The 72,089-nt window shown below is 39.8% G+C and overlaps 5 protein-coding genes across 6 annotated transcripts in view; 4 read left to right on the top strand and 1 right to left on the bottom strand.

Annotated features, from left to right (window-relative positions):
* The window catches only part of mdy (diacylglycerol O-acyltransferase), a 16,475-nt gene extending 3,188 nt beyond the window's left edge, over window positions 1-13,287 (top strand). The window contains exons 2-13 of the mRNA XM_080279271.1: window positions 1,340-1,434; window positions 4,922-5,050; window positions 7,051-7,145; window positions 7,761-7,813; window positions 8,003-8,111; window positions 8,493-8,627; window positions 8,940-9,129; window positions 9,890-9,998; window positions 10,642-10,686; window positions 11,115-11,293; window positions 12,182-12,332; window positions 13,055-13,287. Of these exons, the coding sequence (XP_080135397.1) occupies window positions 1,340-1,434; window positions 4,922-5,050; window positions 7,051-7,145; window positions 7,761-7,813; window positions 8,003-8,111; window positions 8,493-8,627; window positions 8,940-9,129; window positions 9,890-9,998; window positions 10,642-10,686; window positions 11,115-11,293; window positions 12,182-12,332; window positions 13,055-13,213 (1,449 nt within the window). The 3' untranslated portion in view covers window positions 13,214-13,287. The remainder of the gene's footprint in view (window positions 1-1,339; window positions 1,435-4,921; window positions 5,051-7,050; window positions 7,146-7,760; window positions 7,814-8,002; window positions 8,112-8,492; window positions 8,628-8,939; window positions 9,130-9,889; window positions 9,999-10,641; window positions 10,687-11,114; window positions 11,294-12,181; window positions 12,333-13,054) is intronic.
* A 9,511-nt stretch (window positions 13,288-22,798) lies between these two features.
* Window positions 22,799-42,475, bottom strand: Hmt-1 (ABC transporter ATP-binding protein/permease Hmt-1). Its single transcript, XM_080279214.1, has 16 exons — window positions 42,205-42,475; window positions 41,340-41,565; window positions 40,695-40,845; window positions 30,762-30,954; window positions 30,115-30,287; window positions 28,652-28,782; window positions 28,367-28,473; window positions 27,773-27,948; window positions 27,222-27,503; window positions 25,924-26,055; window positions 25,259-25,437; window positions 24,683-24,797; window positions 24,239-24,379; window positions 23,655-23,776; window positions 23,289-23,445; window positions 22,799-22,813 (listed from the first exon to the last, which is right to left on the bottom strand). Exons 1-15 carry the CDS (start codon window positions 42,473-42,475, stop codon window positions 23,289-23,291), a joined length of 2,556 nt encoding a protein of 851 aa, XP_080135340.1. The 3' UTR covers window positions 22,799-22,813.
* A 2,678-nt stretch (window positions 42,476-45,153) lies between these two features.
* On the top strand, window positions 45,154-51,578 carry Sys1 (Sys1 golgi trafficking protein). Of its 2 annotated transcripts, XR_013898930.1 has the most exons (6): window positions 45,154-45,228; window positions 46,403-46,478; window positions 47,520-47,612; window positions 47,788-47,855; window positions 48,753-49,436; window positions 49,476-51,578. XR_013898930.1 is itself a non-coding variant. In XM_080279215.1 (5 exons), exons 2-5 carry the CDS (start codon window positions 46,410-46,412, stop codon window positions 48,988-48,990), a joined length of 468 nt encoding a protein of 155 aa, XP_080135341.1. In that variant the 5' UTR covers window positions 45,154-45,228; window positions 46,403-46,409; the 3' UTR covers window positions 48,991-51,578. The 2 variants fall into 2 exon arrangements, 1 of the variants encoding a protein (XP_080135341.1); XM_080279215.1 differs by having other exon boundaries at window positions 48,753-51,578.
* Window positions 51,579-54,338: 2,760 nt separating this feature from the next.
* Window positions 54,339-62,702, top strand: LOC145408370 (WASH complex subunit 1-like). The gene is made up of 10 exons (XM_080279096.1): window positions 54,339-54,481; window positions 54,761-54,852; window positions 56,065-56,202; window positions 56,458-56,600; window positions 57,302-57,425; window positions 58,540-58,645; window positions 58,817-59,118; window positions 59,740-59,904; window positions 60,350-60,421; window positions 61,111-62,702. The coding sequence occupies exons 1-10, from the start codon at window positions 54,340-54,342 to the stop codon at window positions 61,270-61,272; spliced, it is 1,446 nt and encodes a 481-aa protein (XP_080135222.1). The 5' UTR covers window position 54,339; the 3' UTR covers window positions 61,273-62,702.
* A 3,427-nt stretch (window positions 62,703-66,129) lies between these two features.
* LOC145408367 (protein FAM50 homolog) overlaps window positions 66,130-72,089 on the top strand; it is a 6,016-nt gene continuing 56 nt past the window's right edge. The window contains exons 1-7 of the mRNA XM_080279094.1: window positions 66,130-66,309; window positions 66,947-67,111; window positions 68,099-68,332; window positions 68,627-68,729; window positions 70,005-70,159; window positions 71,388-71,484; window positions 72,018-72,089. The exon at window positions 72,018-72,089 is cut by the window's right edge and continues 56 nt beyond it. Of these exons, the coding sequence (XP_080135220.1) occupies window positions 66,130-66,309; window positions 66,947-67,111; window positions 68,099-68,332; window positions 68,627-68,729; window positions 70,005-70,159; window positions 71,388-71,484; window positions 72,018-72,089 (1,006 nt within the window). The remainder of the gene's footprint in view (window positions 66,310-66,946; window positions 67,112-68,098; window positions 68,333-68,626; window positions 68,730-70,004; window positions 70,160-71,387; window positions 71,485-72,017) is intronic.

The following is a 72,089-nucleotide window of genomic DNA, read 5'->3' as shown; positions in this document are numbered from 1 at the left end:
ATCAAACGACCGTGACCCATCAAACGCAGCATCAGAACTGCAGTGGCCTGGGTAGCCTATGATAGGAGGTGGTGATTGTGTGTGTGTGTGTGTGTGTGTGTGTGTGTGTGTGTGTGTGTGTGTGTGTGTGTGTGTGTGTGTGTAATAGGTCAACTGATGGCCCAAAGTTGTCAGACTGGAGGGGGTTGATCTGACTAGTAACCAAGGAGACTCGTTCCTATCTCATAACAGGATGCTGCTGTTGGTGCTTAATTGGCGGAGATAAGCGCTCTCTCTCTCTCTCTCTCTCTCTCTCTCTCTAATCGGCCTAAAACTGCCATCTCTCCCTCATGAAAGCCGAGATATAGCATGAAATTAACCACTAAAATCTGGTGCTAGTCACGAAGAAATGCTATTGGATATTATGTACTCTATAAACGAAGTGCATACGTATAGTCATAATCGAAAGTTCGTAGACACACCCCTGTTTGAGAGAAAGAGAGAGAGAGAGAGAGAGAGAGAGAGAGAGAGAGACCAATCCCTCACTAATACCAACACCCACCCACCCACCCACACACACACACACACACACACACACACACACACAAAATCTAGTCAAACAAATCACCACAGAAACCAAGTCAAACCTAACTTTAAAAATCTATCAGACTAATCTAATGGCACTTTTACAAAATCGAGCTTAACTAACTAACCTAATCTACCCTAACTCATACCTACCCTACCCTACCCTACTCTACCGTACCCTACCCCATCCTAACCTTTATTTTCAGACTCCATCATCATCATCATCATCATCATCATCATCATCATCATCATCACCACCACCACCACCATCACCATCAACATTCCCATTAATAAACTGTGCCAGGGATCAAACCTCCGGATATTTTGCTTATTTAAAATGTCTTAAGTCGCTGATCTGTCGTTCCGTCACGCCTCCCGCCTCCCTGATTTCAAATGGCATGACTGGCAGGGTGCAGATTTGAAAGAAAATTTTTACGTTGGAATTCGTTGATCAGTTGCTGGTGCGATTTTGAAATGGGTTTGAATATACTGGGCGTCCCACGATATTTTCTTTTTTCCTGTTTCTTACTCCTTCTTTTTACTCCTTCTTTTTATAGTTCGAGTTTTTGTAAGGGTAATTTAAGCTGTTCAAGGGCTAATTTTTAGAGAGAGAGGGGGGGGGGAAGTTGAGGACGAAGACGACGATGATAATGACGACGATGATGATGCCGATGACGATTATGATGATGATGATGACAGTATACATACCACTTTACTACTATCATTATTACTGCATTATTTTCCTTATTTCCAGACCCCTTTACTTCCCTTCCAGAACGTTCGCCAGTTGAGGAGGACCAAATCAGTCACTCGAGCAGAATGGGTGTCAGAGGTGGAGAGGAAGGCGAGAGAGTCACAGCCCGACAGACCGTGAGTTATGTTTTGCATTGAATTATTCCTCTGTGTGTGTGTGTGTGTGTGTGTGTGTGTTTTAAAATGTGGGTAATACTTACATGATCTGCAAACGTAAAGGGATAAAGTACAGAAAGTGAGGTTCATGCAGGAAGGAGTCAGTGAGTTTGCAAGAGCTAACTCACAATATGGCTTCACACACACACACACACACACACACACACACACACACACACACACACACACACACACACACACACACACACACACGAATCCTATGTTCCTGAAGTCCACACGTGTACACTAAACGACTCATACATATATGCACAAAATTTATCCTGTCACCATTAAGATACGAAAACACACACACACACACACACACACACACACACACACACACACAGTATATATCAGTGGTGTAAGCATACGTGAAATGTTTGAAAAGTATACATAACGTGTTTGCACAGGTAATTCTGTATAAATTTAGTGATATCAGGTTGTACCCTAATCCAGACGGCGAGAGCAACATACCCACTCACTGATAAACCTGCTCTCTCTCTCTCTCTCTCTCTCTCTCTCTCTCTCTCTCTCTCTCTCTCTCTCAGGCGATTAGAGAAACAGTCCTTCAGTGATAAAATGTCCGCTTTTCCACTCATGGTCTGTCTGTCTGTCTCTCTTTCTCTCTCTCTCTCTCTCTCTCTCTCTCTCTCTCTCTCTCTCGCAAAAGAGTTAGACGTTGTGTGTATTAGTGTGTGTGCGTGCGTTGCGTGTGATGTTAGGAATCCTGTCAAATGCAGTGGGTCAATGTCACCTAATATTTCTTGGTAACAGCATCTTGTTTGATGACACACACACACACACACACACACACACACACACACACACACACAACCTACCCAACACTCTCACAAACCTCCCCACATCCCCTACACACACACACACACACACACACACACACACACACACACACACACAACCTACCCAACACTCTCACAAACCTCCCTACATCCCCTACACACACACACACACACACACACACACAGACAAAACCCCCCACACTCACACTAGCCACCCTCCCCACACACACAAACCTCCCCACACACAAGCCCCCCACACACACCTCTCTCCCTCTTAACAATACTATACTAAATCGCTTAATGAATGGTTTAAAACACTGCAGTCGTAATGGATAATGGAGGCAGTAAATATGTACCCAAATAACCTTCGAATTTCTTATCAGAGAGGCTTATCAACGAAAACATTGATAAGATAACGTGGTCTACTTACTGTGCTCACGGCAAGATCAAACCACCACATCTACTTCTATTTTCACTTACATTTTCCCTGTAGTGTGATTGTTTTGGGCCTGGTGGCAGGTGAAAAAAAAATGGTGAATCGTTAGACTGAAAAGGTAGATTACATACAGTTCTACCCTTCTAATCTACCACTACCGTCTTCTGTGTTAGTCTGTGCCTTCTGTCCTACCATCCTGACCACAACCAATGTCTTCTGTGTCACCGTCTTTACCTTCTGTCCAACCCTCCTCACTCCCATACTTAATACAAAATCCCACACACCACACATCCTTTGTCCCGTTGTTACATATACTCATTACTGTTACAAAAATGTCCTTCTGTATTTTGGGAACTTCATTACGTCATTTCCGCTCTGCTGGATGTTGCGGACGACCGCCTTCACGTGCTGACATCACTGTGACCAGGCGGTGGAGCTGCCTGCTAATAAAAACGTCCCTCAGACCTCTCCCTACCTAACACACGCACACACACACACACACACACACACACACACACACACACACACACACGCAAGCAAGCACGCACGCACGCATACCACACACACACACACACACACACACACGGTCTTCAAAAGTAATGTGCTCTAGTGTGATTGTCTCAAGATTGCTCCATAACCTTCACCTTCACTTCTAGTAACTCTCACTGCAAAAGCGCGCACACGCACGCACGCACACACACACACACACACACACACACACACACACACACACGAATGAAAGACAGTGTGCCAAAACAATTCATAAATTTAAGGATATGTATGTTAAAAATGGTTTAATACAAGGGACGGTACGAGCCTGACTCATTCCTGTCATGATACAATTAGGTAAGAACACACACACACAAACACACACACACACACACACACACACACACACAACACACACACACACACACACACACACACACACACACACACACACACACACACGATGACTGTCACGTTCATCAATGTGTCCCTGAGGATTTCACGTTCTGATTCAACTTAACGCCCTCACACTGGCGACTTATTCTTTTATTCTTCTTGCCTACACATATTTCGCTGGAGAGAGACTTTTTAAACTGGAGGTGCTAGATACTGCCTTTATTAACCTCTTAACGACTAAAAGGGGGGCGCGGTAGCACAGTGGTAGCGCGCTGGACTTGTGATCGGGGGATTGCAAGTTTGAGCCTCGCCCGGGCTGCCGTGCCGGGAGGGGTAGCTCCCTCCTGTAACCCTAGCGGGGCTATATAGTCCAATACAGGGCTTAGCTCGGGGGAATTCCATTTCTCCCATTTTAACGACTAAAAATTATCATTATTTGTATGTTCGTCTGTCAGTTGCTCTTCTGTCTAGCTGCCTTGATTTATGTTAGACTTATTATATGCTTCTCCGTCTGTCTGTCTGTCTCTGTCTCTCTCTCTCTCAACTGACAGTCGTTTTGTCTATCTACCTGCCTCTCTCTCTCTCTCTCTCTCTGTTAATCTGTCTATCCTCGTATGTCTGTGTGCCTGTCTGTCTGGTCTGCCTGTGTCTGTGTCTCTGAGATCATGTGTTCCTTCACCCTTCATGTCGTAGGGTTTCTCTCTCTCTCTCTCTCTCTCCTCATTGGGCTGAAGAGAGGAAAAAATCAAAATTCAGTCCTCTTGTTGGGCCAAATGATTAAACACACACACACACACACACACACACACACACACACACACACACACACACACACACACACACACACACACACACACACACACACACACACACACACACACACGGTTTTCGTGAGGCTGAAGGGGTAAAAAAAAAAAAAAATGCAAACCTAAGAGCACAGTATATGACCGTGATCCTAACTGATGATGATGATGATGATGATGATGATGACGATTTCCATCCTCTCCTTTCCAGGATAACAATGACTGATGATGATGATGATGATGACGATTTCCATCCTCTCCTTTCCAGGATAACAATGACTGATGATGATGATGATGATGATGATGACGATTTCCATCCTCTCCCTTCCAGGATAACAATGACTGATGATGATGATGATGATGGTTAACCTCTGTTCTTCCCTGGCAATGAGTTACACTGATGACAAAAATGATGACAATGACGGCTGACTACAGTGATGAGTCTAGTGAGGCTGATTTATGACGCTGATGACAACAGTGATGTAAATGAGAAAAATCACTAAATATCCCTCCTTCCCTTGCAGAATCCACAAGCCGCGTGACTCATTGCTGTCGTGGTCATCTGGGTTTGACCGCTATGAGGGGGTCGTTAACTGGGGCGGTTTGATGCTGCTCTTGGGGGGCACCAGGCTATTCCTTGAGAATGTTATCAAGTAAGTCTATCTATCTTTTCTTTGCCAGATGCCTTAATCCTGTAAGGGGTGGCCACAAACTGCCTCCATGTTGCCCTGTTCCCTGCCATTTTGCTGCTCTCCCCCAGCTTGCACCCCCTCTCACATACCTCTCTACTCCATCCCTCCTGTTTATTATTAATTCAGACTCCCATCATCCTATTTCACAGTCCTGTTCATATTTATTCTTCCTGTATATGAACTTATATTAATCTCTTGGGACATCAGGTTCTTCCTCGAGAATGTTATCAACTCCCATTTATCGTTACTTTAGGCTCGTTTTATTTTGTATTGTTTATGAAGGCTCCAATATCCTTGTATGCATCGGCATTGGCCACCTAATGGCAGCTCTCTCCGCTGCTCAATCTCTGGCAGCCTCCCCATTCAGTCCCTTATCCAAGCGGTCTCACTCTATGGACCCATCCCAGGTCTCTTTTGGTCTGCCTCTAGCAACCCTACCCCTAGCATTCACACTTCTCACTTTCCACACCTGTCATCCTCCATCCTCTCCACATGCTCAAACCACCTCAATCTGCCCCTCTTCATCACAACACCAATGCACTCCAGTCCCATCCTTTCTCTCAACTCGTCACTTTTTCTTTTCACTTTTTCTCAACTCTCCACACACGTGAAGAGGATGGAGGATGATAATTGGGTGCAGAATGTGAGAAGTGTTAATGTTAGGGGTAGGGTAGCAAGTGGGAGACTGAAAAAGACTTGGGATGAGGTCACTGAGTGTAACCTCAGGGATAAGGGACTAAATAGGGAAGGAAAAGACCTGGGACAAGGTCACTGAGTGTGACCTCAGGGATAAAGGACTAATGAGGGAAGCTGCCAGAGATCGAGCAGCATGAAGGGCTGTCATTAGGTGACCAAGGCCGACACATGCAAGCAAGTTGGAGCCTTCCAAAACTAAAACAAAAAACTAGCCCCACCAGGCCCTTCATGCAAGGATGCACTACACATGCATAATTGTCACAGCCTATTCTTATTTATTCTCCCTATACATGGATCTTTCGGGGGGCATCACGCTATTCTTGAGAACGTTATCAAGTAAGTCCTGCTTATCGTTAATTCAGGCACACATCATCCCTTTTCACAGCCCTTTTTGTATATCTTCTTCCTGTACATCAAACTATGTAACAGGAATTTCTCGTGGGGCACCAGGCTATTGCTCAAGAACATCAGTTAAGTGTAATTTCTCCTTACTCCAAACTCTTACATCCATCCTTGCATAATCCTGTTCATTTCTATTCTCCCTTTACGATCATATCGACACACACATCTCTCATGAATCTCAAGGGGAATCACATTACTCAAGAACATTATTAAATAAGTGTAATTTATCTTTGCTTTAAACTTACATGCACTTTTTTTCAGAGCCATGCTCACATCGATTCTCCCTGTACAGTCATATCATACAAACATTTTCCACATCTTAAGCAAACCTCCTGAAATCTCATGTAAATATCTCTGGGGGTATCAGACATAATATGCTAGTGTTATGGTGAGTGTTTTTATTGTTACTTTAAAGTCACTCACAGCCCTGCTAATTCTCTATCATGCACACTCGTCTTAAATGGATCTCCTGAATTTTTTACATTAAGTTTTTTTGGGGCACTTGTTCTTGGTCTATGTCTGATCATTATATTTTTGGTGCTAGTGGGGGATGCCCTCAAATGGTGGTACCATTAAGGCCTCAACTCCCTCCCTATCCCCAAGAGGAGAACAGTGGACTGCAGGAAGAAGGAAACAGCCTGCAGTTTATTGGGTTCACATTCAAGTGAACCTGGGACCACAAGAGCAACAAAAACAACAAACACCAGTAATAATAAAAATGACAGTAAGAGTAATAATAACAATAATAATCTTACCTTGCACAGATGCAGTGTGTGAACAGTAATTATAAATAATAATAACAATACTAATAATAATAATGATGATAATAATAATAATAATAATAATAATCTTACCTTGCTCAGATATGGTGTGCGAATAAACCCCTTGTCATGGCTGATGTGGGTGAAGACAGAGCATGAGAACGACTTTTATTTCCACACCCCACTCTTCCTCCTAGGTGTGTCTTGCATGCTTTCCCTGTTACATAGAAATGCAGGATCAGTGTAATGAATTTTTTTTTTTTTTTTTTTTTTGTGATATGTGGAGTTTTATTTTCTTGTTAGTTCTCTCCCAGTGTTCTTTTTATTTTATTTTTTTCAAGTTTTCTCCCAGTTTTAGTAGCATATTATTTTAAAATTGCTTTTCAGTGAACTTAAATTTATTGTGCATACTGTACTATATTTTCCTTATTTAATGTTAAGCAGCTTCATTATTAAGCTACTGATGAATAAGGCTCTCTTGTTTCACTTATAGCTGCTCATGACTGATTATGCAGCTGCACAGGTGTTGGACATTAATTTTGTTTGTTCTTAAAAGCTTTAAGCATGAATCAGAATCATGTTACTTCAACATGTATCACATAAACTAACATTTTGCCTGCACACATCCTAGACTTTTAAGTGAGGCTGCTTGTAGCTTAATTTAAAAATTTATATTGTTTCGTAATTAACCACCATATATAACTTATGCGTACAGTATGTCCAGTTTTTCTTTTTATAGCATTGCATGTTTTGATGTGTGTCATGCACTGTAATGTCTTAGCCTAGGATTAATGATAATTTTTTTTAAACAGCTGCCAATCTGCACATCCTGTTTGCATACTACCTAGAGCTGCAACTAGCCAGGGTAAGAACATTTATGTGTTCATGTACTTTACTGTATTTGTAAGATGCATTACCTACCACAGTGTCAATAGTTAATAATGTATTATGAACCACAAACACCACCATCCTGATCTATTTTCCCCACCACCATCACCATCCTGACCTTTTTTCCCTACCTACTGTCCACTAATTGCTTCACCCTCTCCCCCAGGACCGGATAAAGGGCAACTCAGAGGTATACATCCATGTAGCGCACCTCTCACTCATCCTCTTCATCCCTATCTTCGTATTAGGCTTGTGGACATCCATGTTTAGCCTTCGTAAGTATACTGTGCCTATCGCTTCATGGAAACTTAAGCACAGTAGTGCAATTTACTAGTATGTTATTAAACAGTCTGGATGTTCACATCATTACAGTACAGCTGAGATGTATATGAGAAGGGGGTGTAAGTTAGGGGGTGGGGGAGCAGCAAAATGGCAGGGGATAGGGTGGCATGAAGGTGATTTGTTTGTGACCACTCCTTATGTGATTAAAGTGTCTGGCTATAGATAGATAGACCGACATTACAGAACAGGGGTTTCTGTTTTATGTACAGTATATACAGATGTATCCTTAATTTATCTTGAAGACTACCTGTAATATGAGAATGATATTTACTGATTTCATGGTTTCAATACATGATTCCTCCCTTGTCATACAGTTGGACGCACAGTTGTATGTGTGGTGTACACGGTACTATTCCTCAAGCTGTGGTCCTATGCACAAGTCAACCACTGGTGCCGCTCACAGAAATCATGGCGGAAAAAACTCTCCAGACACAGAAGCTTCACATTACGCAACAACCAAGAGATTAATGGTGAGTCTTGGGTTTTAGAGTGGCTGTGGTGTTAGGCAGTCAACAGCAGTGCAGTAGTTCTTGATTATCTTTTTGTTATTTGGGAAGACTTTTGCTAGGTCTCATTCTATCATGTTTTTTCTTGCTTTCTGGAACCTTCTTTACTACTGTACATCCTTATGTGGGAAAAGTGGTCTAGATGATGCTGATGATGCTAATGATGATGATGATGATAATGACAGTGATGATGAAAATGTGAGCAAGAACAGTAATGACAATAATGATGTATTATCACAAAATGAGACAACTGAGATAAAACTTTCTCCTCAATTACAGAGATGATGTCAGATGAAACAGACTCAGCAGCTGCCGCTGCCACTGTCACCAAAGACCTAAAGCCGTACCCGGATAACCTCAGCCTGCGTGATCTATATTATTTCCTGGCGGCGCCAACACTCTGCTATGAACTCAACTTCCCCAGGAGCCAGCGAATAAGGAAGTGGTTGGTGGTGTTATTTACAGTGGAAAGAAAAATTAAAATTAATAATAACTAGCTAGGGAAGAAGGAGACTAAGGATGATATGAAGGGATGGGGTGGAGAGGTATATGAAGCAGGGTGTAAGCTGGAGAAAGGACAATCTGATGACAGAGAACAGGGTGACATGGAGGTATTTCATCTGTGGCCACCCGTTACATGATTCAGGTGTCTGGTAACAGAAGGGGTTAGGCTTTACTGGATGGGATTTCATTTGTTTGCTTAATCAGTTTAGGCACGGAGTTTGTTGTGTCTGGTGTCTTGGTGGTATATCTGATTGAAGTCTAGGGTCGCTTACTCCAGCCACAGTTGAAGAGAAGAAAGGGTCAGATATTTCTGTGTCATCTAAATGCTGACAGGAACATAATGTGATTCCTTACATCTAAAATGATCGAAAGGCCTTGCTATGGGCCTTTCTGCACTCTGGCTATTAAGGATGTTTTTTTTAATCATCATCATCATCACCAATGTCATAATTATTACCATAACCACCACTGTTATCATCATAACCACCACTATCACCACCATCACTACAATCACCAATCACCACCACCATCACCATCTTCACTACAATCAACAGTCACTGCCACCATTTATCAACACCATCAGTGCTATCACTGTCACACCACCACCACCTCCACCATTTGCTGAAACAGTCATAATCATCATCATCATTATACTGTATACATCAACCCAACCTAGACTCTCTCTTTATTTTTCATCCCAGGTTCTTGTTGCGTCGTATGTTGGAGGTGATCGTAATAACCAACATAATCCTGGCAATGTTTCAACAGTGGATCATACCCAGTGTTAAAAATTCCTTCCAGGCATTCTCTGTGAGTTGATTTGAGTCTGATTCCTATTTCATGTCATGTCATGGTAATAAATTTATGTTTTAATTGAAGTTTTATATATGAGTTTGCTTAATGGCACCTAATTTTGTACCCCATCTTTTCTGTGAGATGCATTGATTTGGGTGTCCATTTTGTCTGATCACTACTATTTTTTAGATCATTTAAAGTTTTAGTTTTATCAATGTCTTCTACCTGTTATTGTAGTTATATAATTTTTATTAACCTCTTATTGATAAAGATATATTTTTATTATGCCTCTTTTTAGATACTATTATTCAGCTTTGGAGGCTTTTCTTTGTACTGGAAGTGGTAGACATAACCACTGATTCCTTGGACATAAGAGTTCTTCTTTAAGTCTAATAAGTTATGGAGGTAGGGGAAAAAAAAAGTAAGATATCACCATATTGAAAGGGTTAATACTGTTGTAATTCTTTGCTTTTGCACCATCTTAATTTTTTCAGAAGATACTGTTTGGTGTTCAATTTGTCATTTTCCATTATTAAAAAATACTGAAATGGTCAGCTCATAATTTTTTCTGGATGACATTGTTTAGTTTGTCAGCTTATCCTTTTTGAATCTAAAAATGCTAAAATGGTCTGTTAATTTACACTTGCTTCTGTTTCAGGACTTAGATTTCATCAAGTGTACTGAGCGACTCCTTAAACTTGCTGTAAGTAATGTGTATAGCAGTAAGTTTTGAGTTAGGGTAATTGTTACTGGATTTTACACTGAATGAACTGTTCCCATCTGCCTGAAAGTGTCATGCTGGTAACAGATTGGCTTTTCCTTCCTTCTTCCTCCTCTCTTCCCCTTCATTCCTTCCTCCTTGTCTTCACTCCTATTCACTGATAACAGAGTTCTTACAACATTTTCTTATCAGCCCTCACATCCTCTCTTCAGACCTTGAACATATCCTATGGCTGAGTTGGTTCTATCTGTACTACCAACTCATCCTACCTCTCTTCATTCTTTTTTCCTCCTTTCATCTCTGCTCTCATTTTCCTCCCCAGTTCTCTTCTTTCCTCTCTACTCATCCTAACTACAGATAACATAAGAAGTCTACATTTCCTTACCATGCTTTGCATTCTTCATGTTCAGATCCCAAACCATATCCTGTGGCTGAGTTGGTTCTACCTGTGCTTCCACTCATTCCTCAACACCATGGCTGAGCTGTTGTACTTTGCTGACCGTGACTTCTACCAGGACTGGTGGAACTCAAAGGATGTTGGTACATTCTGGAGGCTCTGGAACCTGCCCGTGCATAAGTGGGCTGTGAGGTACGTGTAGGGTTTGTTATAGTTAATGCTTTCTCAACCAAATAAGCATTTATCATCTCAAGCAAGTTTTTTTAAAGTTTATTCTTACTACTTCCAGATAAAATTATTCAGTTTAAGAAAGGCTGAATACTTTTGTATGAATGAAAGAATAATATAATACATAACTACTCGTACATGAAAGCAGCCAACAACTCTTATAAGACAAGTGGATGTGCTGAAAAGCCTTACAAGAAATGGAGATGATCTGGCCATGGCAAGAGAATGGAGAATGAGAAACTGACTAGGAGAGTATGTGAGTGAGGGAGAGGGGGAGACAAGATGAGGAGGAGGGATATGGCAGAGAGGTACTGTATATGAGAGAGAAATTTTGTCCATAATAAAACAAACTGTGAACTTAAACTGATCAGTGTAAGTATATGTGGTAAATATTTGTGTGGAATGTTTACCAGTGAGGTGGAGCCAATAAATTTTGAAGGCTAGAATGATAAATTAGAGGATATTTGGCCCATCTTACTGGACTCGATTGACTGATCTCATACATTTATGCATTCCATTTTCTAGTCATCAGTTGGAAATAGGGTTAGGAGGAGGAATATGGAACTTCAAAACTGCTTGCAAAAACAGATATCCCATATACAAGTGAGACCTGTTCATGTAAAAAGAAATGAGTGTTATATCCTAGTGACCATCTAACTATCTATAGCTGGATGCTTTAATCCTGTAAGGGGTGGCTACAAACAAATCACCGCCATGTCATCCTGTCCCCTGCCATTTCATTGCCCTCTCACCAACTTACATCCCCTTCTCCCATGTTCCTCTTTACCTCATCCCTCCGTCACATTCTCGGTCTTGTGGCTGACCTTCATTAAACAACTGCCTTCCTTCCAGACACGTGTTTGTACCAATGATAAAAAGAAAGTACAGTAAAACAAGTGCATCCATTGCTGTGTTTGTCCTGTCAGCTGCACTACACGAGTACCTGGTGTCCATTCCACTACACATGTACAAGATTGGGGTCTTCTTGGGTATGATGGTACAGGTGAGGAACAAAACATCAGTTGTAGCTAATAGGTGAAAATATTAATAATGGTGACAGTATATATAGTAATAGTAGTAGCTGTTGTAGTAACAGTAGTTGTAGTAGTAGTAGTAGTACTAGTAGTAGTTGTAGTAGCAGTAGCAGTAGTAGTAGAAATACTGGAGTAATAAAAATAATCATCATCATCATCATCATCATCATCATCCAGACCTCCTTTCCCACCCTAGGGCAGGGTGAGGAGTGGCAAAGTCCAGACACCCTAAGGTTGCCCAATTCAATGATAATAATAATTATAATAATAATGATAATAATAATAATAGCAATAATAATAATAATAATAATAATAATAATAATAATTGTAATAATAATAATAATAATAATAATAATAATGATAACTGTAATAATAATAATAATAATAATAATAATAATAATAATAATAATGATAATAATAAAAATCATAATAATATAATTATGATTATGACTATGATGGCAATAATTATGGTGATGACGAGGAGGACGAGGGCAAGGATAGGGACGAGGGCAACAAGGATGAGGGTGATGAGGAAGAGGATGACAAGGAGAAGGGTGGCAGTGGTAGCAACAACAACGATGACAGAAATGACATGAAGTGTGATAAACCTTACGTCTCTCAGCTATTACCCGTACAGTCTCATTAAAGAATTAACTAAAAGAATTTACTAATATTCTTCTATATCCCACAGGTCCCCCTTGTTTATATTTCTACCTTCGTTCAGCGGCAGTTTGGACCACGCTGGGGCAACATGATAGTCTGGTCCTCCCTTATCCTAGGTCAGCCACTCGGTATCATGGTGTACTATCATGACTATGTGGTGAAGACAGTTGACCCGAGCACCCTCTGATTTTAGGTCCAAAGTTCGTATTCTCATAGAGTAAGAAGGTTTCCTAAACTTTTCCCCTATCAGTTTATTTCTATATGTGATGCATTAATATTTGTTTTCTGTTATTTATGCAATCAGTGCTGGCAGATAAAAAAACGGGAATGAAAAGCAGGAGAATGATAAGCTGTAATATGCAAAATTATTCAATAAGGGAGATGAGTCAGGGAGCCTCCTTAGCCGACCAGAATATGGGCCAATGGGTTGTTTTCTAAGTGGTCCCCGAGAGCTCTTAACACCTCTTCCTCGACAATTTATTCTGTTCATTACACCTCAACATCCTTTCATATGTGGATGCAAACTTTATTGGTACTGAAAATGTGTGGATGCAAAATGTCGGTACGGAAAATATAAAATATTAAGGAGGCCTAATAGGCATAATAACTCCTTAATATCCTCTTGTATGTTACTGAGCAAACTATGCCAGTATTAAAAATGTATAAATATGTAAAGAAAATGTGCAAAAAATATAAATGTGTAATAACCATGGTAAAGAGCTGAGGAGGTGGTGCAATGAAGCCATAGTCAAAGTTTTTCTCTAACATGACAAACGAATGCACTATCACTTTTTATCTCCAAAGAGGGGTATTTTAAGCTTACCATAACTATTCATGTATTTTATTTGTGGTTTTGTTGATATATGAGCAGGTTTTGTGCATGTACTTAGGTCAACTGTAATTTTATGAACAACCAGTGTACAGCAAGATAATGTACACAAGCATTTACTGGGAAGTCATACAAGCTGAGAAAAAATACATTTAAAATAACCCTAAGCTGTCCCTGCACTTGAGTATTTATTAGACAAAATTAAATGGATGGATGAAATATTAGGTAACATTAGATGGATGGATGAAATTTGATGACTGATGCTAAAGTTAGATGATGGATGGATGATGAAAATTAATGTACGAGAAATAATTGCTGTGTACTCATCTACTCCACTGTGATTCAGTTAGATTTAGTAAAATGAACAACCTCAGAAAGTCTTTTGAGTGCCATGAGTGACTGCTAATGGTTTAAAATATACTCGTGATAACAGATTCCATTTGTTCACCCAGTATAAAAATATTTGTTACCCTTGGGTGGACTGAGCTTTGAAATTATTTGTAAAAGTGAAGCAGTGTTCATTTGGTACTGCTGGTATTTCAGAATCCTTGGCCAGTGTGTCATATTGTATCACATCACAAGGGTGCTGAATATTTTTTTAGTGGGTGTACAAATTCCTGTTCATCTAGGAGGCTATCTGCTAAAATACAGCCAAGGTTAGAAGAGTTTATGTATGTAAATTGTTTGTTGTATTAGCTCCGTCTGTGAAGTGCAATTAGTTTTCAGGGTGTTTTGCATAGAGCAAGAGTGCAATAAATATACTCTATACAGGCAGTGTACTTCAGCATGTATTTAGTTATTACACTTTGCATTCTGGGATATTACAGGCTATATTGCTCAATTATCAGTATGAAAAATTTATGTATATACTGTACAGAGAGTAATCCAGATTCTTAACTGTATATATATGTAATATTGTGGTGACTGAAGGCATTTAATGATCCACATATATATTTATCATATAAAGCTAGATTGGAGAAATTTGTACGTAGTGTAACCATGACTGTTAATTTTCTCATCCTGTTGCACAAAGTGGGTGATATTTTCTCTAGGATGGCAGAGTAGTAGTGACTGATATATTTTACCTTGAGTGAATGCAAAAAAGCTTTTTATTGTGTGCAGAATATTGATATACAATCCTACAAGTGCCTTATTCTTATTCTATGCAATACTGTACAGTATTATGATTCTCGTCAGCAGAAATTTCATTCTGTAATAGCATGTACAATACCATCACAATAATGCAATAATGATGCAGCTAAAGCCCCTTCAATCTGATGTTTTGATATTTAGTCCTGCTGATGCCAGGTGATTTTATTCAATATGGAAGGACCTTAAGCACTGAAATCATTAATGGAGGCTACATCTAACCCAGACTGGTTTAAATCTTTTTTTTTTTTTTTTTCCCACAATGTAATGGAGGGGAGGGGGGGGGGAAAGGAATCAAGACTGGTCACCCTTACCTTAAATATTGGGACTGAGTAGCTTAGCCCCAGACCTCTATGCTCCTGATGGGGAAAGGACTGGATAATGGATGGACAGATGGGTATATCTAGCCTCACCAGTTTGAAAACTTTGTCCAAACTTGAATAAATAGTCTGTAGTAAGTGAGAAGGTAAGTACATTTAGAAGCAAATTTACAACAGGTGAAATACATTAAAATACCCAATCTTTCCTAGAATGTGTTTCACATGGTTCAGTTTTTCTGCTACGTATTCATTCAAATTCGGGATGATACTTCTCTGTGCAGCATCAGACTGAAGGGGTTACATAACTGAATTTAGTGGTGTTTTGAGCTGAAATTTTTACAATACATGCACTAAACTAAACTTTTATTGCTACTCCAATGATATGTCACTGTGAAGATGTACACAAAATACTCTTACTGTATCACTCTGCACACACTGTAAATCATTACTAGTCAATAAAATGTTTACTTCTGCAAAAATTTTTACTTCTTTTTAGCATCAGAATCATTGGCTCACTTTAAATACTCTTGGCTGGGAGCTGAACTTACTGGTGATGTGATGAGTAGAAGACTGATGTGGTCTGGACACAATGGAGAGAATGGAGGATGAAAATTGTGGGAAAAAAAAAATGGAGGATGAAATATGTTGGGGAAAAAAAATTAATGGAGGATGAATATTAAGACAAGTTCTGAGTGATGGAAGAAAACTGGGAGAAAAGTTTTGAGTGAAGGAATATTGTGAGAAAATATCCAAGTAGAGGATGAATACTAAAAAAAAAAGATCGGAGTGGAAGAAGAATATTGTAGGAAAAGATTTGAGTGGAATATGAATCGTGAATTGTGAAAACATCTGAGTGGAGGACGAATATTGTGTGAAAAGACTGAGAAAGGATCTGAAAAGAGGATGGTTTTTGTGTGAAAAAAGACCCCAAGCATGAATGTAGAGAGAGTATCACAAGGTAGACCTAAGAAGACTTGGGAGTGCTACAAAAATACCTCAGGGCAGCGGGATGGAACAGAAATGTTGCCACAGACTGCATAGCAAGGAAAGTTGGTATCTGGTGAAGTAGGATGACAAATAAGTACTGTATCGGTATGTGTAATTTCTTTGAGTATGAAACTAAACAAAATGAAGATTACTGTTGTGCTTGGAGAGTATGTGTACTACCAAATGCTGTTGTTGAGGATTTTTTTTTTTTTTTTAATACTGTATTACATCTTAAATCCTGGTGATGTACTTCATACTCTTGTTGCTACCAGATTTTGTGCAACTTGGAAAACTTTCTCTCACACTGAATGGGTTCAGTAAGGCTATATCTAATCCCTCCAGTTTGAAATATATCCCAAGCTGAATAAACTAATATGGATATCAGCCAGATTCTTGGGGTAAGAGGGGGCTGGCTTATTTAGTTTAGGTGGTGTTTCACTTAAAATATCTGGAAACTATGGTACTGTATTGACCAAAATAATTACTTAACTGGTGTAGTGGAGTACAGGATGGAGAACTGGGATTAGTTAAAAAAAGAAAAGAAAAATAGTACCTGCAAGAGAATACTGTGGATTACCTATGTACTACTACTGAAAGGTCAGAAAACAGTCATGTGGAGAGAATGAAGAATAAGATAATGACTAGGAGAGCATATGTGAGATGTAAAGGGGAAGGAGAGACTGAGGATGATATGAAGGAATGGGGTGGAGAGGTATAGCAGAGAGAGGTAGGGGAGGTGAGTTGGCAAAAGGGTAGCCTGATAGTGGAAAACACAGCGACATGGATGTGATTTGTCTGTGGCCAACCCTTTCAGGATTAAGACGCCTGGCAGTGGACAGATCCATCCATCCATCCATCATCCAATCCTATGTTACTCCATGAGGAGCGTAGAAGCCCAGGGCTAGGCAAGTTGGTTCTGACATTTAAGATGAGAGTGACCAGCCTCACTCAACCCCTGAGTGGTATTAAGTGAGCAATAAACCCCAACCACCCCCTGGATGTAAACCTGCACCAGCTCAATCTGATTGGAGTGTCTTAATTACTCACTAAACCACCAGGCCCCATAATTTGGTCATATGTTTCCCACCCAGGATAGTAAATGGTTTCGTTGTGTACAGGAATCCATTTCGCTTGTCACTCACTGTAGAGTCACCCATAGGCAGCTGGAAGAGGAAAGAATGAAGGAAAGAAAGACAGAAGAGGAAGGAAGAGAGGAAAGGGCAGACACCCAAAGCAGCACTATACATCGAGTGAGTGGATGGTGCACACCCCCACCTGCAACAACGGATAGATAGACTAGAAAATGGCTGATGTTCTGATGGTATACAAGAGTGATGTTCTTACCTTCCTTGTAACAGTCTAAATCTCCCACAAAAGAATCAAGGTTTTTAGATCCTGCTGAAGCTACCAGAGGCACATCCTAGACTCAGGACCCCTACACCCTGAAGGGAACAACATGGGACTGGCTATTACTCAGAGTACAAGGTGTTAAAAATAGTTAACCAGTTCAATACTTTCTATCACATTCTTAACATTACCACACTATTCAGCCTTGGAAAATGCTCAAATCGTGAAGGAGTTAATGACTGCTGTAATGCCGCTAACCCTCTACCACAAAAAACTCTCAAAGTAAAGAAAAATACTGGTGGCTAAACTAAACTACAAAAGCCATGCTCATGTACAAAGGGTTATGTATGACATGTTACATGCAGGTCAAAATATACTGCTACATTTTATCAGTGATTATTCATACTACCTACATACTTTGTTAATATAGCAGTTGCTGAATCAAGGCAACTAGGATTTCCCATTTAGTCTGTTGTGGCCCCAGGTTCATATGAATGTGAATCCAATGGACCGTGGGGAGAAGTTGTCCTTTTCCTAAAGTCCACCATCCTCCTTTCAGAGGATAGGGAGAGAGCTGAGGGACTTTTGTATAGTCAGGTAGCACAGCCGTCTGGCCATATCAGTGCCACCATTTAAAGGCGTCCCTCTCCAGTACTTCACTATGGATATACAGCACATATAAATTGTCAAAAACATGATAAGATTTGCTCAATTAAACCACAGTAGAGTATTTACTATTTTATTCAGTTGTAGCTATGAATAGTTTGGCATGGAGTATTGACTAGTTGGCCCAGTCACAGATTGCTTAACATAACTGATATACAACACTGAGAATACTGCAGCTATATTGCACTTGATAGACGATGAAGACATTTTTGTGACGGCATGACCTGGATTAACCCCTTCAATCCAACTACATATTTTGCATTTTATTCTTGCAATGTCTGATCAATTTGTTCATATCAGGAAAGATATTCAAAGTGAAGAAGGTACATACAGCCTTTACAAACCTCTTCATAACAAGATACGTCCCATAACCTGAATACAATAATCTTTAAATTCAAAGGTAAAAACTTCAATTAATTTACTAAGGTATGGACAAAGTGAACATCCAAATCTTCAAGACTGTGAACAATTATGCACATCATCATCAACATCATCCTAATCCTTATTTCTCACTAAAGGATGGGTACAGGAACGATAAAGAAACAAAGGAAGAATAATAAAAGTGGGAGAACTATCAACAAATGGAAATAAACCCCAACAATATATTGGACAACCATCATCACAAACACCACCACCAAAGGAAAGATAGGAGCCAATAACATCTTAAAAGTAACTACCTATCCCATTTGACCCCAATTCCAAATGTAGGGGACAAGATTGGGGTACCATTGTCCAAAACATTAGGGTAGAAGACCAGCATACATCCATGGTAGCATTCATATTGTTTATAAAGTCTTCATGCTGCCCAGTCTCTCTATTCAGTCTCTTAACCCTGAGATCACACACTATGACCTCATCCCAGGTTTTTTCAGTCTGCCTCTCACAACACTACCTCTGACATTCACACTTCTCACCTTCTTCCCCTGGGACTCAAGCTACAGCACACAGGCCATGGTGTGTTTAACTCGAGAACTCCACCACAATGCCACCTGGCACCTTCCAGAAACACAAATGGCAAAATACGCACAAAGTTAAACATACATTCATGGTTACGAGAAAGACACCTGCAGCATTGAAATAAAACTGAACTACATTTATACACACAACTAACTTAAAAATGCCACAGCAGAAAGAAAGTACAGACAGAGCTGAGCATCATTCATCATTCTACATACTCATACTGGACTTGTTGCCAGAAACAATTCTAATTTATTTTGCTATTCACCTTGCATTTATTTATGCTAATTTACAGTCCTGCTCAGTGCCAATGTACTGTTTTTTTTTCTCTCACACTTATTTAAACACCCATTCCCTTTGTCTTTTTTTTCTCTCTCTTTCTCTCTCTCTTTTTTTGATTTTCACCTTTTACTTCATAGCCCAATTCAGTACTAATCTACTTTTGCACTTACTCTCACTTATATGCTACTCCATTCAGTCTGCCTTCCCCCACCCCCTCTGAACTTGGGAGAGACTGTAGAGAAATAATAGAACAACAGTCTTTCTCCTGTGACGTTTTTTTGGGTTAGACAGAGAACTTTCATGGACCCACATATATAAGTTATACTGGCCGGCACGCAAATGCATTACATTAGCAGGCAACTGTACTAAAAACATGTGTCTTATGGGACCTGAAAGGCAACTAATATTAACCATAACCCAGATTTATTTTAATTACAATCCTATCACTGTTACAGACAATCTGGGTATCAGCCAAAGAAACAAGCATCAATCTGGGGGAAATCCTAGCTGTTAAGGGGTTAACAGAGATCAAATACACCAAGTTCTACAAACGAAATAAATAAGTTGTATACACAAAATACAATAGTTTCCAAACAAAATAGTGTACTTTCTATAAAGAAAATACGGTACTTTTTATAAACAAAATACTGTACTTTCAGTAAAAAAAATACAGTAGTTGGATTATTGCTCTAAAACTACACTGGATGGAATACATTCTACTTGGTACTGGCTGCTAAGATATATAATTATAAACTACAGTAAAATATGGTGTACGAGTATAGGAACAATAGGCATTTCAACCCATTTATTTAAGTCATTTTTAATTCCTAACGATTAAGTTTAGTTTGAAGGCATCTGAGATTATGAGGAAGATTTGTCACACAATACCATTACCTGTGTATTACTAGTAAACTAATATACCACAAAACTATAAAAACAAGAATTACCGTACTATCTACCTACTACCAGAATTACACCAAACAAATCTGGTAAATATAAAGTTTAGTAAACAAATAGCAGAAAGAGGTCAACATTAACCCTCTCATAGTCAAAACAACTCTAGTAATGCCAGAAACTTTATCTGGCAGAGTGAGTCATTGGAGAGAGTTAACTGACAGTGAAAACTAAGATTACAAAGACAATATTATACAAGAGTTAACATCTACTGATAACATGGATTACCATATAAATACTAACTACATTACAAATCTCATTTAAAATATTATAACTGGCTTACTAACTGGCTGTAAATAAAAAAACATAATAATACAATATCTGGTAATAGCTGTCAATTATGTATCACTGTATGTGGTGATGGCTTAAGCAAGGCATTCTGTAAACACCTCAATTAAATCTCACACACACACACACACACACACACACACACACACACACACACACACACACACACACACACACACACACACACACACACACACACAATGAAATAAATGATGTTAAAGATGATGATGTAGTTTTTTGACACCAAAAAAAAAAAAAAAGTATGAAAAAAATATTATATATGATAGTGGAGATAATGATTTTTTTTTTTGCAGGTAATGGACATAAAAATCTGGAAGTATTATAAAGGTGAGAGTGTAAAAGAGTGCAAAAGAGGGATTAAAAGAACTTATTACATTTGTTCATGCTATCTGTTTTTTCTTGGATAGAACAAGCTTATGGGCTTCTGGCCTTTGTTTCCTTCCTTGTATTAAAAGAGAGAGAGAGAGAGAGAGAGAGAGAGAGACCCAAGTGTTATTAAGTGTCCTAAGCCACCCAGACCATAACCCAAGGAAATACCAGGTTGTTGTATGAAATAATGAATACTTCCACTGGCAAAATATACCTCATTTGCTGCAGTAATTTGTGATACAGTATATATAATTACTTACTGTAATAAATGATTGCAGCCTTGGCAACAATGAAAACATATTATCTAAAATATTCTCATTTATCTATTTACATTATATTTACACTTAACACTACTTATCTGACCAGGAGATTATAAGTCACTTGATTGATTATTTGAAGTACATGTCAGAGATAATAATGGTGTTTCCTTAAGTACATGTAGTATTTTATAAGTGACTGTCCTACTTATATTATCCTTCCCAGTACAGTAATCCCTCATCGATACATGTACACCTGCAAGATATGAATTTCAAAAAAGTTGTGTACTGCAGCTCTTTTAAAAAGGTCTTCCACAGTCATAATTTAACAATGTAATGGTCAAAAAACCCTTGAGTGCACAAAAAACACAGGACATTAGGATTTATTTATTTAAAGTGTATCTGGAAAATTATTTAAAGAAAAAGTTAGACTCTACTTTTTCCAAAACACACTTGAACGTCACATTATTTTATTACTGTTCAAACACACACACACACACAAACACACAGCCAGGAAATCAAGTACCATACCACATAAGACGAGGGATAACTGTGCACTGCAAAGGATAAGGAGTGTCCGTATAACTTATTCACAGCAGAATCTGCCTCATCAACTACAGACTACAGTACAGTATATGTGAAATATCTGCAACTTCTACATCAACTTATTAATACCATACCTATCCACCAAACCACCTTATATATTGTGTGTCTTTCTAAATCACTCCTACCACATGTCTCACTCCAACATAATCTACATGTAAGGCAGGTCATCAACACAAAACCTCAAACCCTTTAAACTGATGTATTTTGTATTTCACTGATGCTCCTACTAGAACTTTACTCACCACTGGAGTGACTATTCAAACTTTAGGTCTTAGATACAGCCTTCAATAATTCCTTCAGTACTAGGGGGTCCTTAATGACTTGAGGTTGCAAAAATAATACAAGGTGGTTTATAATGTTCCACTTCCACACCATCGGGCAATTTCTTGTGTGTTGCAGGGATTGCACAGTTGGTGTTATCAAGGTCTATCCTGCATCATTTATTCATTTCCTACTCCCACTGCCACACCACACCCACACCAGCAGACTGAGCTGTCCCCATAACACGCTAGATACCACCAGGTGAGTTTTTAGTATAGTGCTATTTGCAGACTACCCTGTGGGAAAAAAAAAAAAAAAAAAAAAAAAAAAAAAAAAAAAAGATTGAAGGGGATAATCTCAAATACTGTACTCATTATACTGGGCTGAGATTTATGATGAAACTTACACTCAATCCTTTGTTGTAACAAACATTTCTTTCTGTAGGAAGAACCAGAATTAGGGAAAGGTTCTGCACTCTATTCTCCTCATCCTTCCTGCAAAAAGAAAGCACAGTCACAAATGGGCATCTGTTGCCAGTTTTTCTGTTTTTTGTAGGATGGTCAAGGAAATGAAAGTGCGCAGTGTTCCCATGTCTCTAGCTGTTTCTTCAAAAATCTGTATTACTGTATTGTTTCTAAATCCTGGCCCAAGTCTTCAATGCCACATGGCTGCACACTTAACCGCAAACATACACTGGAATTTCAAATAGTTTATCATCCTTACGGCTTAGGAGACTTCTTAACATCTCTCCCCAAACAAATTATTTTGTCTGTTATACTTTAACTCTCTCATGATTGGGAAAACTCTTGTAGTCTACTCAAAATGATTTAATTTGGCTGAGAGTGAGTCAGATACCTAAGAGTGGGCCTTTTGCATGTGACATGTACAGTATGTTGATATACAAAAGATATATTGCAATTAGCACATAAGGAATTTATTACAGTGTTACTACTTTAAACACTAACCCACCTAAGTCCTGATGCTGTTGCCTTCACCATGTATTAGCTGTGTTGGCTGTTCCTCCTGAGTCTCTTCCTCCTCTTCCTGCTGTGCATTGTTATTTGCCTCTAGCTGCTGCTGCCACATTCTACTGTACACACCACCAGTTGATAGTAACTCATCGTGTCTGTAAATGAGTGTCACGAATATGAAATATTCCTTCTGCAAAATAATACCAAACCATTTCTAGGAGAGGGATGTAAAGCAACACAAATCAGGAACAAAACTTTATCCTTCATCAGTTTCAAAACTGAACTTCTTCATTCCTCTGAAGAAAGTGAATTGATATTAAGTCTGCAAATGTACGGGCCATTCAAACAAAACAATGGCACTGACCTGCCACGTTCAACCACACTGCCGTCCTGCAACACGAGGATGGTGTCAGCGTGTATGATGGTGGATAACCTGTGAGCCACCACCACCACCGTCCTATCCAGACACACTCGTTGTAGCGCCGTCTGAGGGGGAGGGGAAGCGTTATACTCCCGTCATTTTAACATGACCTAAAACTATTTCTCCATCCTGAATGCTAAGATTAACACTAGAATTTGGCACCTACAATGAGGACATGCTATGGAAAGGATGTACAGCCATGGCACTGTCTTTTTCTTTTCTGACACTGAACTACATGAAATGAGCAGTAAAAGAATGAAAATAAAAGCCAAATTAGTGTAAACGAACTACAGTATAGTGAGGTTGATGGAATTACAGGTAGTTTAGTGGCCAGAGCATCCCACTTGGAGTAATGGCCTTGCTTATGTCCAATCCCCAAGAGTAAAAGCTCTTTAATCATATAGAATCAAGAAAAGTACAGTATAGTAATCTAGTCATCTACATTTAAATATACTGGACTACAATAAAGGCAAAGTCTTTAATTCTTTGGCTAAATATGGGTTGTCTTTCCTGAAAAAACTGCCCACCTGAATATTTCTCTCTGTCTGCGTGTCAAGAGCACTTGTGGCTTCATCTAAGAGTATAAATGTTGGGTTCTTGAGAATTGTGCGTGCGATGGCCACTCGCTGCTTCTCTCCCCCGCTTAACTTCAACCCTCGCTCGCCAACCTAAGGGAATCGGAAAGATGTTAGGAATCATGGAGATGACAAGGAAATATATATGGCAAAGTTATAGTTTCAATGACGTGTGAATTACTATACATTGGTCTCTTTCTCTCATTCCTTTACTTTTCTTCTTTATTTCTTCTCCCTCTCTCTCTCTCTCACACTCTCACACACACACACACACAGACACACACACAAACAAAAGGCAAGACAAACAAAGTCACACTCACGAAAGATAAACAGCAAATATGAAACTTTTTTCATACTGATTAGGTAAGCACACTCAGCAGAATATACTGTACTAACCTTTGTCTCATACTGCTCAGGGAATGTGAGTATTTTGTCATGTATGTCTGCATGTTTGGCTGCATCTTTCACCTCTTGGTCTGTCGCATACACCTTGCCGTACCGAATGTTGTAACTGTTGGGATGTTGGGTGGAGCAAATTAGATGTAAGAAAATCAATATCAACATCATCACTCTCTGTGTTACTGTCATCATCCTTCTCATCACTGGAATGTCATCACCATTACAAGGCAATGCCCCAATAATAAGGGTATGAAATGAAAAGACTCTCTTGGGCAAAATAGCCTTTGAAGGTAGCAAAACTATGTGTCATCTACTGTAATTGGGGTGAAGTGAATATGGATCCTAGCCTCATCTGAATGTGAATGTAGTGGATTGCAGGCTGAAGGTAATCCATTTTTGCTTCTTTTTTTTTTTTTGTGTGTGTGGGGGGGGCAGTGGTGGTAGTAGACAGGGAAGAAGCTGAGTAAAGCAGAGCCACCCTGTTACATCAGTACCACCATGGAAAGACACTCCTCTCCAGCACCAATGAATAAAGGTTGGACAGAGCAACAAATACCACATAAATCAACTCACAAAATAGTTTCATTAAAAAGCACAGTATCTTGTGGTACCACTCCCATGGCCTGGCGTAATGATGTCTGTGTGTAGTCTTGTATGTTGGTGTCGTCAACCAGTATGCTGCCTTGTGTCACGTCATAGAACCGGAACAACAGGCGCATGATGGTGCTTTTACCACTGCCTGTTGGACCAACCTGCAAGGAAAAAGTTTGTCTAAAATGCACCTATGTCACCAGTTGTCATTTTTCAGAACCATCATGACGATAATCCTCTGAGTTCTATATACACAGAGTCCTCGATTACAGGTCAGTGATGTATTCCAATGTGTCAAAAAACTATCACAACATTTTTCATACAATGGGTAGAGAACTGTAAGAAACTTGCAAATCAGTTTTATATGTACTACTATAAGTTTAGCAGATATTTATTCTGTCTATAACTACTGACTTAATAGCAAAAAGGAATGTCAAAAAATGCAATGTAAAATGAAAACTTTCTGTATTTCCTGGACTTAGTAGCAAAAAAAAAAAAGTCAAAACACGTGATATAAAATGAAGACTTTTGTATCTCCTAAAGTGAATACAATCATTTGGAGAAAATGATAATGAAACATACTTGACATCAGCATATTGAACATGTTAACATTCCCATTTGCAGTGCTCTGTCTGCCTATAACTCACAATGGCTAAAGTCTTGCCGGGTTCAACAGTAAATGAGATGTTCTTTAGGATGGGTCGCTCTGGTGCGTAGTGGAACCGGACATTCTTGAACTCTATACGACCCTGTGGCAGTGCTAGTGTTTGGGCATCCTCCTGTGGGTAGGGGTATAGAAGATGTGTGAGAGGATGAGATGCACTGAAAAGTTTTGAAAATGCTGTGGGGTTCAAGAAATTAGGGAGTAATTAGAGGACAAAGTGGACTGAAAATTTTCAAATTATTGTGGCCTTCAAGAAATTGGGAAGCTGCAAGGCTTGGTGGATGAGTTTGAGAGAGTGTGTAAGAAACGGAACCTAAAGGTGAATGTAGGGAAGAGTAAAGTGATGGTCTTTGAGAGAGGTGAAGTTAGTGAATGTACAGCGAGGTTAGATGGCGAGGAATTGGAAAATGTGAGTACGTTTAAGTATTTGGGTAGTGTGATGAGTAAGGATGGAGGTTTGGAGGGTGAAGTGCTTGAAAGGGTACAGCAGGGAAGAAAGGTTGCTGGTTCCTTGAAAGCAGTGATAAGAAACAGGGAAGTGAGCATGGAAGTGAAAAAGTTACTACATGACAGTATTGTGATCCCAACTCTAACGTACGGAAGTGAAGCTTGGACATTGTTGGAAGGACACAAGTCAAGAGTGAGAGCAGTGGAAATGAGTTATTAAAGAGGAGCCTGTGGAGTCACGTGGAGAGACAGGCTGACGAATGAGGATATAAAGGAGCGTTGTGGTGTGGATGTGGATGTGATAGGAAGCGTTATCAGGAACACACTGAGGTGGTTTGGCCATGTGGAGAGGATGGAAAGTGAAAGACTGACGAAGAGAGTGTATGTGAGTGAGGTGGAGGGGGGAAGAGGGAGGGGGAGGCCGAGGATGAGATGGAGGGATGGGGTGGAGAGGTATATGAGAGAGGGGGGTGTGAGTTGGGAGCAGGGCAGTGAAATGGCGGGGGACAGGGCGACTTGGAGGCAATTTGTTTGTGGCCACCCCAAACGGGATTGAGGCGTCTGGCAATAGATAGATAGATAGAAAAAACAGACAGACTTAAAATTGTAGAAATCAAAGAGTGTTTCAGATGAGACCCACCAATACATCTGTATGTCCTCCTTTTGGGTTGGAGTAAAGGGAGGAGGAAGAAAAGGCAAGATGATCTGAAAGAGTGAGAAATTGCTACACAGTTGGAGAAACAGAGGAACACAGTAAGACCACCAGGTATCCATCAATTGGTTACATGGTTACCACTTTACTTCACAAATCTCACAAGCATGGCCACCACCCACCTTATCCACCACCTCCTGTTTCTCCTCCAGCAAGTCAAACATATTCTCCATGTCGATAAAGTTCTGTTGTATCATCCTGTAGTATGTGCCGAACCAGTTCAGTGGGGTGTACAGCTGTGTGATGTATGTGGCAAACAGCACATAGTCACCTACAGTCAAACCCTTATCCTCTGCCACCATCCATGCTGCCAGCATTGACCCAGCCAGCAGGCCTCCATTGATCACAATGTTTTGCACCGTATTGAGTAAGCAAAGAGATGCATTTGATTTCCACTCCTCTACCTGTGGATAGGTTTTCAGGATATGATCATAGTAAAAATACTTTCCATTCAAAATGTGGAACACTACTGTACATCCAGAATTCAACAAATTTTAAGAAACATAAGCCAGAGTTTAGAATACATCTGGAGTCCCTGACCAATGGTGTAAAGCTAATTATAGGTTAACATTTTTATAGATCTTAAGTCTTTCTTATAATGCTAAAAAATTATTGTGGTTGAAGTTATCCAAGCTTCAGGCTCAGCCATAAATGGAAACTGCAATAATCTCACCTGATAACTCAACAATGACTCCTTGTAGCGGTTAACTTCATAGTCCTCTGCCCCATAGTACTTCACAGTTTCAAAGTTAAGCAAAGAATCCACACCTCTGGACCGCTGCTCATTGTCAGCAAGGTTCATCTGGCGACGGTATTTGGTCCGCCACTCTGTTACTGCCGTGGTGAGGGCTGAGGGAGGAAAAGAAAAGGTTTAATCACTTGAATCTGGGTGATGTTCTTTTATTTTTGCTGCTACCAGACAATTATATTCAAGTTAAAAATGGCTTCTCATACACTATGGGGTTTATCTAACTCTTCCAGTTCAAAAAGTCTAAGCTGAAAAATAATCTTCAGGAGACAGCATGAAGGCAAGAATAAAATAAAAGGACATCTTCAGCCTCAGAGAGTTAAGGAAGTCTATTACATCATCATCATCATCATCATCATTGCCATACCAATCTGATATCCACCAAATGATGAGGTGAAGTAGTAATTCTATCTAAAAAAGCTCTGGTGAGGTACAAGAGAGGAACGACAAATGTGAGAGGACAATGTATTCTTTCCCTATGCTAAGAAAGGAAATAAATATGACACGCTTGCCACTCACCCAAGTACGATGCCATAGTGACAAAGACGATGATACCAAACCAGTAGTTGAAGGCGCTGGTGAAGTAAACAACTGCCACAACGATGTCTATTACTGTTGGCACAATGCTGAAAAAAAAAAAAAATTGATAAAAATATATATTCTGCCTTGCTATTGCCATGCTGGGACTTGTTTAAGTGAGGGAATTATACAGTAATGACAACTGCAATACTCAAACTGCCCATTCACTAGAATATAATGAAGAAGTTATGATATAAGCAAGATGATTTAGAAAGTAGCACTCACTTGAATATAATGTATGACAGCAGTGTGTTGATGGAGTTGGTGCCTCGGTCCATCACCCTCAGCACCTCACCAGTCTTGCGGCCGAGATGCCAACGCAGCGACAGGTTGTGTAGGTGACCAAACAGTTGGATCTGATGGAAAAATGACACTGACCTTATAAATGACACTTTCTAACCCGGGGGTTAAATAAAACTTTCATTAACTCCTTTCCAAGGCTAAATAAAATTACCTTGAAAGTTGCAAGCATAAAGTAAATATATGCTGCCATCAATATGAACTTGGTAATTACTCTGACAAAACATAAAAATGAGGCAAGACTTAAGCTCTTATGAATAAATTGTAGCTGAATGAGACACAAGAAAAAAGTTAGTCTGAAAATGCATCTTTTCCAAATGTATTTTTGACAGGGGTTATCCTTCCTATTGAAGAGACATGTCTAGCTTTATAGAAGAGATAGCATTATTTGTGTTTAAATTTTGCTATGATCAGTAATCTGATAATGAATATAACACAGTATATTGTATTCACTGTACCTGAAAATGTGATGAACGAAATATTGTTTTTGGCATAAAATAGGAAAACTATTTTTAAAAATCCAAATAATGAGCTGCAGCTTCAGATCAATTCAGCACCTCTCCATACATTCAATAAAGTGATTTGGAAGAGGTGCTAATGACTACCCTCGGCCTATGGAAATATATCCATTAATGGGAGTTGTTAATGTTATGGAACCAGGTTCACCTGGATGTGAACCCAATGGACTGCTGTAAACTGGCCATCTCAACAGGGTACTCACTATGATCTTTGGCTGACATTATGTTTGAAAGAGAGGTGCAGTAGGTGAGAAACTGTCATGCTGTGGGGGCTGAAGTACAGTGCAGGCACAGTGAAATGGTTAACAGCTGTATTTGTGTTGTAACTGATGCAACGAAGAGTAAATAGTAACACACCACGCCTCACCAGAACCCCCACACTAGTGTACTGTTGCACTGAGAGCCACAATAGGAAGTGCAGGTTGCTAAGGAAGTCCATCCCCTTCAATCTCATCATGTATTTTTTACTCTGTTCTTGGTACCTCCACACAATTCTGTTCAGCTAAGGAGAGACTTTTCAAATAACAACTGATCTCTCACTGATGAAAACTGGCCAGAGATGGCAAGAATAAACTACAAAAAGAGGCAACCACTAATACTGAAGGGGGGTACCAAAACAAGGGACTGTCTTCTCACTGGTTAAGGAAGCTCCCTAATACCTCTTCCTAAGTAATTTAGTAAGCTTATTATACCTTGCCGTTCTCTTCTGTGTTACTTAAATAATTCTAATATCACCATTATCTGCATAAGTAACGTGGTGTGAAAAACAATACTACCCAGCCGTATACAAAAACAGATCAGCAAGGAAGAGGTGTTAGGGAGCGACGTTAACTGCCAAGAATACAAACCAAAAATTAACCCAAGCCTTACCTGAACCTCCCTACTTGTGTACTGCTGCACTGAGATCCACAATAAGGAGCGCAGGTTGTTGAGCAAGCCCATGCCACCCGTACCTCCCCCCTGCAGGAACTTGAGAGCCACGTAGATCAACACATAGTCCCACACAAATGTTGGTTCACCTCCACTGCCACCAAGACCATCCACTGTGGGGGTAACAAGGATTAATATATAGGTATGTGTCCTTGTTATTGTCAGCTTTTATTATTGCAGATTTGCCTATTAACTCTCCGTCTGTCTGTCAGTCTGTCTGTCTCTCTCTCACGAACACTAGGTCATAACTGCTATCGTATTATGGTCCATTTGTTTTAATCCTACCAAAACAGTGAAGCTTTAAAATTATACAGGTGATGCTCATTATAAGTCTGGGCATTAGGGAATGAATTATCAACTCTATGCCCTTATATTTATGCTAGCTTGATAATTTTAGTCAATTCAGACAACCCCCTTGCAATGAATAGATTAATGAAGGCTATCTGACCCCCCCCACTCAGAAAATCTATCAAAAAGCTGAACAAAATCTGAAGGTATCAACAATAAATAGTTAAAATGTCACCAGATTCAAATGACTAAAAAAAATAATAATAATAATCAAAAAAATAATTAAGGTCAGAACTAACCAATCAGCTTGTAGTAAATAGGCACAAACACGTTGGTGACCCTGGCAATGAGAAGCAGCAGCAGACATACAAGAACAGAAAGCTGCAGCAACACACTCTTGCGTGGCCACATGAATGGCAACAGGATACGCATCTTCTTCCACGCACCACGCCATGTTGAACCCTGGCTGTTGCTTTGACCCTGCTGCTGGTCCTGAGAGGGGATTGCAGAATGATAATTAACCTTAACAACTTTAGACTACAATTTCAGACAGGATGCCTCTATCTAGGCTACACAGTAAACACCACCCATCCATACTTTCATACAAATACAGATTATTGGATAGTATAGACAGCAGTGCTAGATGTAATCCCAGGCTCATCAGGATGTGAACCCAGCATTCGGTAAGTTGAAGTTTTCCATTTCCTGCAGTCCACATCCTTCTTTTGATGCACTGAGAGATTTGCAGGATGTCTGTATAACTGGACTGCGGAGTTGTCCAGCTATGTCACTGCTACAATGTTATGGCATTCTTCAAATGCACCACAGTATAGATAGCACAGGTACACAATATAATGCTGAATCTTAATTTACACAGAACTTATATTCAACTCTGACATTTCCACAACCCTCACACACCCTCTTTTGACAAATGTTTGGCCTTGGAGTGCATGAGCAATTCACTGACCCTGACTTTATCTACTGTGGGATGACCATGATAACCAATGGTTATTTTTTTGTGGATATCACATTTTAACAGGTCCTCTGTAGACAGATTCTCCCTTACTGTTTCTGGACCTTATACTGTATATGAGATACTAGTCACCAATGTCAAAAAGCAGCAATCTTACCCACTCAGAGGCACATTCTTAATAGTGTGCAGTTTACATTTTACATGCAATCAAGTGGTAAAAAAAAAATTACTATCAGCCTAAAGGATGAGAATGCAAGCTAAATTATGGAAAATGAAAGTAAAAATAGTACAAGCTGATAGATGCACACCAAATTACAAAAAATGAAAGTGAAGGAGACAAAATATACTAGGAATGCATTTGTACGTACCATACCATATGTACGAGGGTCATAGCTCTGCCCCTTTCCTCCACCCCTCATGGTTCTCACACTACAGGACTTCCACACACAATACTTATACTTTTCCTCACCCTAACCTTTATTTTCACCTCCTTTACTGAGAGAGGTACTGTATTTGTTCAGGATATCAGCCGTTAAGTACGATAATGTCTTCTTATTTTCACTTCCTTTATTAAATGGGATACTGTTTCAGGTTTTCAGTTCTTGAATACCATAGTCTTATTATTTGCACTTCCTTTATTAAAACAGATACTAGTTTCACGATTTCAGGTCGCGCATATTTTCACTATCTTTATTGAGAGTGATATTTGTGTCAGGATTTCAGCCTTTAAGTATGATAATAACCTCTTATTTTTGCTCCCTTTATTGAAATGGATACTTGTTTTAGAACTTCAGCCCTTAAGTACAACAATGTCCACCGTATTTTATTCCTGTTAATGCCAAATGATTTTACTCAGTCCCAGGATACTTCTCATATTCACCTCTTCAGTGTAATGTTCTTTGTGTATTATTCTTACTACTAGATAATTTTACTGGGCTTAGAGACACCCATTCATTGCCTCTTTTATCCTGTGTTTAATGTCTCCAGATACTGTAATTTTGTTCTTGACCAAAAATATGACACCATTATGAGTGCCCCTTATGCTGACATTAAATACAATACCTCACTCACAAATCTCCACATCCAAGCATATTTTCCCTGTGCTACCAGTAGATGCTGTATTTCCTTTACCTAACATACACTGACATTAACTGAGGGCTGTTAAAATATGAGTAAATTATACTTTAACAATCTCTTGCTTGTTAATAAGGACACAAAATATTCCTTGTGTTTATGTATGAGACTGATAAGCCAATAAGATATCTCTCATATCACAAACTAGGCCTATTGAACAGAAGAGTTTTGTCTTTTAAATAACTATGAATTCAAGCATTATTTTAAACTCTCCCTCTGTAATATACCATATATGATTATCTACCTTCAAAACAAAATAACTTATCTATCAAATAATACTGTAAAATCTCTGTAACACTAGACAGAAAAGTTTCTGTTTTTAATAATTATGTCAAGTCCATTAACATCTTACAAAACTCTCACTCTCTACTACCAGATAATGACTTTGAACTACAGTGCTATGATCTCTCCACTGTATATATATGTGTGTGACTATCTCTATCCAGAACCTTCCCAGTGACTAACCATGACTCAAACAAAACATTCATTGCCTCATCCATAGTACTTCCCACAGGCCATTCATAATACCAGGGGCCTATGCTATATGATGAAAATGGTTATCTACTTCTGGAATCTTCTCAGGGACTCAGCATGGTTCCTACAAATTATTCTTAGAAATGCCTTGCCTCATCCACAGAACATTCCAGGTGTCACTTAAGCATCAATCAAAATTCACTTTTGAGTGCCGGACTTTCACAACTTTCTCTGGGGCTCAGCAAGCCTACTACAAATCATTCCTCTACAAAAAAGTGCCTTATTCATATTACTTACATTCCATGAGCCACTTAAGAGCCAAATAAAACAGCACTCTCCATTACTCATACCTTTTGAATAAATCTTCCTCCTATTTCTCCTCTACAAAATCTAAAGAATTACTAAATAAGTATATAAATTCTATGTCTTCTCTGACATCACTGAGTTTTAAATATTCCTGTATGACTCAAGGAACCTCAATATATTTTTACACATATATTTTTTGCGCTATTAGAACTGCACACTATCCCTTTTCCCTCAATCACTTCTAAATAAATGTTTCACAAAGCTTTTGAATTTTCAAAATAAACTTTCTGCCTATCCCTATTCCACAGAATTTCAGAAGTCCCTACATAAAATTAGTAAAAATGAAAACAATAGAGATCTGAATGAGAACAGATGAACTATGGGGGTTTGGGGCAGAGTGATATTTGTGAACACAAGAGCTAACAGTAAACTGAGACCATACACTTGAGGGTATCAGTGAAAGATTGGGAGGGTACAAGGTTAGAAAGAGATAGGGTGGGAAAGGGGAAGTGAGGGGAAGGGAGGGAGGGAAAAATGGGGAAGAAGTGGGGGAAGAATGAAAAAGTCAAGAAGATAGGTGCAAAAGAGAATGAGAGGAAGGGAAAAATGAAGGGAGAATGGAGGGAGAAAGAGAGGAAAAAACTGAGGGTAGGATGGACACAGAGACAGGAAAAGCAGAAAGGACGGAGATATGGCAGAAGAGAAGGAGAGAAGAAAGGAGAAAGGGAAGGAGGAATGAGAGGAAGGAAAGGAGGAATGAGAGGAAGGGAAGGAGGAATAAGAAGAAGGGAAGAAGGAAACAGGGGAACAAAGGAGGAAGTAGCAAAGGAAAAAAATGAAGAAGAGGAAGGGAAGGAGGAAAGAATGGAAGGAGAAAGGGAGAAAGGAAAGACAGCAGGTGGGAGGAAAACAGACGGCAAGAAGTGGTCCCCTGAGGTTTAAAGGTTAATATTCCTGATTATGGTACTGACTTCTGCCCCATAGACTTTGAAGAGAGTATTATGGGACTAGCTATCTATTGCAAGATGATAGAGCTCCTCCATGACTGAAAAAATATACCTCCAATCACCTAACCACATGATACTATGCTTTCTCTTAAGGGAATCTCCATACAGAGGTTTGCCCATGGTACAGCTGATGTTCACTAGGGACTGGAGGCTACACCAAGTGCTGAAGCAAGCAAATTGCATCCCAGCAGTTACTGGGAACTGTTGGGAAAAAAGATACCTGAGATGTGCAGCAAGATCTACACCAATATCAAGAGTTTATGCTTCAACTTTGGCTCTAAGTACTTATGGCTGAATGTTCCCTACCTAAGAATGATAATATGTGGCTGGTTCCCATGCCTATAGCTACACTTCTCTCTCATGGTAGTGTGTCTCAGAGCCGATTGTAGTCACTCTTGCCTCTTACCTAATGAAAGTTCCCTTCAATCTTATTCAAAATATCTGTGAAAAAAGTACCAACTGCAGCATCTTTAATCTAACCTGATGAAGATTCCTAATCCTTTTTCAGTTCAGGCAATGGCCAAGTGTGCTCTGACTGGAGGGATGAATTTGCTGTTTACTAATCACTCTTACATCAAATATACAACTCACTTAATTCCACATAACCATGGTTTAGTATTATCCAAACTGTGAGAGTGGTCTCGTCATCTGGCAAAAAAGTAACTCACTATAGCACACTCAACACTATCTGTCTATCTATCTATAGCTAGATGCTTTAATCCTGTATGAGGTGGCCACAAATAAGTCACCTCAATGTTGCCCTGTCCCCTACAACTTTGCTGCTCTCCCCCCAGTTTACACCCGTCTCTCGTATACCTCTCTACACCCAACACTGTAATCAAAAAATGCCTCCATGATCACCTAATATTGTAAACAGAAACTAAACACCTGGAGACACACAACTGAATTTTGCCACAACTGGAGATCTGTCTGACTGGCTCTTCATGTTATCTTTACAACAATGGTACAAAAGGTCACCTATTATTCCACTGTGTTTACATCACACTTGGATCATGTCTGTCATATTCTTCCTTGATGTATCTTATCAAAGAGCATCATCTATGGACAAAGCAACAGACTAGGCCTCTGTCATATCAAACATCATCATCTATGGGCAAAGAAACAGAGCATCATCAATGGACAAAGAAACAGAGCATCATCAATGGGCAAAGAAACAGAGCATCATCAATGGGAAAAGAAACAGAGCATCATCAATGGGCAGAGAAACAGAGCATCATCAATGGGCAGAGATACAGAGCATCATCTATGGGCAAAGAAACATACTAAGCCTGTGTCATATCAAAGAATATCATCTATGGAAAAAGAAAAATACCACGTCTGTCACTTTCCTCCTCCATCATAAAAGAGCATTATCTATGGGTAAAGAAGCATACCCAGCCTCTTATCATATCAAAGAGTACTATTTATTGACAAAAAACATATCAAGCCTGCCAAGCCACTCACAGCTTAGGCCTCCAGTACCACCCACAAGAGGGAAAGGAAAGTGAAAAGCAAAGGTGGTGAAACATTAGACAAACTTTTCTCCCAACCTGTACATAAGACAATGACAGTAGTAGTATTATCTACATTCACATCCTCCAAACTGATAACATCACTCATTCTCACACAAAAGTACCCTTCTTATCTATGTCCACAGCAACTACTAGATAACGCTTAACCTGGTAATTATGAGAAAAGACTGTTATGCGGAAGTGAATCATCATCATCATTATCACCATCACCACCATCATTAATAATGACAATGACAACAACAACACTTTACCTATGTTCCTGGCAATCAGAGTCAAGGTTGTGCTCAGTCCATCATCATCATCGTCACCACCACCATTAATAATGACAACCAAACTTTATCTATGTTCTTGGCAACTAATGTCAAGGCACTGCTCAGTCCACCACCACCACCACCATCATCACCCTAATTTAAAGTACTTTACAACCACCTGTCTGATGGAAACCTTCTGTTGTAACACACAGGAGGAATCCTGGGCCTCAAAGAGTGAACACTTAATCTGTGCCCAGTCAGACATATCAAATTAATTAAGTAAATATATAAATAAGCAATCAATCATTTCCTGTGGCACCCTCGGGGATGCATAGGGCCTCGATGAACTCACACCACCACATCCTATCTTGTGCTAACTCCTCAAGATCTCCCCAACACTCATCTCCAACTTCCCGTCTCATTGTCCTCACCCACGTCTCTTTTGGCCTTCCTCTACCTCTCCTACCAAGTGCCACCCACCCTGGTGTACCTCGTACTATTCCCTGTCTCCTATACACATGTCCTAGCCACTTCCATCGTGAAAACCTAACATATTCATTGACCGGCTGCAAATACATACATAAATAAAAAGAAAAGGCAAGCTAGACCTACTTTAACCACTATGCGCCAGGTGAGGATATATCCGATGCGAAATAGGTGGATCAGGGCCGCCGGGGAACGGCTATAATCACACACGCCACAGTTTGAAGTGGCTGCCACTTGATCTTGTCACCAAAGGGTGGGAATGGCCTCCCAGCACCCGAGGCAAGCATAAGTAAGTCATCTCTGTGATTCTGCCTGGTGTAGGACGATGTTTTCTCAGGTCTCTCGTCCAATTCCGTTCCTGTCTTACGTGGACCCATGCCTCATCCACCTCTGCTAAGCTTCTTTCCAAGAATACTAGGAATGGGCTAAGTGATAGTACCATAGGGCATGTCTTGGATGTAACTGTGTCTAGTATATCTAGTAATGGAGAAGTCATGACATTGAGAGCATAGCAGAAGTCGGTACCACATGCACACGCACAAATACAGCCTGCCTCGCGGCCAAAAATTACGTATATTCCTCACATTCTTACTCATCAATGCCACCATCTACAGACCTGGAAATGGTTTTATTCGCAAGAAGAAAGAGTTGGTGAGTAATGTGGCTTTTAAATTGTTTCCCTAACTGCTATACTTTCCAAGATATTAAGGTCTGAAAACAAGGAACTTTGGGAAAATTGCCCGTACTGAAAGGGAGTTGGCGGTATAAACAGCCCAGCGTGGAGAGGTTAAAATACCATCACCACATGGATTCTGAACCCCAGCAAGCAAATCATGAGGTGAACACAGTAACCACTAAGCTATCGTGGCTCCATGCTAAAGCAATTAAAATATTCAGTTGTATGTAAAGCATGAGAACTTTATTGATTATTGGAGTTTGCACAGTGGATAGGTAAAACAGTTATATTGCACTTGACATACTATCAATACCTATACGACATTACCTTCATGACTGTTTTATTACATGCATGAGTTTGGGTTGGGAATGTCTTTTTCATTTTATTTTTGTCATCTCCTGACAATTTCATTCAGCTTAGGATCGGCTTTTCAAACAGAAGGGGTTAAATATTGCTACTAATAAATCCCTTCAATACAAGAAGCCTTTCCCAAGTTAAATAAAACCATCTGGCAGCTGCATGAGTGGGCTGAAAAGAGACTCACCCTGACTTCAGTAAGTTGATAGTATTGCCATCAGTCTTGCAGTGGTAATCATTGCTGCAAGCACTAATGGCAGGGAAAGCAAGCAATATCTGGCACAGTAACTTGAATTTTTTTTTTTTCCTTGTTAGTCCATGCAAACAGCCTTCATATGAAATATAATAAAAATCTTCACACTACCATTCTGCCTCTGGTCATTTATAAAGGCATTATAGACAGGGAGAGTTATTTATACTGCATTTTTATATTTCTACTCAAGTGCAACAACAGTATAAAGATTTACACTACTATACTGTACTTCCTACTACAAGACAAACTACTGTATATGTACACAGAGGTACACATGATCAAAAAAGTATTGCACAATATCCACTGATATCAGTGTAACTTGTGACATCCCCATGAAGAATAATATATTACCACTTGAATGTGTGCATGGTATAAATACTGACTAGAAAATGTCAGAAGGAAATGATATACAGTATGGCATCCTCATGATAGCAGGTTTACAAATGTCGAGTACAACCACTGGGCATTTAGCAACTGTCACTTTTTGTTGTGTGAGACAGTTTGGTGCAAACAGTGGATACATAATCTTTTTATCATGTGTACTATCTAGTGTACATGCAATATTGCAAAGTTGATATACAGGCATACAATGTAAGTGAGGATTAGTAAAACACAGCTACCAGTAACTGACCACTACATAAAAATATATAATGTATATCTTTACACAACAAATCTAAAACTTCTAACAAAATACTTATAAACTTGTTCATATGGCATGCATGACTACCATACAGACCAGTAGGTATTGTAGGCAACAAACAGAGGTATAAATATCTGGGTTATATATTAAATTACATACAGTTCTGTAACTTAGAAGTATTCTTCCAGTTAGTCCTGAGATAAGCATTAAGTAAAAATAAAGCTATTTTACATACCACAGCACCTTTACAGCACAAAAGCTCACTATAACTAATGAACTGGAGAAGACCAAGCTTTCTAAAAGCAAAACTCTGGTAGGAGAGAGAGTTGTCACTGTGCTTAGAGTTAGGGGGATATACCGTTTCTGACATCAGTCTAACATAAATCCAAAATAACGTGGCGTTAAGTATGAGCAGAGAAGCTAAACTCAACTGAAATACTGAAAACAATGGTGACTGACAGACGGATAGAGAAATAGACAGACAGACAGATAAATAGACAACATATGGCTATTCCACATCTACAGATACTGCCATGGGATAATTGAGAAAAGCGAAAGCAATAAATTATGCTGCAGCTGCCACTACATTCATAAACTCAACCTCTTCAAGTGTGTTAGTGATGGAGAGGAATGCCTTCATGTGGTGGTGCTGATATAATGAGGTCACTCATCAACCTGGCCATACAAACATCTTTCAACTGCTTCCCTATCCCCCCAAAAGAGGATGGTGTATGGTTGGAGGATGAAGTCAGCCTGTAGTCCACCAGGTTCATGTTTCAGATGAACCTTCAGTTACTACTGCTACTACTACTAAACTTCTTGTGTATGTCAGGGTGAAGGGTTTAAACAGGAAGGAACAACAGCTAAACTGTAGTAGTAGTAGTTGTAGCTCCAGGTTCATCTGAAATGTGAACCCAGTGGACTGCTGCTGAAGCTGCCCAACTCCAGCAGTCAACCATCCTCCTTTGAGGGGACAGGAAGGGGGATGAGGAAAGCTCCACCTCTGGGCAACTACACAGCCCAGCTACATCAGTGCCACCACATAAGGCATCTCTCTCCAGCAACACACTACAATATACAATAAAACAAAAAGGCTTTCATTAACCTTCTGTATATGAGACATCCTTCCCAATCTGAATTAATTATTGGGAGGTGGCAACACTAAATTAATTAAACAGATCATCAGATTCAAGTTAGGAAAAGAAGGAACACATAAAACAAAATCCTGTACATAAATTTCATAGAGATTATTCCAGCATTAAAAAGAAAGAGAAAAAAAGTGAAAAGGCAAGCAATCAACTGAATAGCAAGAAAGATTAGTTCGGCATTTAATAGAAAAGAATGAACACAAGTTTTAACAAATGCATATACAAAAAAGTTTAGTCCAAAATAATAAACAGGCAAAGAAAAAAAAATGTTAATCTGCACATAAAATAAAGATCAGTCCAACATCTAAATAGATACAATGTATGTATATACATACATACATCATCTAATCCCGTGTTGCCCCATGTGGAGTGTAGGAGCCCAGGGCTAGGCAGGTTGGTCCTGACATTTAGGATGAGAAAGACAAGTCTCACTCATCCATGGGTGGTGTAATGTGAGCAATAAATCCCAACCACCACTTGGATATAAACCTACATAGGCTCAATCCAGTCTAAGCGCCTTAATCACCCACTAAACCACCAGGCGTCATAGTTTAATTACTGGTACAGTATATGGTTACCACCCAGTGCAGTAAATGGTTTCCTGGTGTACAGGAAACCATTTGGCTTATCACTCAATGAAGAGTCACCCACAGACAGAAGGAAGAGGAAAGAGGAAGGAGAGAATGACAGAAGAGGAAGGAAGGAAAGAAGGAAGGGAGGAACAGGCAGTCACCTGAGAGCAGCATTATATCAAGTGAGTGGATGGTGAGTGCCCACACCTACCAGTAAACTACACTGAAAAAAAATTGTTAGCATAATAAAAACAAATTAAATATAAATAGTTCAGCATTAAAAAAAAAAAAAATCAATTACACTTTTAACAGCAGGAAATCAGTCTAGGTCATGCACTACAAGTCAAGCTAGGCCACCACCAATAATGCAAGAATTAGCAGAAGATTGGCAACTCAGAAGAATGGGTGCTCTTCCTCACTCACATCCTCAACCTCGGAACTGTTGATGGTTCCGCCAAAGTTGACGTAGTCGCGGAGGGTGGAGATCCCCGGTGCTTTGAGACCCAGGATGAACAGGAGACAGGCGCAGGTGTAGCGTAGGAGGAATAGGGTGAACTCTAACTTGTCTGTCACCCTGCAAAGAAAAAAAAAATGTATGTACACCAGACAATGAACAGGGTGATCAGCAAAATGAAAGATTTGTTAGCAGAGTTCAGTGACTTCAGAGGTGCTGAAGAGGAACTGCTTTATGCACTGGCACCAACAGCATCTGGGCAGCTCTGTTGCCTAGTTATACAAACATCCCTCAACTTCCTCCCTATCCCAAAAAAGGAAAATGATGAAGGGCTGCATTATCCTGCAATCCGATGGATTTACATCCAGAAAAACAACAACTGCTGAGAATCTGAATTTGCTACCTGGTGATACACTTTACATCTGCTACATCCACATGATGATACTCAGCTTAAGAGACCCCATAAAACTGAGATGTAAATGAAAGCAATGTATAAGACCCAAGTCATAGAAGTATCCCTCATATTGAATAAACTCATTGGGAAACAGCATGAATAGATACCGGTGAAGCATTAACCCTTTCACACACAGCCATGTTTTTCCAGCAAAACTTACGTGGACAGATCAAACCACCAGTCCTCATTACGCAGATTCAAGAATGCCAAATTCTCACTGACAAACACCAGCGTCCAAAACACAAGCAGTACAACGCCATGGCCTCTGGTGGGTACAGTGGGCAGGAGGTAGTCTCGCTCCAGAAACACTATACGCAGGGATAGTGGCCAGCTGACTAGGTTGGCCACAAAGTAGATGATCATGTACCCATATAGCTTTCTGTCACCTGGAAAAGATAATGTTGGGATCAGTTTTAGCACATTAATTATATAAAACATTTTGAGGTGAAGAGAGAGAGCAGCCAAATGGCAGAGGATAGAGTGACATGGATGCAATTCATTTGTGGCCATCCCTTACAAGATTATGGCATCTGGCAACAAATGAATAGACTGATAAGTCTTGTTAAATATCATCTTTTAAGATCTTTTTGCTAAATATCCAGTCAGTAAATCACCCCCCCCCCCCAAAAAAAAAGGCCAATTAAAGTTAACTATCCATGTACTACCTACTAAGCAGATTTGCCAAGACGCCTTCACTTGGTGGCACTGATATAACTGAGTGGCTCCACTGTGCAGTCATGGAAACATCCTTCAACAACTTCCTATTCCCCAAAAGGAAGATGGAAGACTGCAGCAGAAGGGCAACTTCAGCTGGCAGTCATTCATTATCGTACAATATCATTCTAAGCTTACTTAAAGTGTGTTTTGTGATGATTTACTCATCCCAGAAAGAATGCAGCCAGCAAAGTTGAGGGCACGAAAGACATGGGCGTATTTATGATGTGTGATCACAATTTTTATCATCATCATTACTGCTATTATAATTACTGTATTAATCTTATTTATTATGTATTATTACACCTTACCTATGACAGTGGTTTGCAAGATCAGCCTGGCCACGATAATTCCCAGCATCATCAGTGACAACCCCACCTGTACCCCAAACAACACAGACTTGGGCCTCAGGTACTGGTCCGTTGCTGTGGCATACTTGCGGTAGAACATCCACTGAGCCAGACCAAACACCAGGATAAACAGAGAATAAACAGCCGAGGAAACGGTGTCAAGGAAGCAGTGTGAGATGCCATGGTTCACCCAGATGTGACTGAAGGTGATGTTGGGTGGACAGTACAGCATCTTAGCTACAGGAAAATAAATAAATAAACAAATAAATAAATACACAAACAATTAGTGATCCAAGAAACACAGCAATCATCATCATCATCATCTTTATGTCTACATGGCTGAAAGTTATGTAAGGTGAACAATACAGCACCTTGGCTACAGTATTGAAATAATGATAAATAAAGTGATTTTCTGATTTATGAAGCACTGTCATCAGTAGCTCTACCCTCTGGAAAAATGTGATACTGTAAAATGAGCTACAGTAACCTCATTTAATCTTATCTAACCTACTCTAATGGAACCTAACGAAATCTATTATTAAAAATGTAATATTAGATGAAGCTAACTTAGGAGACGGCAAATCCTCTTCTTTTTATTTACAGTACAGTACTAAGAATTTAATATCTATTGCATTTATGATGGAAAAGTCATACAGGACACCCCTCCCAATTTGGTCACTGTAAAATAATTAATGAATAAATAAATAAATAAATAAATCTTGTTACTTTATGGGCTAAAAATGAAGTAAATAAAGCTTTGTGAGTGCTGGTGCATATATGAATGAACAGGAATGCCTCCTCCTCCAAAGCATTTTTTCATCCTAATCTTGACATTCTTGAGGATCAGCCTTGGCATTCTTTAGTCCCGTCCGGGCATCACAATAATGATTCTTAATGGCCACCACACAAATAATGCCTAAAGAAACATAACCCACAAAACTGAATAGGGAATGACTATGGAGGCTGCCAGAGATTGAGCGGCATGGACAGCCACCATCAGGGACCATGACCGACGTATGCAAGCGTGATGGGGGCTTTATGATACAAAAACTCAGGATCCTTCAATGGGAACTTTCTATAGCTAGGCTAATATATTAAATGCAGACCCAGATCTATCAATACCAAGTCACAGCTAAACCACAGATAACAAACTGTTTCACTGTTTAGGGTGTGTTATCAAAACTGAGTACCGGTACAGTACGTGAGAGTAGGCAAACTTCTCATTTTTAAAACCATTTATGGAACACCTGTAATTACTAGCTGGGTTTGTGATCAGCCGACATCCCAGTATCATTTTGTTGTCTGCCACATGAACTTTTTTTTGTTTCATCAAATTAGGATTTCATTTAATGTGATTTTTCTAGAATCCCACATTACACCAGCAGTAACTACAAAGACTTCAGACTTGTTTTATTATCACTACATGTTTTCAAAACTTATTTTCAGAACCTGGGATCTTGTCCACATCTTCGCCCACTCAATATTCATGATACAGTTTTTATATCAGTGACTACCGTAGACCTTACCAAAACACCAGCACAACACACTCTCTCTCCACAGTAATCAAACTGCGCTATGCACCACAACTCACACCATACAAACAGTGTACCGGTGTCAACACCACATGTGTCTATGAAAATTATGCTATAAGCACTTGTGTAATCGGGCTTCTAAGAACAATAATTTCTATCCTGCCGTAACTCACCGGTCAGCTGTCGTTCTAGGTGTAATAATTGTATCAGACACTCTTATCTTATCACTGAGGGAAAAAAAAATCTATGTTTTCATGCTCAAAACGTACTCTCCAGGAATTTTCTGAAACATGTAAACAATGATGTCTGATGTAAACAACTCTCTCCCTACGGTAAATTTTTCAATGTCATCATGTCATCTTCAATTGATTAACCTTTCATAAATGCACTGTATCTTGGTAAACGTGCTAAAATGGGATATATTAGCTTCATTAATGAGATCATTGTCCTCAAAGGCACCTTAATGAGATAAGATATAATTGATTACGAGACCAAATATAACTTTTCTGGGAGTAATCTCGCTACAGAGTGCCAAATGTTCATTTGCCCATTTTTCATTATTTTAAATCATATCAATAAAATATGAACTACTTTTTTAATATTAATACTTACATCCGTGCCCTTCATCACACACACACAATAAATTATTCATAGATAGATGGTAGATATGTACATATAGGTCTGTATTATATTTTCATTCAATATATCTATGCAACAATACACTTTCCAATGTGGCCAGTTATCGTACTTTTTTTTTTCTTTTTTTTTCTTTTTTTTCTATGGAGCCGAAATCTCAATCCACCAACTTTGACACTGAAAACTTGTTAGCATTGCCAACTTTACAAAAACAAAGTTAGATCTAGCAAATTTCATACCGTAGTGGATTTCGTTAAGGATGTGACCATAGATCGATGTGACTGCTATCCAGTCTAGCGGAAATTTAAGCGACTTTATATATATGATCAGTAAGGGCATATGTAATTTCATCGATATACCATTTTTTTTTTTTTTTTTTTTTTTACTTTTGCCAGTCCTAAGTCGCAGCTGTGAAAGGTATTGTTTAGGTTAGGATGTGGATGATAAGGATGACATTTTTTCGCAATTAATAGATTGATTGTTATGTTTATTGTAAAGATATAGAATTCATATACAACAAAAGATGGTGGGTCTTGCTACATGTGTGGCAGGACCCACCACTTCCTTTTGTTGTGTATGTACCATTGAGCTCTATAGTGTACTTTGTATACCTTTACAGTAATAAGCATTTTCAGTTAATTCGCCACCTTCATAGAGGCATGCATAGAGGATTGTTTTTTATTGACTCTAGCGTAATTTAGGGATCCAAATAGCGGATATCAATAACAATAAGACAGTTGGCAACACTGTTCCCGATGACAACATAGGGATGTGACACAACCTTCTGAAGAGAAACTTTGTCGTTTTCTCGCCTTTGGTAGGTTTTGCGACTTACTGTGTTGACTTAACATGAGTTATGTATGTGAGCATGCATATTTAAGCAACCCTTGTCAAGTTGCATCGAGAGGAAGGGAACTATATGGAGTGTCAGTAGTTCTAGGTAAATTAACTTTGGTTTTGAATCATCTGAGAATATTAGGCCTAGTTTTGTGGCTTGTGATACCCCCACCATGCGCATCTCTCAGATAGAATTTATAGACTGGCAATGGTGCATCTTACCTAGCTCTGGTTTGACCATTTAGCTATTCTTAAGGTTTACTTATTTGACAAGAATCATGGTAAAAAGTTTTAGTTATTTGATTCATGTATATTAACATCTGCATTGTTTGGGGTGCCAATTTGATATGGGATTGATAGGGAGTAATAAGTAGAAAAAGGTGTAATTAGGCTAGTGGAGTTAATTACTATAATGTTTCAGAGTTTGGAGGGCATTGATGAAGCTGGTTGCCACTTCTGATTTTTTTGAAATAGTGGCATTAAAGAATTCTGCTATAATCCTTTTGCATTCACCTGGCAGAACTGGTCTTGTTTCACAGCATGAATACTGAGCCATAGTTGTTTGAAACAGTGAGATTAAATTGTGGGTTAGGAATGTACTGTATATGAGAGAAGGGGGTTTGAGTTGGGGGAAGGACAGTGAAAAGGCAGGGGACAGGGCGACATGGAGGTGATTTGTATCTGGCCACCCCTTACAGGATTAAGGCGTCTGGCAGAAGGTACGTAAGTCGGTTGCTAGTCACATCAACCCTCCAGTCTGACAACACTTTGCCATCAACTGACCTGAAAGGGTTTGCGGATCTTTGTCCGGCTCAAATGGGTCTTGGGCCACAACAGCAGTAGTCTTAGGCAAGGGAATGAAGCTAGTGATATTTATTTCTTTGCCTGGTGGTGTGTTAGATAGAGGTGTTGGGTCAGAATGGACTGTGGCATATGTGTTACAGTGTGAGTCGCTGAGCTGACCAATATGAAGTGCTTCCAGGGGTGTATGTTGGTCTCCTGCCCTCAGATGCTCAGAACTGTGGCAGTCTAGACTCAAGCCTTTGTGTTCCAAAGTTGGCCAAATGGGTATGACAGTTTTTTTCTTTTCTTTTCCTCTTTTCTCATTTTGTACCCCCACTAATTTTTCTCTCAACATGCCCACCTCATTTCAGGTACAGAATGGCTGGTGGTTTCCGGTACAAGATCTGGGACCCACCCTTGATAATTGCTCAGATCGTCACCATGCAGGTAACAGAGGGGGATGATGCTGGGAACTGGGTAGAAAGTAGAAAAAAAATGTTAGGGAAAAATGACATTGTGTGAGGAAGAAGATGGGGAAGAATGAGAGGATCGTGGGGATGGAGAGAGAAGGAAGGAAAGAAGAGATGCAAATGAAGGAGGAAACAAGGAGGGAGGGAGAGGGTGATAAAAACAGCAAAATGGGAGAAGATGGAGAGGGAGGGAGGGGAGGGAAGCAAGGAAGAGGGTGGTAAATGCACAGAACAAGCAGCTGTCAGTTTAAGTCAGGGATGTGTTACAAAATACCAAACCTTTTCCCATACAATTGGTAATGTAATTTTGGGAAAACGTACAAATTTGGATTATACGATAGGTAGCAGTGGAGATATAATAGACAATGTTGTGTACTCTGCTCTTGATTCAACACCAGGAAAGAATGTCAGTAAAAGATGACTTATAGAAAAGACTTATTACCGTATATTGGACTAGGATGTTAAGGGTGGAAGAAATACTCATGTGAAGAATGTCTTACTACACATGGATATACAGTACGTGTCCTCACAATGCAGAATTGAATGGCCCACTAAAAAGGATCGAGTAGAACCTATGGAGAAATGACATCACTAGTTCTTTTTATCCGTAGGACCTCACTCTGCTGCGTAGGTGGGAATGAGGATTGGGATGGTGATGATGGTGATAAAAGTAAATGAAAACTATCTTTCTATCTGTAGTCAGAGTTTTTAATCCCAGAATGGGTGGCCACAAACAAAGTGCCTTCATGTCACCCTGTTCCCTATCATGAGGCAGCCCTTCTTCCAGCTCATACTTCTCTTCATTCATGTATGTTTTCTGTGTGTCCCTCCATTTCATCCTCGTTCTCCCCCTTCTGCTCCCTCTCCACCTCATGCACATACCCACTTCTAGTCAGTCTCTCACTCTCCAGTCTCTGTATGGCCAATCCACATCTGGGTACTTCTAACACTTTCCAATATGCTAAGGTCAAAATGAAGCAAAATATGTGGCATAGAGTTTAATGAGGTGCTTTGGCAGGCGATCTACTACGTTGGGCTAGGCTTGTGGATAGCTGTGCTGGACCTCTTCACCGGACACCATCGCTCCCTCGACAGTATCTTCCAGTATCAGGTGATTTTGTATATTTTACATCTGCTTCCTCCTTTTGTTTCCTCTTATGCTTCCTTTCATCTCTCTCTTTCCCCTCTCTTCCCTTTTCTTTTGTCTCCTTTAAAGATGGTAATGGTGATATTTGTTGAAAATGATGATGATGAGTCCATATTTATAACGTCATTATATTTTCCAGGAGCTGCAAGTGAAGGAAGCACATGGAAGGGCAGTGATGGCAGCATTTGTACTGAATGCACTTACAGGGTAGGTTAACTACACATCTTTAAGGCTCAGTATTCAGTTAGAAAATTCATACACATATATATTACATACTCGGTACAGGAATAACGAAGCCATACCTTCCCACAAGGAATCCCTGAGTTGGGTTGATCATGGTACAGCAGTTGTTTCTGTGGACTGAAAGCTAAACCAAGTGCCAGTGTCAACTAATTACTCTCAACAGTCACTGGAAGCCATTGGGAAATAAGAAATCTAAGATGTGTAGTGACATCTGTAGTGGTGTGAGTTTCTTAGTTTGGATTTTGCATCAGTTTACTTGTGGCTGAATGTTTCCTTCATGAGAGTGATTATGTGTGGGTATTTACCAAGCTTTTGTCCCCACTTTACTCTCACGATAAAACCTCCCAGTCAGTGGTTGCCATCCATTTACTACCCACCATTTATTAATGCATGATCAGATTTGCAAGTTGACATTAGTGTTTAAAGATTTGCTGATTATTTAGCACTGATTGTGAGCTATGTTGAACGAAAGCAAATTACAGAAGCTTTAGGGGTGATGCAAAATTTCATGAAAAAAACACAAATTCCATCTCTACTAACCTCCACTTTTGATTCCAGTTCACCAAGGCTGTATAAAATTGTGCAACAAAGAAAGCAACAAAATTTATTATTTGTAAACAATTCCTATCATGACAGAGCAACACCAATCTCCACTAATTTTTGGTTTAAATTCTAGTTCAGTAGATCTGGAGAATCACACAGTAAAGAAGGCAGTCAAATTTCAAATTTAATTTCCCTCCCATCATGATAAATTTGTCCACCTCCCATTTTTTTTATTCCAGTTCCCTAGGTCTGGAAGATATCAGATCTGTGAAATCCATATATGCATACTTTTCTTCTAATTTTCCTTTCTGATTCCAGTTCGCTTGGGCTGTGGAAGATAGTACAGAGAACAAAACAGTGTCTGGACTACACAGTGACGGCACACATCCTTCACCTGTTGGCCAGCTGGTACTACAATGGCCACCTGCCTTCACAACCCTCTGTGTGGCTCCTCTACCTCGTCACCATCACCCTCATGTGTGTCCTCGGGGAGTACCTCTGCATGCGCACCGAGATGCAGCATATTCCCGTTATGAGTTCCAAAGTCGATTTATAAAATTTTTGAAGTTGTGAGTAGTGAGTAAAGGCATGTATGTCTCTCGATGTCTCTTGTACCTCATCACCATCACCGTACTGTGCATTCTCAGCAAGTAACTCAGTATGTGTGCCAGCAAGCATCCTATTCCTGTCATGAGTTCCAGAGTCAGTTTATAAGATTTTTCTGAGGTTTCACTACTAAGTAAATAGATGTATGCCCCTCTGTTGGGTGCTGCACCTTGTTGCACTTACCCTGCATCTTTAAGGAGCACTTTTAGATGTGGACTGAGATGCAGTGTATTCCCATCATCAGTTCCAAAATTGGTTGTGTGATGTTTTAAAGATGTGAAAAGTGAATTAATGGATGTGTACTCTTCTGTGTGGCTTTTCTATCTTAGCACCATCACCCTTATGTGTGTCTTTGGGGAGTGCCTCTGTATACGAACTGAGATGTGACATATTCCTGTCATGAGTGCTGAAGCTGATTTGTAATTTTTTTTTAAGGATAAATAATGAGTGAATTCAACATAAGAAAGCCATTTCCTACTGAAGGGCTTCACTAAGTCTGTATCTAATCTCTCTCTTTTAAAAAAGTCTATCATAAGCTGTGTAAAATTAACAGGAGATGGCAAGAAAAAAGTAAAAATATATTCTTAGGCTTAAAGAGTTAAAAGATAAACACTGCTTAAGAGAATCATTAACCATTTTGCAATTTATGAACCTGAGTGTACAAACAATCAAACCATGGCATGACTGAATATAAACTCAATATATCTAAGTTATATTGTAATTTTTGGGAGTTTTATTTATTTTTCTTATGCCATACTGTAATCTTTGGAAGCTTTATTATTTTCCTAATACCACACTATAATCTTTGGAAGTTTTATTATTTTCCTTATACTTTACTGTTTTGTAATTTTTGTAATTTTCTTTCTGCCAAATTGTAATCTTTGAGAGTTTTATTATTTTCCTTATACCATACACAGCCTGGTGCATGACCATTTGGGAAATACTGTACCTGTATGTGTTGTACTTTTTTTCCCCATTAGTACATTAACAGATGTTCTATTTTCATTGAAATATTTGTCTGTTACTCAACAACTGCAGTAATCCCAGAGTTTATTTAGAATCCCTCATAATACTATACTTTCGTTTATTGTATATTTTTGTATTAAACAGTATATATTATTTGCTGTGTTCCAGGTGGTCATATGAAATGTGTTTAGTATCTTTTTGGTATGTTGTACAGTTCCTGAGAGGAATATTGATATGCTTTTTAGCTGATAGGCTGTGAAACTCTGACATAATATTCCATAAAGTTCATTGAGTTCCAGAGATCACTTCAGTAGGTTCTAAAAGTCACTGCTCAAGCCCCAGCAGTGTGTATGGTACAGCAGGTACAGGAAGCATAATCTGTGTGTGACCGGAGGGTTTAAAATGTGTTCTGGAGTGAAAACATGTGATAGGTGCAAACCCCTAAGGATGTTGTCTGCTTCAGTTTGGTGTTGACACTTGTCACTTATATAGTCACATATTTACCTTAAACATAATGACACTTGCCACTGCTCTGTTGTGCATCAAAGCCAAATTATTCTTTAAGAAAATGTGTATGTACTGTATGTAATAGTGTAAGTTTGGTGATTATTGTGTACATTCATTGGTGTACTTTGTATGTACTGTATATGGTAATCTTCAAATATTATGTAAATGTAATAGCTGTAGTATCACAGCAGTTGTATAGAATTGTAAATCCATTAACCTGTCTGTTGCCATACACTTAATCATAACATTCATTCTTGGTAACAACTAAAGCACCTCCAGTCGTATGTCACTGCTCATTATTCCCATCCATCATACCAAGGTCCACATTCACATCACTTAAGGAAGCTCCCTAGCACCTCTTCCTTAGCATTTTATTTTGCTTATTACTCTTCTGTGTCTACATAAATCCATCCAACATCACCATACTATGCATAAATAACATATAAAAGGATATCAACTAGCCATTTCCAAAAATACATAACTAAGGAAGAGGTGTTAGGAAGCCACGTTAATCGACAAGAATGCAGCCCAAGTCACCTCCCCACCAACGCTCCTCCACATTATCCTTCCACCTCATTCTTGGTCTTCCTCTCCATCTTCCATCAACTGACTTCACTTTTGTGCACTCTGTTACCCCTTCATTGCGAGATGTGACCTGTAGGCTGAAGAACATTACCTGGCAGTAATGAAAATAAAATACAAAAGACATCATGGCACTAATGGGTACACAACAGCTATCATCATCTCTGTGATATGTTGTATGCTGAATTAAATTTTTAGTGGTAAGAATAAAATACTGTATAAGTTGTCCTTGTACTGAAGGGGTAAAGCTTTCATTGCCCATACATTTTATTACATTCATATACTATACATAAGGTATGGTTATTTCTAAAGTTACACACTATGACCTTGCAGTGATATTCATCCAACAAGTATGGGTTGCTTTGTTTTCCAAAGAGCCATACTTGGTACTTCCTTTTATCTGGTTGTCCACACTATATGAAGTACTGTAAATAAATACAGTAACTTATGTTAGAATAGTGGCCATTGAATTGATCAGCCAAAAGTATTAGCTTTTTTTTTTTGGGGGGGGGGGAGTAGGGAATTTTTCTTACAAAGTTCAGATACTGCAATAATGTTGCTTGACAGTGTGCAGTTGACCAAAAATATATGCATTTTTTGGCTGGTTCTGTGGAGCCCAAAACATGAGAAATAAAAAAGTTAAGCATTTTTCTGTGTTTTCCCTCTCATCCATTTTAGCCTCTTGTCACTTTGGCCAATATTTTAAGTATTATTGTTACTGAACCCCAATTGGTCTGGCCAAGAAGACCCACCACCCAGAGGTAAGCAACTGTTTCTGTGTGGCTGTCCTACAAGTTCAGTACAGCATATACATTGGGTAGGGATCTGGGACCCCTTTGTGGTACACAACACCTAACTGGAGTTGGACCAGGGTCCTTCCCACAGCAAGATGCAGGGAAATACGAGGTATGGTTCCCAAGTGCATGATGTGGCTGGTCCACCCAGAGTGTAAGATACTGCCATAGATAGGCTCCCTCATCAGTGCCTCTGGGTGGTGTGGAGAGGGAGATTGTGTGGTGCAGTGTGGGGTGGGAGATGACTTGGTTGTGTGTAGTGGAAGGTTGTGGAGTAGGAGATGGTGTAGTGTGATATGTGAAGTGTGAGGTGGAGAGAGAGATGGTGTGGACTGTGGAGTGGGAGATGCTGTGGTGTGATGTGTGAAGTGGGAAGTAGTGAGCATGGTGTGGAGTGGATATGCAAACCAAACTTTTCGATGGGAAACAAACATATTTTACTTTTCATATAACTCTGCAGTGGCAAATATCACTGACAATGTAAGTCAGTGTAAAGTTTGTAATGTGAATTTCTTTCCCCTATTTTTTTTTTTTTTTACTGTGCTAATTTTTCCTAATGTTAAGTGCACTGTTACCAGAGTCGAGAACAAGCTGTGGTGAGATAAATAATGTAAACTTAGGGGAATATCAATTTTCGGTGCGAAGTATCGTTACAAAATAATTACACTCTTCTGGAATACTATGGCTAATACCGGCATAGTTGCCTTTAGATACCAATTTATAAGACAACATTTGTGGCTCTGAAGTGGCAACAGTGGGAGCAAGTAGGCGGTGTCAACAATGTCAGCTGATCGAGGTCTTTACAGTGGCTACTTTCACATAGTTTTCATGTTTCTTATTTGTTGTTCGCTCTAATATGTTGGACGAAGATTCTCCTGTAGTCTGGGGTTCTTAGATATATTTCGGTAAGAGTACATTATGTGATTATACTTCATTGGCTTATACAACCATTAGGCTGTTAAGTGTGAGAAGTGTGTATTTTTCAAACCTGACTTGTAAATGGATTTTCTTGGATGGACGTCAGGATATTGAGCCATTTGTCGATTTGCCATTGAGTACAAAAGGCATATTAGTAGAATGTAAGGTATTTTTGTAATTTTGGACAGTCATGCCTCAGCAGTGACCTTGTTAAGTTAGTTGTTATAGATTAATTGGTCAATTTGCAGTTTTATACAGCCATGGAATCTTGAAATTTCCTTTTGACACTGTACACATCTCACCTCCTACTGTCTTTTTTATTAAATACTAAATCGTCACAAATGCACTTTCTAGTACTAAGCAGATAAGGAGTGGGAGCGGGGGTTGGGTGCAGGGAACATGACTGAAATGGTTTATTCCAGCTTTTATCTCTGTCTTTCATTGCATGTAACTTAAACTAACCTAATCTAACCTAATTTAATCTAACTTAACCAAACCTAACCAAATTCAATCTAGTGTGGATGTGGATTCAATAACAGATGAAGCTGTGAGCTGAACAACCCCCACTCCCACTCATTGTCTGCTTGGTACTAAACAGTGCATTTGTGACAAGTAAGTATTCTATTTCTCCCATCTTTCCTGTCACTTCTTATTGCTTTTCTTTCCTTCACAGATGGCTTTACATTGAGTGACAAGCCAAATGGTTTCCTGTAAGCCAAGAAACCATTTACAACGCTGGGTGGTTACCATATAACCAACCCATACGTGCTCCCTACATGTCAACAAGTGGGTTGGTGGAGGGTTAGTGCCCCTCCCTGTAAAATAAGTAACTCAAAGTCAAGTGGCCACCCCTTACGGGCTCATGGCGTCTGGCAATAGATAGATAGATAGAAGTATTTAGTAAGAATGACAATAGCAGGTGAGATGTGTGTACTGCCGAAAGGAAATTTCAAGATTCTATGGTTGTATGAAACTGCAATTTGTCCGATTAATCAGGATAAATTAAAAGACCGTTATTTAGGTTAGGTTAGTGAGCAAATGATATCAGAATAACCTTGACTGCCTGAACTGCAAATTTACCTGTGTAGTGAGTCATTGTGCTGAAGTTTATTACCTCTAACTCTAAAGCTGCATTTTTTTCTTTTTTCTTTTTACAGTAGGCCCAGGCAGTTTGCGAACTTAAAATGTCTCTCACAGGGAGGAGGCTAAACCACTAAATCAGCTTACATACTTTACCTCCAGGGTACGGTACAGTAGCCACAACAATCGGCAACAAAAATGGTGCTGCGTTTTTATGACTTAGCTGTTCAATGGCCATGAACTTTGATATTATGCTTCAGTGATTTGATGCTTTAGTTAATCAGTCATTCAGTTTTTACTGTCTGTCTCTCCATCTATAACCAGATGCCTTATCCCACAAGGAGTGATTACAAATAAATTGCCTCCATGTTGCCCTGTCCTCTGCCATTTCACCTTTTCAGTTTTGACACAGCTGCTTTATTGCCAGGGTGAGCACAAATATCAACAGCAGAATGGTGCTGCATCCACACGAGATCCCGCTGGTGCAGGGTGACCAGAGTCGTCCAGCCACTGTCAACAACTGTGTTGATGTACTGCTGCATCTTGAGAAAGTTATCGATAATGTATTCTCGTCCATCACCACTCGACTCGAAGGTAGGCAGGTTTTACCGCCTTGGCTCTGGTGATGTATTTTCATTTTAATTAATGCATTCACAAACTTTAAACCCAAAGGGTGTTTGGGTGTACTCCTCGCATAATGCCACTCATGGGCAAGTCAGGCCAGCCACCTTGCCCTGAATTGAGATTGAGTAGCCCAACAAAAAGATGGAGTGGTGTAATGTGCAAGATATGCACCTGAGGAGGAAGTGCTTTGAAGTCTGCAGTGCCACTTACAGGATAACTGTTTATCATAAATGTTTTCTTGCTCCCCAGAGGCCAGTGCCCAGCTGCAGGACCTAAAGCAGAGGGCAGCTAATGCTCAGGCCAAAGTGGACAAGTTAACAGGGGCAACCAAAGCCACACAGGTCAGTTTGGTGCAATGGAATGTCGTAATCATCATCATCGTTACTGTTGCCGTCATTTTGTGTTTAATCCCCTTAATTACAGAAAGGTTGGCCACAAACAAATTGCCTCTGTGTCACCCTGCCCTTTGTCATCAGGCTGCCTTTTTTTTTTCCAGCTGACCTGCCTGTCACTCAAGTTCATTTCCATCCCATCCTTCCACCTCATCCTCGATCTTGCCCCTCCCGACTCCCTGTCTACGTCACTCACATACACTCTCCTAGTCAGTGTGAGTGAGGTGGAGGAAGGGGTGGGGGAAAGGAAAGGGGGAGACTGAGGATGCAGTGGAGGGAGGGGTTAGGGAGGGGAAGGGAGAGGCTGAGGCTGAGATGGAGGGATGAGGTGCAGTCCCTAATTTACATCTATCTATCTATCTATCTATAGCCCGACGCCCTAATCCCGCAAAGGGTGGCCGCAGACAAAACGCCTCCAAGTCACTCTGTCACCCACCATTTGACTCCCCTCCCCCCAACTCACCCCCCCCTCCCTCATATACCTCTCAACTCCATCCCTCCACCTCATCCTCGGTCTACCCCTCCCTCTCCCTCCCTCCACCTCACCTACATACACCCTCTTAGTCAGTCTTTCATAATTTACATGCAGCAGTTTAATCAACATTGTTATCCTTCATATTTATCCAGCAGTTTAATCTAGTGTGATCTTTACTGTAATATACCGTACTCGTAGCTACATCTAGTAGTTTAATTCTTTCAGTCGGATGATGTGTTTTTCATTACAGTATATTCTTGATGTTTCTGCACCATTTCATTCTGGTGAAACTTTTTAAACTGGAGAGGATAATTATAGCCTTTGTTAGCCATTTCACTACCAAAATTCCATTGTCAGTTTAATAAAATTGTTTGCAGATAAAGAATAAAATGCAAAAATATATGAGCCGATGGATGGGGTTAATCCATACAGGCAATGCAGTCCTTAATGTACATCAAGTAATTTAACCTCTTTAGCCCTATATCATTCTTAGTTATTTATGTATTTATTTGTTTTGTGTTTATTACAACCAGACAATTAAATTCAGCTCTAAAGAGACTTTTCAAACTGGAGAGGTTAGATACAGCCATCATTAATCTCTTCATGACCAGAGATTCATTCTAAAACTTGACTAAAATCGTCTAGCTCTGGCAAGAAATTACGTAAAGTACATTGTTCCCTTGCAGATATTTTCGAGTGCCCAGTATCCTGGGAAGGAGGAATATAAGCCTTACTCCATGGTACACAATGACCGAGATCCCATACCCTTCATTGCAACACCAGTCACCACCAAGGATGATATCAACATGCAGAGCTCAATGGAGGTGGGTGTATTTTTAGGATAAACTCCCCGTAAAACAAATAACTCAAAGTCAAATGGCCTCCCTTTATGGGATTATGGCGTCTGGCAATAGGTAGATAGATAGATTTTTGAAATATAATAAGGATTGCCTATAGAGGTAGCTGTTTAACTGTAATCTTTCTCTAATGTAACTTTAATGGACAGTTTTATCATTTGCTGTAGAGTCTGTTGCAAACAAGAATTATATACTAATTTTTGTTTTGCCTCACCTCGGCAGGAGAAGCTGCATTTCTACCACGTGCGAGACCGTGGGAGTCGCAAGACAGGTGAGGATGGTGTGGAGGAAGAAGGGTTGGGTCGCCTGCCCCCTCACCTGTCATCGGTATCATCACTGCTACTCTTCAACACCACACACAACCCGTAAGCCCAAAATGCAGCATTCCTGAGGGTCATGGTTCTTTTCAAAATGTTGTCAAATGCACTAGATACCGTATATAATAAGCTACACAATGCCTTTGGAACCTCATAGTAAAAACATTATACAGTATGTAGAATACAAGGACACTGAACACTCAGGCTTCTGTGATCATATTCTAGTGTTAATCTGTTGTTACAGCTTAGCATTCAAGATGGAGTGATGGTTATTTTAGTTCAAGTTAGAAAGTAGAAGGAGTATAATGAAGGCATGACTGTGAAAGGGTTATTGTTAACATTTATTTACTTCATTGACCTCTGTGAGTGGGGCATTTTTAAGATATATCTGTATTGCTTTCATTTCCATTTGCAAGGTACTCTTCATAATGCTTCTTTAACCAGTTGAGCCCAGGGACAATTTTTTCATTTTCTTGCCATTTCCCTACATTTCTTTTTTTTTATTTGGCATCGTGGGTTTAAGGCCTCTAGCCATAGATCGATAGATAGACAAATAGGTACAGTAGATAGATTTATTCAGTTTAGGGTAGGCTTTTTGAATTGGAGGGGTTAGATGTAGCATTAATAAACCCCTTCAGTATGAAATGCCTTGCCTGACATGAATTGTTTGATAGCAGCAAAAAAATAAATAAATAAAATAAAATAAAAAAGGACATGATCTGAATTCTAATTAAATTGTTTTGTGTCAGCTATAAAAAGTATATGGTGTTGGATCCTCTTGGTGTTGTGTCTGGTACCCGAGGTGAAGGACGTAGCCATTCCGATGCAGCCTCATCCACACGACTGCTGCAGGATGCTCCTACAACACTACAGGTATGCTTTTTTGTTTTTTTTGTTTTTTACGCTGTATCCCCTTTTCTCAATAAAGGCTGAGGTGTTGGCCTAGGGTAGAGGACTTTGGTTTTGGAGTGTGTAGCACTTTATGACCGGATGCCCTTCCTGATGTCTACCATTATATCCCCTTTTTTCTATTCATCCATATATCTATCTATCTATCTATTGCCAGACGCCTCAATCCCGTTTGGGGTGGCCACAAACAAATCGCCTCCAAGTCGCCCTGTCCCCCGTCATTTCACTACCCTGCTCCCAACTCACACCCCCCTCTCTCATATACCTCTCCACCCCATCCCTCCATCTCATTCTCAGCCTCCCCCTCCCTCTTCCCCCCTCCACCTCACTCACATACACTCTCTTCGTCAGTCTTTCACCCTCCATCCTCTCCACATGGCCAAACCACCTCAGTGTGTTCCTCATAACGCTTCTTATATCAATCTCTCTAATTATCTATCAGTCTTATTATATCTTTCTGCTTTCTGTCTGTTCATCTTACAGTATATACGGTATTTATTTATAATTATTTGTCTGTCAATCATAATAGGATTGACAGTCAGATAATTATAAATGGAAAGAAAGAGATATATTACCGTAAATCTCTTTCTGTCCATTTTCTGTCTGTTCATCCATCAGTCTGTCTATAACCAGATGAAATAATGCTGTAGGGGATGACCACAAAAAAGCTGCCTCTTTGTCATTCTGTCTTCTCTCATCAGGCTGCCTTCCCTCCAGTGCACAGTACTCTCACGTATATATTGTACCTCTTCACCCAATCCGTCAACCTCATCCTCAGTCTCCCCATCTCGCTCAGATACACATTCTCACTGATAAAATCTCTCCATCTCCTGGTTTTATTGCCGTGTAGATCTATTGTACATCTGTGCTTTGTCTCCCTCCTCCAGGATCCTACTTCATCCCATTGTTAATTTGAAAAAAGGATGATGAAAATAATAATAATGATACAGTACATAATATCCATTTCGCAGATGCATTACCCTCCTGTAGGCACTCTCCTGGATGATGTTATGATGATGGTGATGATGATGATGATGATTGATGATGGTGATAATGATGATGATATTACTGCACATAGACTGGTGATGAGGGTGGGTTGGTATCAAAGGATGGGTACCAGTATCTGCCCGACCTTGCTGACCTCCCAGACCTTGACCTGCCCATGGAACTGCCATCACTACCAGGTAAACACATATGTCACCCTTTGCACTTGTTTTGGTAATATTCTTTTGTTTCATGTTATTTATATGCCAATTAAAATGTCCTCACTCTTATTTAACCCGACAGTACAACATTACATACCATCCATTTGCTTGATGGTGGTAATAATGCCCTAATTTTAACTGGTATTTCAGGTGTGGCCAACGACCTGCTTTATGATGCTGACATTGGTCCAGCCATCGCCCCATCAGTCGCCCTACCAGAACTCCCAACCCCAGACCTGCCCTCCTTCACCCTCGACACCCCAGACGTCACGCCTCCACCCCCTCCTGCCCCCTCCCAGGCTCCCCCACCCCCTCCCCCTGCTCCCTCAGCCCCTCCACCCCCTCCCACAGCCCCCCCACCCCCACCCCCTCCTGCTGCCACCCCCACTGCTCCTCCCCCACCTCCACCTCCTCCCCCACCTCCCCCTCCTCCCCCTCCTGCACCTACATCTGCTCCAGCTCCTGAAGTAAGATGATCCTTTTAGTACAGTTTTTTTTTTTTTTTTTTTTTTTTTTTTTTTTTAATGGAACTGGACCACTTACACAGCTTCAATACTCAGTTGTGGTTGCATGAACTTTGATGATTAATAAGGTAGGAATGAGTGTCCTTGGTTATTAGTCAGATCCCCCCTCCAGTCTGCCTACACCAGGCCAGAACATGAGCTGAATAGGGCTTGGGATGTTTGTCAGGTTAAAAGAAACACATGAGGGTTGTATACAAAACGTTGTGATAGTTTGGAAGGCATTACCAACATATAACAAGGACTTACCAGTACTGTATATAAAAACTCACTGAAGTAAAAGGATTTGGGCATTAAGGGTTGTATTATTAAAACGAAGAGTGCAAAATTGTGGAAAAGCATTGAATATTTGATGATAAATTGAAGTTTGTTGATGATGAGAGTTCATACCTGACCCATTTATATCGTTGTTGACAATAAGGGAGGATGCAGGCTTATCATGTCGAACACTTACAAGTGTTCTGTAACTAACCATAAACAAATAAAGTCTGTGTTACACCTTTGTGCACTCAGTTTTAATAATATACCCATAACACTTTCCTGTAGTGAAAGGATTTTAGCACCAATTTTCACTTGTTCCAGGGTGTGCCAGAAGCAGTGCACAGTGATGCCCGCAGTGATCTGATGCGAGCCATACAGGAGGCTGGCGGGGCAGGCAAGGCTAAACTCAGGAGCAGTAAAACCGAGAGGAAGGACAGGACAAAAAAGAAGAAAGAGGTGAGACAAGTAGGAGTCTTCATAGTGATAAAGAAGAGATCATTATAAAGATGATCATCAACAGAGTGCTTCATTAATTTTGTCGAAAGGAACTAGTGGAGAAAAAGTAGTGGTTTGTTTCTTTTTAGTGTGACAAAAATGGCTGACATTAAACTTTGAATACTGAACACATATTGTATGAAGGTTAAGGGGGCATAGTTGTGGGTTATTGTTGACAATTCTCACTTATGGTCTGTGATATGTGTAGACAAAGTGCCTCTTTAAGTGCTACTGTAAGTGGGCCGCCTTCATGCAACATTACGGGGTATTACTATAATCACTTATGTCTGTGTGAGTATCTGTTATCTTGTTTTTATTTTTTCTTGGAGGGGACAATTTTGCAGCTTCTGGCATTTGGTTCCTTCTTCCTTGCACAAAATAATAATAATATTTATCTTTCTTCCAGGATGCTGCCCCTGCTGCTCCCACTGGTGACCTCATGAGTGACCTGTTCAACAGACTCTCTCAACGACGCAAGGTATGACACGCATTCACTCTTTATGTTGCATTTTTGGCAGGTTATGGGGTCCACTAACAGTGTTCATATTTGGGGGTATGCTGGTTGTTAAGAGGGAAGATAACTGTCTGTGTGATGTGCTGGTGAATGGACAGAGGCTTGAATTGGTGAGGGATTTTAAATACCTGCAGTAAGTGCAGCAGTAGAAAAGAAAGGTAAATATGCTGAGTAAATAGTGAGCAGAGTGGCTTAGTGGAGGAAGGTGGCTTTGATATTAAAAAGTGGTTATAGTTAAGGGATTGTAAGTGGATTGCAGGAAGGTATGAGAAATTTTGTTATAGCATGAGAGCGGAAAGTGAGGAGTAAGAGCAGTGGAGATGGGATTATTGATGTCAGTATGTGGAGTGTGTTGGAGTAGATAGAATAAGAAGCAAAGTGATGTATATATATTTTTTTTCTAGGGAATATCTGGCAGCAATACAGAATAGAAAGATAGAATAAGAAGCATAATGATGTATATATATTTTTTAAGGGAATATCTGGTGGCCAAAAAACTTGAAAGATAAAATAACAGGCATAGTGATGTATATACAGTACCTGTATACTTTTTCTAGGGAATATCTGGTTGCCAGAAAGACTCGAAAGATAGAATAAGAAGCATAGTCATGTGTATGTATACCGTATATATATATATATTTCTCTCTCTCTAGGGAATATCTGGGGTCCAAAAAGAATCAACCGACAGTGCTGCCCCTAAACCAGCTGAGAGTGGTCAAAGCACAATGGATAAAGTGTCTGCCATGATACCCCCACCACCCCTAACACCAGGACAGGACAAGGACAATGATGCCAGTGATGGAGAGTGGGACTGATGCTGGATAGTGATTGTCAGTGCTTACCTATAATCACACACCTGATCTATTGTACATTGATCCTCGGTTTTGATCCAGCTCAGTTTGCGATTAAGTCAACAGTACACAGTTTTTCTTTGTTTTAGAGTGGGTTTGTCTTTACTACATATCAATAATATCCCCCAAAATATAATTGCTTTTTCCATGCAGCTGATACTGAAAATTAGTAATAACTGTGAAATTGGCTGTATTGGTAGCCATGGAATTTTGGTACAGTTGACAATTTTTCTGTAAATACTGTGGGCTTAATAGCAAAAAAATGAATAACATAAACCAAAGGGAACGTTTAACAAGGAAATCATACGGCAAAAAACCAAGTACTAGGCATTTAAGTTCAGCTGCTACTTAGTATACTAATACTTAGTAAGTTATAATTTTTCAGTGTTTCATAAAAAGAGAACTACGCAAACATTATTTCATGTCTTCAAATAAGTTTCTCATATTTACAGATTTATGTTGTTGTTCATATTAATTTTATAAACACCCAGTCGTGCTGTCTTGAGAGGCGCACATAAAATGCAAAGTGTGGTAAATGTTGAAATTTGTTGAAGATGGTGGCCAGGGAATGGGAGTTGAGAGGAAATACTGTAATCATTGCCTTTGTGCTCATGACTGGATAATGCAGAAGTCAGAATTTGCCCTATTATTAATGATATTACAGAATAATACAGTACAGTACTGTGCACTGATTTTTAAGTTCCTATGACTTACTATTATGTTGAAAAAAGTTGTCTGGCATTACCTTGAATGAAATATATGAGTTGTTCTAACCTTGAAGGAGTTAATGATGGCAGTATTAACTCTAGGCTCCTATAACTCATTCTCAGCTAAATAAAATCTCGTGGTACAGTAGTTGCAGGATTAAGTTATCGGAACCATGAAGTTTCATTACTGTATTTATTTATAAAGGCTCCAACATGCTTGCATGCGTTTGTCTTGGTCACTTAATAGCAACTTTCCATGCTGCTTAGGCACTGGCAGCCTGCCTATTCAGTCCCTTATCCCTGAGGTCACACTCAGTGAACTTGTCTCGGGTCTTTTACAGTCTGACCCTCGCAACCCTACCCCTAATGTTGACACTTTTCACTTTCTGCGTCCAGTTGTCATTCTCCATCCTCTCCACATGCACAAACCATCTCAGTCCACCTTTCCTCATCACAACACCAATACACTCCAGGCCCATCCTTCCTCTTAACTCTTTCATCATAAACCTAGACCCCCCCCCAAGCCTTGCATTCAAAGATGCACTGCACATCCACCTAATTATTGTCATTTCTGTACATTTGAGCCTGTAAATATCCTCTTCCTTTACTGCTCAGGTAGCACTATCATACAGCATTACACTCCAAACACATGCCACATTCATAGATCCCGTGGCATGGAGGGTAAGTTCTTTCAGTGTCAGGAGAGGCAACAGCTCCCTGAACTTCTTCCAACCACTTTTTTAACTATGATTATTATACCATTCCATATACAGTATTGTTTTAAGTGAAATTTTTGTTATATTTTAGTACAGTTAGATTTGTAAATACAATATATGTATTTGGTTGATATAATGATGTGGTCCCTGTGCCCATGCAGCGTATGTTAGGACCTTCTTTTTTCTCTTTTATGTCTTTATTTAGATCACTGGGCCATACTTGGAATCTTCCCACCCCATATGAATGTGGGAAATTGAGTCAGGTTGATTATTCCAATGATCAGGTGATCATTATATTAATGAAAGTGATGCCAGGCATTAAAATTGAATTAGGATAAGGATACTAATGATTAGATGATTATTGATGAAAGTGATGTCAGGTGATAAAGATGATGATTTAAGCCATAGGTACCTCAGAAGATTATTTGTGGTATTGTACTGTTTACTTCACAGGGAGAAAGATCTGATGCTGTATTGGTGTAATATATCTCGGCACAGTGCTTGGTAGGAAAATGTGAGGGACATGTAAAAAGGAATATATTGTAAATTATATGTATATTTTGTTGTATAATAATGAAATTTGTAATTCTGTAAAATTTGTTTGTGTCCTACACATGTAGTGGCCTCCACCTATCTGTGTGTCAGTCTACCAGTCTGCTTATCTATATCCAGATGCCTTAGCCTACTCTCAGACGGGGTTGCTACAAGCTTATCACCTCAGTGTCATGTGCTCCATCATTGTGCCATAATGTCTTTGCTTTCTGACACATGGATTTCATTTACTCACACACTCCTGCATCATTTTAATCCAGAATTCACCTTTATACTGTACTGTATTAAATGAATAGAGAAGTATTTATGGGCATTATTGAAACCAAGCCTGGGAAAATGAAACCAAACTAAACCACATATTTCAAACTCAACTGTAGAATTCACTGGACCTAACTTAACCAATGCATCCTTCAATCCTAACATTGATATCCTTGGGATGTAATGTACCAGCCTTCAAAACTACACTGGGCATTCAGAGCAGAGGTATATGAGAGAGGGGGGTGTGAGTTGGGAGCAGGGTAGTGAAATGGCGGGGGACAGGGCGACTTGGAGGCGATTTGTTTGTGGCCACCCCAAACGGGATTGAGGCGTCTGGCAATAGATAGATAGATAGATAGAATTTTACTCAAAGATTAATTGTGGTATTCATTGTCAACATAATGTACAAAACAGTCCAGATTGCTATAGTTCATTCACTTTAACGTGACCCAAATTTTCACCTTTTTGCAGCGTATTTCATATACTTCAGTGGTAGAAAAAACACTGTGGCTGTATATACTATACTGCACTGTCTGTAGCACTTCTTTGTGACTGGCATCACATTTTATGTTAATCACTGCTACAGGTGAGTACAGGTATTCAAGATAGAGGGATAGCAGCTTAAGGCAAAGGTAAAGTGAACAGAGCATAGTCCATGTAAGGGTTTCTTAGTGTTTGCAGTATGTGAGCCATGTGACGAACCTGAAGATACCAAATAATAGGCTGCTTAGAGGTAGATGAGCAATACCACTAATTCCAAATAATAGGCTGCTTAGAGATAGATGAGCAATACCACTAATTATCTCCCTCCTCTCAGCCGTTTGACAGAACAGAACCATCAGTATAAATGTGAATAGGGTGAGTAGGTTGTTACATATGCTAGTAAGTTGAGGATTTAATTGATGGAGATCTGAGAAAGGTTATGTGGGTGGTGAGCAGCAGTGACAGGTTTTAAAATGTATAGCAGACTGTATAATATGTCAATACAGGGGGCCAGCAGGGAAGGGTGTAACAATTACTTCCAGAGTTTTTATTTACCATTTAGTAAAAGCCACAACACTTTGCGAAACGTTGTCACTGAAGGTCAAACAGGAAGAGTGCAACAAGGTCAATAAAATATAAAAGACATCCCTTGAAAGAAATTTATGATTGCATGTTTTCTTATTATTTTTCGATCTCTGCATTCGACAAAGGTTCCTTTCGGCTACAATATTAAATCCAAGCTAAATCAAGGGAAAATTTTCCCACTAGATTACATCATATGGCACAGATTTAGTAGCTGTGTCTATGAGTATCAGCGAAATAAAAATGGCATTGTTACAAAACGTTAGTATATCAATAATTCATTACTTATTCACGCCGAACGTTCGAGTGATTGTTATTGTTCGTGAGGGACGCAGGTCGGTGAGGTTACAGTGATTGTTTCTCAATGCCTAATTATTCTCTTGTTACTTTTTCTTTTTCTGAATCACCAGCACGTGATCATAAAGAGGACAAATATTAGATGTATGCATTATGGCCGTCAGATATGACAAGAGTAATGTGTTGGTGTACATTGTTAAGTTACCTTCACCCGTATTTGAGGTGAATCTATAGGGTATTTTAACTTAATGTCCTAAAAACTGAACAGATATGTTTTTTTTTAACAAAGCCAGCATCACATAAGTAGTGATTTTGGTTGATAAATGTCGCTAGGACAGTCACCATGGAGTCACTTTAAGCTGTAAGTTAGATCTATTGATGGTACTATACACTGTATCTTTTTCTTTTCTGAGATCCCATGCTTTCCTCATTCCCCTTGCATGTAATCCTTTTCATGTTATTGCTGAGGGGTTATGAGTAGTTTTTGGGCCCATAACTTTGTCCCATGGCAGGTGAAATTAAGTTGTTAGGCTAGACATCCTCCATGCATAATTGAAATAGTACGTTCTAACCAGCTCAGCGTGGGTCAGACATACCAGGATCTGAACATGAGATACGTTAAACTAATATTCCTACTGAAACATATCCTTAAACCTAACCTTATCGAGCGTACCCTGATTCAATATACAATATTAACTTAGCTTTATTTTGTAAAGCCACTCTCACAGGTTTTTAAATATTTTTTGCTTCCATTGGTTAGTATTCATTAATGTAAGTAACTTTTCTTGTACTGTTTGACATCCTTTGTAGTTTGGTTTGAGTTGCATTATAAACTATTTTTGTGGGGTGTGGGTGGGTCTGGAGGGGCAAAGACCATTGGTAGGTGTCATTTGTGATATAAAATGTCAGAGTTAATTAAATCACATTAGAAAAAAAAAATAATGTAAAAATGAGTAAGTGGACATGGCAAAATTCACCAACCTCTTGTAGGTTAGGTTAATGAAATGGTAGCTAATTGATTCCTAAGTAGATTTTAGTACTATTCTTTTACTATAACACTCGTGAAAGATTGAATACAAGAGGAAACATTAGTACAGTAAAAGGAAACAGCCACTGTTGAGAGAGAGAGAGAGAGAGAGAGAGAGAGTAGTCATGACATGAAAGATAACTAAAACATTCAGTCATCTCCAGTTCAAGGCGAGCTGAAGAGGGAGTAATTGGACAAGATGGCACAGTACAAGGGCGCAGCGAGTGAAGCGGGGCGGGCCATGCAGATCAAAAAGAGGCGGGAGAGGGAGCAGGAGGAGATGGAGCAGAAGAAGAGGAAGCTGGAGGAGTCTCTGAAGATTAATAAGATTGAGAACAAATTTGCTGTCCATTACGATGCTGTCGAACAACAGCTGAAGGTATGGTACATACTAGCGTGGTGCTGAATATGTACGGTATATATGTAGCCATTCTGTATTGCTTATGCTAACCTGTTCATGGGTTTATACTTGTCATAATTTAATGTGAGTATAATTTTTTTTATTTTCCTTAGTTTATATTTGTTGCATATATATACAGTTAAGTTCATGCCAGTATTGATGTATGATACTTGTTTGTTCTGTTTTTGTGTGTCTTGGAGATTTATAAATTCTTGCAACCATATTAGAGATGCACATTTGGCTAATGGATCAATAGATTTTTGGGTATACTGTAATTGTGATGATGTGTAGGTTATGATCGTTCAGTAAAGCAACAGTTTTTTTTATTTATTAGCCCAGTTTATCAGATTATGTTAATAACAAATAAGTCTGATGTCTATACTGTTTTCAGTATAATTTGGCCTAAAATTGCCATACCTTCATCTTGAATACTGAGGTGTAACAATAGGTCAGAACTAGAATATGCTGCTAATCATGAAGAAGTGCTATGGAAAGGATGTAGAATCATAGTATTATCATATTCTGCGATTGAGCCATGTGAAATAAACTGCAAGAGGATGAAAATGCGGGCCAAGTTAAAGTGAAAGAACTCTCATAACCTAGAGTGTACTTTCAGAGCTCGACCATCGGCTTAGTGACCCTGAATGAAATGAAGGCCAAGCAGGAGGACGTGGTGAAGGAGAGGGAGAAGGAACTGGCTCGCAAGAAGAAGGAACAGGAGAGGTTGCTGAGGAAAGAGATAGAAGCCAAGCAAGCCAAGAAGAAGGAGCAGAAGGAAAAGGTACAGAGGAAAAGTTGTTTTTTTACCATGTGCCTTGTAGTGAGTTACTGTACTAGATTTTTTAAGTTGCTAGTAAATTATCACCAGTTTTCTATTTGAATTTGCTCCTGAACCAATATAAAGTTATTTTAATTTCAAAAGTGAGTTGTGTTGTACAGTAGTATTTTTCAGGTTGAGGACTACCCTTAGCATTGTTGATTTCTGAATACGTGTAACTGCAAATTTTAAGTGCCAGTAGCGTTGTTAATTCTAATTTTTCAAACAAATGAAGTGATGTTGAATTTTGAGTGTCCACAAAATTAAGGCACTGTCCATCCATCCATCCATCATCCAATCTTATGTTGCCCCACGAGGAGCGTAGGAGCCCGGGGCCAGGCAAGTTGTTCCTGACATTTAAGATGAGAGTGACCAGCCTCATTTATCCCTGATTGGCATTACGTGAGCAGTAAGCCCCAACCACCCCTTAGATATAAACTTTCACCGGCTCAGTCCAATTGGAGCACTGTAGTTGCCCACTAAGCCACCAGGCACAATAATTGATGATATGGTTACCACCCAGCATAGTAAATGGTTTCCTGATGTACAGGAAACCATTTAGCTTGTCACTCAGAGTATAGTCAACCATAGGCAGAAGGAAGAGGAAAGAATAAAAGAAAGAAAGACACTGTAATATATAAAAATCTCATTAGTCTTTACACTGAAGGAGTCTAGTTGAAAAAAAAATAAATGCCATGTTATAGAGTGTGAGATGGAGTCAGGATTCTGAGGGTTTGAATGGTGAGTGAATGAAAGTGTTCAGTTGGCTTGATTTTAGTAAGATTCTCCTTTATTTTCTTTTTTCCCCCTCAGGTTTCTGGAGCCTACCTCAGCTCATGCAAAGGTGTGAAAAGATGTATTGATGATGATGATGATGATGATTGTAGAATTTGAAAGTTAGCAGAGGTAATTTTTTTCCTCCCAGGTCATTTTTATTTGTCTCTAATGCAGATTGCAAAACTGAGCTTCTGTCCAGATGATGAGGAAGAAGAAGAGGAGGAGGAGGAGGTAGAAGAAAAAGAAGAAGCAGAGAAAGGAGAGGAGGAGGAGAATGGCGTAGAGAATGAGGGAGAGGAGGGGGGACGCAGTTTCCGGATGATGAAGAACCCAGACGTGGACACAAGTTTCCTCCCAGACCGAGACCGAGAGGATGCTGAAAACAGGCTCAGGGAGGAACTTAGGCAGGTAGATACAAGAGGGGGTAGGGGAGCTTTGAGGGTAAGGGAAAACAAATATTATGGTACTCACATAATCCCTGTGTGTGGTAGCTACATAAGTGGCAGAAATGGCAAGCTGGTAACTATCCACTATTTCTTGTAAGCAGAATGTACCAAAGCAGTGAATATAGCACACTTTCAGAGTTTGCAGTATCAAGCATTGTTTTCACAAGGCCATAGTACAACATGTTATTACTTTATCAAGATTGTATGTGGCAGTCAGTGGTAAACAGCTATTAAATGATAAAAATCTTTGGTGCAGGAGTGGGTTGCCAAGCAGGAAGCGATGAAGAATGAGGAGATAGAGATAACATTCAGTTACTGGGACGGATCAGGTCACAGACGCAGCGTTAGGATGAAGAAAGGTGAGGTGATACTACCTGCCATATTTGTTTTGTGTTGCCTTATCACAGAGAATGCCACCACATCTCATGTAAAGTTACAGTATTTAATTATTAAGTTAACAGGTTGCTGATGAATTATTTCTTATTTGTGCTTAATTACTCAGTATTTACTAGTTATAAAACTATTAATTAATATATGGAGGATTGTATGATGAGTTGGCACCCCAGTTTTAACTTGATGGTTGTTGGATTGACTCTATCTGATAGGTTTTAAGAAGTACAAATATGTGGAAGGTTATGTCTGTAAGATGGAGTTGCAATTCTAGGGGCTTGAGTGATAAGTGAATGAATGTATGGCCCATTTCATTGAACATGATGTTGGTTATGTCTCTCCCTGTCATGTTTTTTCTTTATTGCATTTAGTCATAAATCAAGGAGAGCCACCATTTGGTGACCAAGGCCAGTGCTGCATGTTGGATACTTTATAAACGATCCGTAACGATATGACAAATGCGTTGTGGACCCTACCTTACCTCATCTTCATTCGTTTTTTCTTCTTCTTTTTTTTTTTTAAAGGCTCCAACATGCTTGCATGCGTCAGCCTTGGTCACCTAATGGAGGCCGGCCGTGCTGCTCAATCTCTGACAGTTTCTTTATTCAGTCCCTTATTCCCGAGGTCACACTCAATGACCTCGTCCCAGGTCTTTTTTGGTTTACCTCTTGCAACCCTACCCTTAACAATAACACTTCTCACTTTCTGCACCCAGTTATCCTCCCTCATCCTCTCCACATACCCAAACCATCTCAACCTACCTCTCCTCATCACAACACCAGTACACTACAGTCCCATCCTACCCCTCAACTCTTCAATTGTAAACCTAGCCCCCCCAGGCCTCGCACTCAGGGATGCAGTGCATGTCCACCTAATCATTTTAATTTCTGTACGTTTGAGCCCACGAATATCCTCTTCCATTACTGCACAGATCTCACTGCCATACAGCATTACACTCCCAAAACATGCTGCATACAAAGATTCCTAACATGGAGGGAGAGTCCTTTCAGTGTCAGAAGAGTCATCAGCTCCCTGAACGTCTTCCAACCACTCCTCACTAGCCACAGAGCCAGCTTCAGCCCCACCTCCAGCACATATGCTTTCAGCACATAACATGTCTCCCAAATAACAAAACCAGGTGGAAAAGAAGTTTCGTTGGTAACAGTAAACATATGTATGCAAAAATAGGCTCCAGAAATAAACCCCCCATCTTCCAAACCTCCTACTGTCCTAATATCTTCCAGGCAACAGCGTATACCAGTTTCTTCAGCGAGGTTTGGAGATCCTGCGCAAGGAATTTAATGAACTGCGTTCCGTCTCAGCTGACCACCTCATGTACATCAAGGAGGATCTCATCATACCACACCACTATACGTTCTATGACTTCATTGTTAATAAGGTATGTTTAAAGGATTTGTTCATGGTATCAGTTGTTTTCACCTGACAAAGATCCATAACTCCTTTCATTTCAGTTGGTGGCCAGGTGTAATCAGATTGGAAGAAAAATTTGACCTGTTACTGTATTTTGTTTAACCCCTAAAACGCGGGTGTTTACAGTCGATCCCCCCCGAGTGGCGGGGTTGTATCGCGGTCTGAGTACCTGTAGGAAAATATTCGCCAAAAATCAGAGATTAACCCTAGAACATTATACTTGGTATGGCAGATAGTACTTACATTCAGCTTTCTCCAGAGACAGGTGTTGAGCCTTCGTGGACTACCCAAGGACTTGTGGAGACTTGCAAAGTTGGGTAACCAAATTTTCACTTTCACACCTCCAGCAACCCGGTTTCCCCTCTACCACAGCCTCATTCTGTCACAGTAAACTTTATACTACAACGTAAAGGTAGTTAGGAATCCGTATTTGTACAATAAGCACTGAAAATAAGGCTAAAATCAACGGAGCGTACGGCCGACATGCACTGTGGCGGCGGTTTTCCCATCACTCAACAAACATTTCCATTTTCACAGCTAAAAACATGTATACTACATTATTTTCAATCATATTACTTCCCAAAAGATCACCACGGCGCGCTTTTTATTCTGCCTTACGTCCGCCACTTTATTCTCGTTCCTGTCGGCCGCTTGCACTGACTGGGAAGAGCTAGAACTCGCCATAATCTCACTTTGAAAGCCTGCAGTAAACTGACACTAAACAGAGGCAAAAGCTAGTGTTACAACTGGGGAAACAAGCGTTTCCTAGTAGCATAAACTGCTTGTGAGAGGAGATTGCAGATTTACAGTTCTGAGCGCTCAGAGCGCTGCCATGTATCACAGCCAGGCTGGCCGGGCCGTGGTAGGGGGGGTACGGGGGGATAACGCGATATTTGGCAACAACTGAGGTCAGTAGTACAAAGGTAAAGTATGCTAGTTGTAGCTAGAGGATGGTGGTACTGATAGACAATACCAGCTGGAGCCTGCTTGCCCGCGGTTATTCAAAATTTACTAAAATCGCAAACGTGACGACCCGCCGTCCTGCCCTTATGGCCGAGCGTCGCAAACGCGACGATCCGCGTTTTAGGGGTTAAGGGTCAACTACCATACTAAGAAATAGGGTCAGGATGATGATGATGTTGATGATGTTAATATTGATGGTGATGAAAATGTATAGATGTTGATGTTGTCTACAGGCACGTGGCAAGAGTGGTCCGCTGTTTCACTTTGATGTGCGTGATGATGTGAGGCTGGTGAGCGATGCATCTGTGGAGAAAGAAGAATCTCATGCAGGTTGGTTAAGGGTCATGCAGTGTCATGCCATGGATACACAGCACTACGAATGTAACTTTACTGGAATTTAGTTATTTATAAAATACGTTTGTATTATGAGATCTCTTTTATATCAGTCAGTCCTCACTTAACCCATGGACTGTGTAATTACCTGATCTGAAAGCTGTAATATTATAAGTCACTGTTTACTGGACTCATAAAGTGTGTCATTACACACCTTGGGAATTTCAGTTGCCAGATTTGAAGTGCAGATTTGTTTGGTCCATTCTGAGTTGTTACCTGCACTTCCTAATAAAGTCTAGGATGTGTGCAGGCAGAATTCTAGTTTAAGGTTAAAATCTTTTAATTGAGACATGTTACCATTCCCCTTTTGAGAAATAGGTGTGGTTTAGCAGTGGACCTCGTATCTGTGGTAATCCAGGGTTACAGAGTCTCCTGTCCATAGTAGTTTCTTGCCATATTGCACTTGATCAGTGGATAGAAAAAAAACTCTCAGTTGATCTATTCATCATTCATTTATTCCACCTCAACAGGGAAGGTGGTGATGCGTACATGGTATGAACGCAACAAGCACATCTTTCCTGCCAGCCGATGGGAGCCATATG

This window comes from Coenobita brevimanus, chromosome 77, assembly GCF_032717465.1.
Source record: "Coenobita brevimanus isolate Jiangsu-jjx chromosome 77, ASM3271746v2, whole genome shotgun sequence".
Lineage (NCBI taxonomy): Eukaryota > Metazoa > Arthropoda > Malacostraca > Decapoda > Coenobitidae > Coenobita > Coenobita brevimanus.
This window is presented reverse-complemented; position numbering and strand designations above follow the sequence as displayed.

Coding starts and splice junctions, on each gene's coding strand:
- Sys1 (XM_080279215.1), top strand. CDS start 46,410: ATGGCTGGTGGTTTCCGGTACAAGATCTGGGACCCACCCTTGATAATT. Junction 46,479..47,519: donor CTCAGATCGTCACCATGCAG/GTAACAGAGGGG, acceptor GTGCTTTGGCAG/GCGATCTACTACGTTGGGCT. Junction 47,613..47,787: donor ACAGTATCTTCCAGTATCAG/GTGATTTTGTAT, acceptor TATATTTTCCAG/GAGCTGCAAGTGAAGGAAGC.
- LOC145408370 (XM_080279096.1), top strand. CDS start 54,340: ATGGTGCTGCATCCACACGAGATCCCGCTGGTGCAGGGTGACCAGAGT. Junction 54,482..54,760: donor CATCACCACTCGACTCGAAG/GTAGGCAGGTTT, acceptor CTTGCTCCCCAG/AGGCCAGTGCCCAGCTGCAG. Junction 60,422..61,110: donor GACTCTCTCAACGACGCAAG/GTATGACACGCA, acceptor CTCTCTCTCTAG/GGAATATCTGGGGTCCAAAA.
- Hmt-1 (XM_080279214.1), bottom strand. CDS start 42,475: ATGCTGTACTGTCCACCCAACATCACCTTCAGTCACATCTGGGTGAAC. Junction 27,504..27,772: donor AGTCATTGTTGAGTTATCAG/GTGAGATTATTG, acceptor ACCTATCCACAG/GTAGAGGAGTGGAAATCAAA. Junction 26,056..27,221: donor AACAGGAGGTGGTGGATAAG/GTGGGTGGTGGC, acceptor CCCTACCCACAG/GAGGATGCCCAAACACTAGC.